General features: G+C 38.2%; 2 non-coding genes across 2 annotated transcripts; one reads left to right on the top strand and one right to left on the bottom strand.

The window, feature by feature from the left end:
• The first annotated feature begins 14,553 nt into the window (after nucleotides 1–14,553).
• Nucleotides 14,554–14,661, top strand: LOC141619868 (small nucleolar RNA R71). The gene has a single exon (XR_012531827.1). It is a non-coding gene; the product is annotated as a small nucleolar RNA R71 (small nucleolar RNA).
• Nucleotides 14,662–49,921: 35,260 nt separating this feature from the next.
• LOC141617923 (small nucleolar RNA R71) lies at nucleotides 49,922–50,028 on the bottom strand. Its single transcript, XR_012531244.1, has one exon. It is a non-coding gene; the product is annotated as a small nucleolar RNA R71 (small nucleolar RNA).
• Nucleotides 50,029–72,089: the final 22,061 nt, after the last annotated feature.

Here is a 72,089-nt window from a genome sequence, read left to right as displayed (position 1 = left end):
AGACTAGTCTTTATATCCCGTTGAGTCCAACCAAATTTCGCGTGTAATAACGTTTTATTACCCCACTTACCCAATAAAAAATGAAAGTACCACGGGAAACCGAATCTACCTCAAATGTCAAAGGGATTTATGAGTCCTACTATTTGGTAAGGCTAATCTCAATTTTGAATGTATGTGTGAGGTCTTGCCGATTTGTTATCTATCATCTTTAAGTGAACTAAGTCGATGAATACTCGATAATTATAATTGACAATAGTCGATAAAACAATTAAATATGCATGTTAAGTTATGGCGATTTGGCAATGCATGCAAACATATAAAGCAAGCATAAAAAGAAAAGCAAAATTCCTAGTATGGCCTTTCCTAAAATAGAAAATCTTATATTCTGTTACATATTCGGAAATCAACTCCTTTGGTCCCTTGAATCTTCAATGACACGCCTCCCAAGGATAAACACCGTCTTCATCGGAACTCCTTTCCGAATGGCATCGTCTTTAGGAAACTCCGGGATTACAAATAATTTAAATAATAAAATGTACATTGTACTTCCTATTATACATTTGTAATATAAAATCTAATAAAAGAAAATAAAAGTGATACGAGATCACATTAAATTACAACCGAATCAATATTCCCTTTCATTACGGGTAATATCGATTAAAAACTAAGGCCATACTAAGATAAAATTACATAATTCCAAAACTATATAAATAAACTATGACATTCATCAAATGAAAAATGCAGCATTATAATATGTATCTAACATGCCAAAATTCGTGCCAAATTGGCCTATTTAAAATATATCGTAAATATAGTCCGATTTTATGCAACTTCGTGATTTTTAACTTATTAAAATCACCAAAAACAATACTAAAATCTAATTTACTCCAATTTAATTACCCTAAGATTTTAGGACTCAAAAATTAGTCATCACTCAATCTTTGACAATAATTCAACTTGATTTACAATTTATGCTCATATTGACCTTAAAATCATAACCTTTTATGAAATAAATCCAAATTAAATTACAATAATTTCTAAATTTGAATTTTAAATTTTTGAAAATCCTGGAATAATTGCATGACACTCATAATGTCAAAAATCAAGGTTAAAATTTTTTCAATTTAAATCGAGAAAATATAGTTGCTATATATCGGTTTTATCAAATAAAACATCTAAAGTATATGAAAATCAATCTAATCAATGTTCTAAATTTAGATCTGATATGTGGGATATTTATGAAACTTTAAATAATTTTCTCATGCCATGTAATTTATTTTAGCTATTTTTTGCTAAATTAGTCACTATTTATGTCATTTTTACACTAAAAATTCATAAATCGTGCAAAATGAATCGAGTTTATCTCAAATTGTGCACACAGTGAATAAAATGTGTATGTGACAACATATTAAAATTTTATGGCCTGTTACGAAGTTTAACTAATTTTAACCGTTTTACCTCCATTTATTCCATTTTTATCTCATAAAGATCATAAATCATGCAATATTAATCAAATTAATACCAAATTTTAGATACAATAAGTAAAATATGCATGTGAGGTCATATAAAAAATTCAAGGTCAGAAACAAAGTTTAACTCTTTTTAGCATTTTAAACACCATTTTAATTAATAAAATGTAATATAATTGCTAAAAATCATTAAAATGAGCCAAAAATTACCATAAATCATCAAAATGACCTAAACACATTTTAGGACCAGAATATATGGCATGCAAAAATTTTCGTGACCTAATCGTATAAATCACAAATTTCTAGTTTTAATTTAGTCGGAAAAACTAAGCCGATTATGCATGCAACAACCATAGCTCTGATACAAATTGAAAGGATTCTATAACCCTCTAATTATAGATCTAATTTACTCATTAAACTAGATATTGATCTTATGCATGCATACCAAAATTAAATCAAAGATTAATAAGAAAGCTTCTTACAATGCGGAAATCGGATTTGGGGCACAAACAAGAACACCTTTCTTACTTATTCTTGAGCTTAAACATTGGATGATTCCTATAGTCCCAATAGTATGAGAACCTCCTATTAGTTGCACCAAGACAACTCCCTTAAAACTACTAAATAATTGACTAGATTACTTTAGTAGCCATCCTTAAAATATGATCCAATAATATTTTTATTACTACTATAGTAATTTGTATATTTAGATATTAGAACAATTTTATTTTCTCTAAAACTTATTTTAGAGATGAGAGAAGAGTAAGAAGTATATATTTGTATAAGAATGAATGTAAAAAATAAGAACAATTCTTATCTTAAGGGGGGTGGGAAAATCGGTTGGGAGGAGAGAGGGAGGAGAGCCAATGCATGCAAAAATGCTTTTGCAATTGTTCTTATCAAAGGTTATTAGGGTGTAGAATAGGCTATCATAGTAATCATTATGTTTTCCACTTAACAAAACAATTTAACCATTTCTTTCATTTCCCTCATAAAACCGGTTTTCACATGTAACATTGAGTCCATTTTATTTTTGTCATTTGTCATTTTGTCATATAATGTGTGACATGTGACAAATAACATGTTATTAATCATAGAGTAGGTCTCCTGAGAGACGGTCTCTTAATAAGCTTTATTGAGAGACCATTGTACATTTTTAAGAAAATGTGGTACTAAAGGCAATAAAATAGGTACAAATCATGATTAATGATAAAATGGGTACATTTATTATGTAAATAGGTACGGAATTACTATGTCACAATCAACAATAAAAAGGGTACGAAATACAAATAAAAGGGTACGAAAGATTGGTCTCTCAATAACTTAGTGAGAGACCGTCTCTCCTAAGTTTTAGTGTTAATCATATTAATGCATATTTAATAATTAAATATCATTACATATATTAATTTAATTATATACAACAATTGACTAGTAATTCACAATTACAAGTAAATAAAATGGTCCATGTTAATATAATCTACAACATATTGCAATTATAATTAACCGTTCATTCTTATTTTAATTGTTTCATACACAATATTTTTGTAATAGAACATCTTAATTACTAAAACGAATCTCATTTAATCGAATTACAATAAGATTCATATTCTTACTCACATTCGTGAATTGTTCTATTTTAAGGAATTAATTAATCTGTATCATTATACAATTAATTAATTTTATCTATTAAGGGGATCATCACTCAAGTGTGACCTTTAGGGATCAACTGATCACCACCGTATAAACGACAGTAATGTCAAACTCTAGTCAGCCAATCATTACCGATTAATGTAGACCAGTTGACTTATAGAAAGAATCATCTCTTTACGTATTCTTATTATGAGTTTCAATATTGGGATAACACTATTGTTGAGGACACATACTCCAACATAAAAAACCCAAAACTGTCCTCGGTGTTGCATTTTGGATATTAGACGAGTTAAAGCTCGGAAACTACCGCCTCGGGGTGCGTGAGGATGAAAGGAAGTGCGTCGAAGAAAAGTCAATGAAGTTGTGCCGTGCAAAAGTCGATCGACCATGTTGTTCAGTCGATCGACTGGTATTTTGGTCGATCGACTGTTTTGTGATTTTTGTGAGATCTCTCAAGTTATTATTTCGGCCCATTAGTTTTTTTTGTTTAATAATTTCCCCTTCTTATTTTTTAAGGGGAGCTCAGAGAACAGTATAAGGTCATCTTTTATCTTGCAAAAACAGATATCACGTTGCTTTTACTCTAGAATTTCGGATCTGAGACTTGTAATCTTTCTTCCCTATTTCGGTAATTAATTAATCCTCATTCTTAAGTTAATTCTTATTGTTTACTTTCATTCTTCTTCTTTATTAAATACAAGTTTTATGTTCAATTGTTATTTACATCTTGTCATCATGTTTAATTCAATTTTCATTATTATTGCTGAGTTTATTAATTCAATTATGCGTAGCTAATTTTTCCTTGCTAGGATTTAGGGAAGCCATGGTTATAAGACGATCATAATTAGATTATAGGGTGTGGCATTTATATAAATCTGTGTTTTTAATTATAGCGTTTAATTAATTGAGTGCATGCAATTGATTATTTAACCTGGGAAACTTCGACCTAGATCGAGAGATTGGAAGAAGTTAGACCTGCTACAAACAACAGAATTTCCCGATTAGAGCGAAAGCTAAATTACTACTCTAGGGCGAATAGCGGACCGAAAGGACCTTTTCATCACCCCTCAGACCGTATTTATGCCAACCATTGACCTTACCTCTGATCATTGTTGACCATGGTAACCCGATATCCTAGCCGCTTTTTTCTTATTATTTAAAATACTTTTTTTACATTTAATTTCTCTTTGCTTGCTATAATAGTTAGTAGACAAACCAATCAAACCCCCAAATTTTGTGACTCAGACAGACTTAGAATTGCAAATAGAACATATTTGTCTCCCCGCGGATACGATCCTGACTTTCTTTACTGCATTAGTTTAGGCCAGTTGATTTATCTTTGATAGGTGTGCGATTTACCCAGTCAAATTTTGGCGCCGTTGTCGGGGAGGCAACATTTCTATTTGCTTATTTTAGTTTGTCTTGTCTTAGGGAACTTTAGTTCCTTGAGACCATTCTCATTCCTTTCTTTAGTGTTATGTTTATGCCCAGGTCTCACAGGTCCGAGCTCGTACCATTCGACTCCGAACAAGAAAAGACTTTCCGCGCTAGACGAAAATTTCGGAAGGAAATCCGTCAAGCAGAAGACTTGAGTACGCTTGACTCCCCATATGCCGCTTTCATTGCAAAAAATCAGTCTTTTGAAAAAGACCCATCTACTTCTGACCCTACTACGATCATGACCACATTAGCAAGCCATTCAGAGCCCACCCTTGCATCCATTCCTAAAAGATTCAAGCTACCCACCACTGATGATGGTACCTTTGAGATCTGTCCATCCTACATTAACTTGGTGGAGTGAAACATGTTTGCAGGTCGAGCTAGTGAAGATCCTGCTAAACATATGGAGAAGTTCGTTACATACTCCCGTGTAGGAAATATCTGTATATTTCATCAAGAAAAATTCGGATTATAACGGATTATGATATATGAAATTACTAGTCATAAAAGAATTGCATAAACAAAAGAATAAAGATTTAGAATTAACCTTTGGTCCTAGCAATTTGGCCTAAGAACAATATCGAGATCGATATTCTCCTAATCGTTGCACCCAAAATGCTTTAAGAAATGCCTTTCTTTTTGCTGGAATAAGAACCCTAATTTCACCTAATTTTAGAGAAGTTTTAGGGTTTTGTGATGAGAAGTTTTTTAGGTAAAAAATGAGTAAGTAAAATGATCTCCCTCTACCTCTCATATAACCGTGTAAATGAGTCTTCTTAGGAGGAGATATTTTCTTCCCCTTTTTATTTCCTTAAACCGTGCAAAGGGAGTCAAATGGGAAGATTTTATTCGTTCCCTTTTTCTCTCTATCTCAGTTTCACCAACCATAAGAATAAGGAGAAAAATCTTCTTATTTTGGTTGTTCTCAAATGTATAAAATGTGTATTATTTTCTCAATTCTCAATTTCTATCGACATGTGCTAATAAGTCTATATACAACAGTTTGTAGTCGATTTATTAATACCGGTCTGTCAACATTTTATTATGACAATTTCGCATAATATATACATTAACTATAAACATAACATATTTATAATTCGCTGATTAAATATAACTGGTTACGTTTAATTACGAATTAACATCTTAATTCGTTTAAGCTAACATTATATACTGGTAGGCTTATCGCGTACCTAACAAAGATAAAATACCCTAGGCATAGCTAACAACAAATTAATGTAGTTAGGGAAGTAGGGGTCGATCTCAGGGAGACGGTGGATGCAATATGACAAGCTATGAGTAGAATTCTATCAAGGTCGGTCACGATTTGGTTTGGTTTGATTTGATTAAAGTAAAAGCAATGATGAAAAATAAGTTGTAAACAATTATGAATAAGGATCTGGGAGGAATGGGGTCACACATGTAGATTAGCATAAATTGATGTCAAATAAGACGAACATAAAATCAAATGTTGTTTAGGTTATTAGCAATTTCCTCTTGGTCTATTGCCCAACCATAGAACGATTACTAACGAGCTCTCGCACAAATTAGATCGAACTATTAAAACATACATTGCCTAATTCAATTCCCGACTTTCGCTCTTAGGAAATGAATAACAAATTAATCAACGATTATGGCCAACAATCAAATATTAACAATATGAAACAAGCATGTATTATAAGCAACAATTTGATAATATAATTCTCTAATTCAACATGTGTAAATGGCTAATCAAACATGGCTTCCCCTCCCCTAGATTAAGAAACTACTCACACATAATTATGAGTAGACTATGACAATAAGATGAATAAATATGAACATGGTAACAATATATAAATTGGTCGAATAATAGCATAAACAATATTAAAATATAATAAAGGTAATTGATGTAAATAATGAGAGAATGGATAGAATTTTATTTGGAATTAATTATTTTATTATTTGATGTCTATGTCTCTATGTTTTTCGTACTTCTAAAAAGCAAATCACCTCCATTATATAGGCGATCATTTGAGCTTTCAAATTTAATTATACATGTACGTTTTGAACAAATAATTAATATAAATACATTACATATAAAATTATTCCAACGGTTTTGCGCTTTTAGTGCATGAAGTTTCTTCACATAAAGAATGTTTCATGAATTAAAGAATTAATTTGAGATGTTTCATGTTGTAATTGTCAGAATAACTCTTCACCCATGTAAATGTTGCATGCGTTTTGCTCGTAAAAATCCTTCAATGTAACATCATCAAATTGAATGCTTCAAGAATTGATGTTCAATGCACTAACTTCTACGAATATGCTTCTTTATTTTATCATTTGTAAAATGATGGTCTTGTCAACATTATTCAATAGTTGGCTTTCATTTAATTTTGGACGACTTCGTTTTTATTTTGTGGACTTGGAGATTTTGAGTCTGAGCTTGAAGTCCTTAATTGTTTTGCCAGTTTTTATTCATCGCCTCGCTTAGTTGTTTAGCTAATATCAGCATCAAAATAGCTCCTTCCTACAAATAATTATATAATTGCAGTAAAATGTTATAGGAAGGAATTTATTATTAAAATACACTATAATGCTTAAAATCAATATAAAATTATGGAAAATAAGTATATAAAATATAGTAAATTATATGCTTGGGGTTGCAAGAATCTTCCCAAAATGACCTTCCATGGCCAAGACTCGTCTCAAGTAGCCTCGTGATTCTCGGTGAGTGCCAAAATGATAGGAAAAGTCCGACAATTGGTTCATTTTCTACAAAAACACAATAATGCATGCAAAACACCTAGAACACAGAATTAGCTCATAAAATCATTTTATAAAGTGCAATTGTCATGTAAAATCGAGCTAAAAGAGTGGTGAAAATAATATAAAAATACGACACATCAAATTCCCCCAAGCTAAGCCCTTGCTTGTCCTCAAGCAAGCATACAAATCAAGACAAGGGCAACGAGTAACTAAATCCCATCAATTGCAAATCCCAACATCCGCTAACAAGCACAATGAATCATAATCCCGAAACAACATGGACATAGGGAGAATGAAAAAACATGGATGAGATTTACATGGCGGCGTAGCATGAAAGACTTCATCTAAACTTTTCGGCTCCTGCATGATCTTTTGACAATGGACTCTCGCGGTTCACTCAAGCACACATCTGTATGTAAAAGGCAATTTATTTGAGTGGCACTCACCTACTCCGACTCATGAGAGTGCGCCCGCAACCTAATATGGTAATCATTCCACGTCCACAAGTCAAAGCAATCAAAATGCAAGCATAGAAAGAAGCCAATGGTAAAAATTAGGTAAAGGGATATGGGTAAGAAGGGGGAACAAATGAATTATGGAAAGTGGTGCTAAGTTAAGCTAGCAACTAACCAAGATGTGCATGGATGCTCAATCCAAACTCCAACCCAATCCCAAGTAGAGGACATGAAGCCAAAATCAGCAATTCGACTTCCTTTTAATTCAAAACAAAAGTAAACTTCCCAAAAATCATGATTAACAACATAGAAGTTATTTCACAAACCTCTTCTCTTCTTCTTTTCTAAAAATTTTCAACAAATTCATTTTTTTTTCATTTTGATCATGCTTCTTTCTTTGATTTTCTTTGTTTTCGTCACTTTTTTCAACTTTCTTTTTTTCTTCAAATCACCTTTTTTTTTCATTCTTCACAAATTTCACTTTCTTTTTCTCAACTTCTCAATTTCCTTTCATCCTCCTTTTTCAATCTCAAGATAACATTTCAAGTAGACATAGAGGTACGAAAATCAGTAATTCCGCCCAACCAAGCTCACAATGACATAAGCTGAGCAATATCCCAAATAAGCACCCAAACACAAATGATAAAGTTAGTAGCTCAACAAGGTAGACAAGTTTTTAATGTAGCTAGATATGAGGAAATGTGTGAGAGGGTTTGAAAATGGGCAACAATAGTCATGTGAACGGCTTCAAATGCTCACAAAATATGAATGCAATGCTCGTTAGAAATGGGATAAAGACCATACTTATGCGTTTTGACATGACGTACACCATAAGGAGACCTACACACACCTAGATGAGATCGGATATAGATGCACCGGTCGTTAGAGGTTCTACCTTACCAATTTTTTAGGTTGCCAATGTCAAGATCAAGCCTACTAGATCTAAATTCCATCCACTCACTATGTCAAGACATCCTCATGTATGCAAAATCCCGTCGATAAGTACGAATCATTAGCTATAAAGCTACAATTGGGATAAGCAAGGAGAGAAAATAGTAAGCTCAAGTGGGGATAAGCATCATAATGTCACAAGAGAAGAACAATTTTTCAAATTTTTGATTTTTTTTTCAACTAAACTACATGCAAAGCTAACTAATATGCTCTAACTAGATGCAAATTCCTCCCCCAAGCTAAACATCACATTGTCCCCAATGTGCACACAGAAACAACCATCAAACAGTAGAAAACGGTTTTCACCACATTATCCAGCAAGGTACAATACGTTTAATGGGGAAAGGGAACGAAAAACTAAATGCAAAGGAAGAAAAGCTTACTAAACGATCTAGCCTCCCCCAAGCTAGTATGTACAAGGGGGTCATACATTTCGTCATCAAGAAAAGGGCCACCAGCAGTTGCTCGGCTCATATTGGGTGCGTGATCACCTCCGGATCCCAACGCACCATCAAAGGAACTACCTCCAGCTTGGTAGTCACTAGCATAGTCATAAATACCCCTTGCACCACTTGAGCTGCCACCATAATAATCATAGCCTCCATAGCCGCCTCCTATGCCTTCAACTCCATAATCCGAACCACAATAGTATGGACTGGGTTATAAGTACCTGCAACATGATCAGAAGAAGACGGAAACCCACCCTCTGGCCAAGGATACAAGGATGGGTGAGGGCCCTCGGGTGGAATAACATCTCAACATCTTCTTCTTCATCATTTGGCTCCTCTTGAGCTTTTCTTCTTTCACCTACAAATGACAATTCAAATAACAACTAAACTAAAAAAGAAGTCTCTAATTCTACGAAAGCAATAAATTTTTCAAAATTACAACAAAACACGGGTTGCCTCCCGAGAAGCGCTGATTTTATGTCCCGCACGACGTAATGAAGCTTGAGAATTAATTTGTCAAAGACGGAAGGTCCAAGAAAACTTCCTCCACAACTCCAATGATAGCATTCTCATGATAAATCTTCAAACGATGGCCATTGACTTTGAACTTCTCTCCATTGGTGGTCATTACTTCAATAGAGCCAAGCTTGTTGACATTAATGACGGTGTATGGTCCGGACCAATTTGATCGCAACTTTCCCGGAAAAATCTTCATTCAGGAGTTAAACAAGAGCACTTTGTCACCAATTTGAAAATCTTTCTTGAGTATTTTCTTGTCATGCCAACGTTTTGTTTTCTCCTTATAAAGACGGGAGCTCTCATAGGCCTGCAAACGAAATTCATCAAGCTCGTTAAGTTGCATTAACCTTTTCTCACCACATAAACTAGCATCAAAATTAAGCTCCTTGATTGCCCAGTATGCTTTTTGCTCCATCTCCACGGTTAAATGACAAGCTTTTCCATAGACCAACCTATATGGCGAGGTGCCAATAGGTGTCTTAAAACGGTCCTATATGCCCACAAGGTGTCATCTAGCTTCATACTCCAATCCATTCTTGACTTGGTAACAACTTTCTCAAGTATGGACTTGAGCTCAGGATTTGAAACTTCAACTTGGCCACTTGTTTGTGGATGATAGGCCAAGCCTCTTCTATGGGAAACTTCATACTTAGCAAGCAATGCATCAAGTTGTTTTTCACCAAAATGCGTGCCACGATCACTAATTACCGCCCTAGGGACACCAAAGCGTGGAAATATGATTTTCTTGAACAAGTTTATCACATGACGAGCATCATTGGTTGGAGTAGCAATTGCCTCTACCCATTTAGAGACATAGTCAACGGCGACTAAGATGTAACGATTACCCTTTGATGAAGGAAAAGGGCCTTGGTAATCAATACCCCATACATCGAAAATTCCAACTTCAAGTATCCCGGTTTGAGGCATCTCATGCCTTCTTGAAATAGAGCCGGTTCTTTGGCAAGCATCACATGCCATCACGAAATTCTTAGCATCTTGGAACATAGTGGGCCAATAGAACCCGGATTGGAGAATCTTAGCAACGGTCTTAGATGGTCCATGGTGACCACCATAAGGGGAAGAATGACAACCTTCTAGAACACCTTTCACATCCCATTGTGGGATACATCTCCGATACAATCCATCGGAGCAATGCTTGAACAAATAAGGATCATCCCATAGATAAAACTTGGCATCATACATGAACTTCTTCTTTTGTTGATATGAAAGGTTTGGTGGCAACTCATGACCAACAAGATAGTTGGCAATATCAGCATACCACGGAGTATTTGAATCCACCATCATCAAGGAGTCATCGGCAAAAGAATCATTAATTGGAATATGAATACTTCCATCATCAACTCTCAAGCGGGAAAGGTGATCAGCAACAACATTTTCAGCCCCTTTCTTGTCACGAATCTCAAGATTAAATTCTTGCAAGAGCAAGATCCATCGAATAAGCCTTGGCTTTGCTTCTTTCTTTGAGAGTAGATGTTTTAAAGCGGCATGATCGGAGTGGACAATGACTTTGGATCCAATCAGATAGGAGCGGAATTTGTCTAAGGCATATACAATAGCAAGAACCTCCTTCTCGGTGGTGGCATAGTTGATTTGAGCTTCATCCAAAGTTTTGCTTGCAAAGTATATAGCATGGAGCACTTTATCCTTTCTTTGTCCAAGAACGGCACCTACCGCATAGTCACTAGCATCGCACATCAATTCAAATGGCAAATTCCAATCCGGTGATTGGATGATAGGTGCAGAGATCAAAGCCTTCTTAATCCTGTTGAATGACTCAAGACAAGCATCAGTAAACACAAAAGGAGCTCGGTAAGGGGCTTGGCAATTTTGGAAAAATCCTTAATGAAACGACGGTAAAACCCCGCATAGCCTAAAAAGCTCCTTACACCTTTAACATTCACGGGAGAGGGAAGTTGTTCAATAACTTGGACCTTAGCACGATCCACTTCAATACCTCATTCCGAAACAAGATGACCAAGCACCACTCCCTCATTCACCATAAAGTGGCACTTCTCCCAATTTAAAACCAAATCTACTTCTTCATATCTTTTCAAAACCTTGGTTAAGTTAGCCAAACATGCATCAAATGTAGTGCCATAGACACTAAAATCATCCATAAAAACTTCCATGATTGACTCAATAAAATCCGAGAAAATACTAGTCATGCAACGTTGGAAGGTCGCGGGTGCATTACATAGACCAAAGGGCATCCTACGGTAGGCAAAGGTACCATAAGGGCAAGTAAAAGTGGTCTTTTCTTGGTCATCGGGGTGAATTGGTATTTGAAAGAATCCCGAATAACCATCTAAGTAGCAAAAGTATTTATGACATGCCAACCTCTCTAACATCTGGCCAATAAAGGGAAATGGGTAATGGTCTTTTTTTGTGGCCAAATTCAACCTCCTATAGTCAATGCACATGCGCCATCCTGTCACAATTCTAGTGGGGATGAGTTCATCTTTATCATTTTTTACTACAGTGGTCCCTCCTTTCTTAGGAACCACTTGGACCGGACTAACCAATTTCGAATCAGAAATTGCATAAATAATTCCCGCATCCAAAAGTTTCATAACTTCCTTTTTTACCATGTCTTGCATGTTAGGATTTAAACGACGTTGACCTTGAAAACATGGTTTATGATCCTCTTCAAGATGAATTCTATGCATGCAAAAATCGGGGCTTATACCCCTCAAATCATCAAGTGTATAACCAATGGCTTTCCCATGTGTTCTCAACACATCCAACAATGAAGACAATTGACTCTCACTCAAGTGGGCACTAACTATGACCGGACACATTTCCGACTCGTCAAGAAAAGCATATTTCAAATTCAAGGGGAGGGGTTTAAGCTCGGGTTTTTGTACCTCAACCTTGGTAGAAGTAGCAACCAAACCTATGAATTGAGAGCTTTCCTCCAATGGTAGCTCCTCTCCATCTAATTCCACCTCCAAAGCATCAATTTCTTCACTTCTAATATCTCCATCACCTGAAAAAGATTCCAACAACAAGAGTGCCTCCAAAGGATCTTTGCTTAAAGATCGAGGCAATGAGTCATCTACAATAACATCCACAACATCCAAAACTTCAAGGAAATAACATGACTCCTCTAGCATTGGACTCTTCATAGCATTATTCAAATTATAAGTGACCTTGTCATCACCTACTTCCAATGTTAACTTACCATTCTTGACATCAATGACCGCGCCCGCGGTATGTAAAAATGGCCTTCCCAAAATGATTGGGATTTGTGAATCTTCGGCAATGTCAAGAACAATAAAATCAACTGGAATGAAAAACTTTCCAACTTTAACGGGCACATCCTCCAAAACACTCAAAGGGCGTTTTATAGAACGGTCCGCCATTTGCAAGGTGACACTAGTACATTTTAAGACGCCCATGTTTAACCTTTCACAAATTGAGTATGGCATCACACTCACACTAGCACCTAGATCGCATAAGGCTTTATCAATAGTGTAGGTGCCAATAGTGCATGGAATAGAAAAGCTACCAGGATCTTTTAACTTGGGAGGGGACTTATTTTGTAAAAGAGCGCTACACTCGGCGGTGAACGCTATAGTTTCAACATTATCAAAAGTCCTCTTCCTAGTTAAAATGTCTTTCATGAACATAGTATAAGAAGGGATTTGGGTGATTAATTCGGTAAAAGGAACGGTTACCTGCAAATTCTTCACCAATTCCATGAACTTACCAAATTGAGTCTCCTTTTGGGCCTTCTTTAATCTATGAGGAAAAGGTACTTGAATCTTTTCCGGCTCTTTGACTTGATCATCCTTCTTTGGAGGAACATCCTCCATATCTTCCACCACTATTGGCTCATCATCTTTCTTTGAAACATCCTCAACCTTTCTTGACCCATCAACCTTGTTGCCATCTTCAACATCACCACTTTTCTCACCAACTACCCCACCATCATCGTTAGGCATAAGGGGTTCATCATAAGTGGTACCACTTCTCAAAGTGATAGCATTTGCGGTTTCATGAGGTTGTGCACCTTGAGGTGGTAATTGACCTTGTTGTCTTTGGGCACTTGAGGTGGCAAGTTGGGCTATTTGGGTTTCAAGCATTTTGATTGTCGCATCCCTAGCTTGATCGCTCTTTAAAATGTGGGCGGCCATATTCCGTTGTGTCTCAACCACTTGTGTCAACAAAGACTCAATCTTATTTGATCCTTGGTTGGATTGTTGGTAATTTGATGATTGACCTTGAGTTTGTTGATTGTGGAAGGGTTGTTGAAAGATTTGTTGGAAATTTTGTTGATAATGAGGCCTTTGAATTTGATTTTGAAAACCCGGTGGGGGTGCTTGAACATGCCTTGGTTGTTGTGGCACATTTTGGATTTGATGTTGTGGATTTAACACATTGGTGCTCTTGTAGGACAAGTTTGGATGATACTTTGTAGCTTCATTGTAGGTGTTGGAGAAAGGACTGAGATTTTGTCTAAAACTTTTAAAAGCATTCACCTCTTAAATAGATGCCCTACACAAAGCGGTGCAATGTCCCGCACCTACACAAGCTTAACACACCATCACTTGGCTAGTAACATTCACTTGTTCATGAGACTGGGATGAGCTTGCTCCTCGGTTATCCATTTGTTGTTGGAGAAGAGCCACTTGAGCTTTCAAAAGAGATATAGTTGTATCCTCTTCCTTGTCTTTTGATGGGGTGTTACGAGAGTTGACGTATTGGGAATCATGCACCGCCATGGATTCAATGGTAGAATGAGCAAGTTCCGTATCAATTTGGTCAAACCTCCCGTTGTTAGCGGAATCTAGAACTCGACGAGACTCGGCACAACAACCATTATAAAATGTAATGGCAAGGAACCATGGATCTAACCCGTGATGAGGGCACTCTCTTTGCAACTCCTTATACCTTTCCCATGCTTCAAACAAACTTTCATGACCATTTTGACGGAATCCCGTGATTTGGCTTCTCAATTGTTGGGTCTTCTCCGGGGGAAAATACTTTTGATAAAATGCAAGACCCAATGAATCCCAATCTGTAATTTCCATTGTGGCTCTATCAAGGCTATTAATCCACAACTTGGCTTTGTCTCTCAAAGAAAAAGGGAAACGTATCTCCCTAATTTGAGCTTGTGTAACCCCCGGTTGCCTAATCATCGAGCAATAGTCGCAAAAATTTTGAACATGTAAATTAGGATCTTCCGTTGGACTCCCACCAAATTGCTTCCTCTCAACAAGGCTAATGAAAGCCGGCTTGATTTCAAAATCTGCCGCACCAATTTGGGTAGTAACAATGCCCCTAGGAAGCATTGCCGCGGTGGGCTTGGAGTGATCGGATAAACGAACCATCTTCTTGATTGGTGGTGTTGAAGTAGAATCCCCCTCTTCCTCAATAATTTAAATATCTTCTTTGTAAGATCTCCTCACACTTTCAAGTACTTCAATAGATGTAGCTTCAGAAATCTCCTTAAAGAAGCGTAGTCGTCTATGCAAAGTTCTTTCGGGCTCGGGATCGATTGGAAGTAATTCACCAATCCGAGAGGACCTGGGCATAAGACAACAACCTAATGGAGATCGTGAGTAACGGTCTTAAGGAATAAGTGCTCCTTAAGACAAAGAAAAACAAGATAGAAATCAACTAATCAAAAAGCAAACAAAACCATGCTCCCCGGCAACGGCGCCAAAATTTGGTAGGCTAATCGCGTACCTAACAAAGATAAAATACCCTAGGCATAGCTAACAACAAATTAATGTAGTTAGGGAAGTAGGGGTCGATCTCAGGGAGACGGTGGATGCAATATGACAAGCTATGAGTAGAATTCTATCAAGGTCGGTCACGATTTGGTTTGGTTTGATTAAAGTAAAAGCAATGATGAAAAATAAGTTGTAAACAATTATGAATACGGATCTAGGAGGAATGGGGTCACACATGTAGATTAACATAAATTGATGTCAAATAAGACGAACATAAAATCAAATGTTGTTTAGGTTATTAGCAATTTCCTCTTGGTCTATTACCCAACCATAGAACGATTACTAACGAGCTCTCGCACAAATTAGATCGAACTATTAAAACATACTTTGCCTAATTCAATTCCCGACTTTCGCTCTTAGGAAATGAATAACAAATTAATCAACGATTATGGCCAACAATCAAAGATTAACAATATGAAACAAGCATGTATTATAAGCAACAATTTGATAATATAATTCTCTAATTCAACATGTGTAAATGGCTAATCAAACATGGCTTCCCCTCCCCTAGATTAAGAAACTACTCACACATAATTATGAGTAGACTAACAGCAATAAGATGAATAAATATGAACATGGTAACAATATATAAATTGGTCGAATAATAGCATAAACAATATTAAAATATAATAAAGGTAATTGATGTAAATAATGAGAGAATGGATAGAATTTTATTTGGAATTAATTATTTTATTATTTGATGTCTATGTCTCTATGTTTTTCGTACTTCTAAAAAGCAAATCACCTCCATTATATAGGCGATCATTTGAGCTTTCAAATTTAATTATACATGTACGTTTTGAACAAATAATTAATATAAATACATTACATATAAAATTATTCCAACGGTTTTGCGCTTTTAGTGCATGAAGTTTCTTCACATAAAGAATGTTTCATGAATTAAAGAATTAATTTGAGATGTTTCATGTTGTAATTGTCAGAATAACTCTTCACCCATGTAAATGTTGCATGCGTTTTGCTCGTAAAAATCCTTCAGTGTAACATCATCAAATTGAATGCTTCAAGAATTGATGTTCAATGCACCAACTTCTACGAATATGCTTCTTTATTTTATCATTTGTAAAATGATGGTCTTGTCAACATTATTCAATAGTTGGCTTTCATTTTATTTTGGACGACTTCGTTTTTATTTTGTGGACTTGGAGATTTTGAGTCTGAGCTTGAAGTCCTTAATTGTTTTGCCAGTTTTTATTCATCGCCTCGCTTAGTTGTTTAGCTAATATCAGCATCAAAATAGCTCCTTCCTACAAATAATTATATAATTGCAGTAAAATGTTATAGGAAGGAATTTATTATTAAAATACACTATAATGCTTAAAATCAATATAAAATTATGGAAAATAAGTATATAAAATATAGTAAATTATATGCTTGGGGTTGCAAGAATCTTCCCAAAATGACCTTCCATGGCCAAGACTCGTCTCAAGTAGCCTCGTGATTTTCGGTGAGTGCCAAAATGATAGGAAAAGTCCGACAATTGCTTCATTTTCTACAAAAACACAATAATGCATGCAAAACACCTAGAACACGGAATTAACTCATAAAATCATTTTATAAAGTGCAATTGTCATGTAAAATCGAGCTAAAAGAGTGGTGAAAATAATATAAAAATACGACACATCATATAAATTAATTAAATATAACAGTTTATATTCAATTTACGAACTTAACAATTAATTCGTCTCATCTGGTATTATTTAATTGTATTAAATAATCGTCTCATCATCACATTCACTAACTGTTTAGTCAATACATGGACTAACCTTTTAGTCACATAAGGCATCAATGTGTTTATATCTTCATACAATCACATCTCTCAAACACATCCTTTAGGTGTGACTTTTAGGGACCAGTTGATCACCGCCATCAGTATGATAATAACGTCAAACTTCTAGCAAGCCAACCGTTATTAAGTAAACGTTAATCAACTGATAAAATACTAAGTATACCCTTGTGAACCTATAAGAGATTTATATACGTTATCACACTAACTGTGGAGGACACTAGGTCCAACAATCTCCCACTTGTCCTCACAAGTGTATGTGCGATAACCGATTCTCATATCCTAAAATTTCTCCCACTCAATGTAAAACAATTTGCAAAATCCGTATTCACAAAGGTCGTATTTTACAAGTGATCAATATCAAGAGTGGTTTTCCCGACTAGAGAGTAACTTAACTGATAAGCGAATCATCATTCGAGCATGGCCATGCATTTCAGTTACAACTCCTCGAATGGCCATGAGAAATAACTAAACCTGATAAAGGTTGGATATTTTCTTCAACTCGAATCCTGCAGATATAAGCACAGTATGAAATGACCCGGTGAAAATCGCTTAGCCTCTGTTACGGTCGACCATGAGAAAGAAACCAAAGTCACCCAAAAACTGCCTTAATCTCAAGAGACAGTCGATAGTCAAAAGAATCGACTCTAGGAACACAATGGACGTCCAATCCACGACCTGGCACCGAATGTTTTTAAACATTTAGGACTCCATTACGTTGTCACAATTTATCCTACGAGGTATCGTTATAACTTGCATCTGTGATCGATCAGCCAACCGTTTGACTTATGGCTCGTTGAACCCACCATCAATCAACTTCACAATATAATAGCCAAAGTTATCAGCTCATGTAGGCGATTACGGACCAAAACAAATATAATGTAATTCAGTTCACTTTGTGGCGTTCAATGTTGTCGTACAATCCACATGAAAAACAAAATATGAAATAATACGATGAAGTTATAAATAGCATATGAAAAAGATAATGTATCGAATTCATTAGTAACTAGTACAACTCAGGAACACGTTTAATTCCCATGGAAATAACGTTCCCTTCATGCTTATCATATTTAAATGGTTTAGTGAGAGGGTCCGCGATGTTGTCATCCAAAGCAATCTTGTCAATCATTATCTCCTCTTGCTCCACGTAATCACGGATCAGGTGAGCCTTCCGATGTACATGTCTAGACTAGTTGCTAGACTTAGGCTCCTTAGCCTGGAAGATGGCACCTCTATTGTCACAATAGATAGTGATTGGGTCATTCGAACTACGAACTATGGATAGTCCTTGTAAGAATTGACGCATCCATATAGCTTCCTTTGCTGCTTCTGAAGCGGCATAGTACTCGGATTCAGTAGTAGAATCTGCTACAACATCCTATTTGGAACTCTTCCAGCTGACTGTAGCACCATTAAGAGTGAAGATGAATCCAGACTGAGATTTCGAATCATCTCGATCTGTTTGGAAGCTAGCATCTGCGTAACCGATTGCACATAGCTTAGTATCTCCTCCATAAGTCAATACCCAATCCTTAGTCCTCTGTAGGTACTTAAGGATGTTTTTAACAGCTATCCAGTGTGTTTTACCTGGATTGCCTTGGTACCGACTCGTCATACTCAATGCATATGCCACGTCTGGACGTGTGCATATCATGGCATACATGATTGATCCTATGGTTGATGCATAAGGAACACGACTCATGCGTTCGACCCCTTCAAGTGTCGTTGGTGACTGAGACTTGCTCAAATGCATCCCAGACGTCATTGGAAGGTTCCCCTTCTTGGAGTTGGTCATACTGAACCTTTCAAGAATCTTATCTAAATAAGACTCCTGACTCAGTGATAACATCCGTCGTGATCTATCTCGATAGATACGGATTCCCAATATGCGTTATGCCTCACCCAGATCTTTCATCTGGAAATGGTTCTTCAACCATCCTTTTACCGAAGATAAGAGAGGAATGTCATTCCCAATCAAAAGTATGTCATCGACATACAATCTCATGAAAACAATCTTGCTCCCACTCGACTTGATATATAAGCATGGTTCCTCGACCGATCGAGTGAAACCATACTCATTAATTACCTGGTCAAAACGATGATTCCAACTCCGAGAAGCTTGCTTAAGTCCATAAATGGAACCCTTAAGCTTGCACACTTTCTTAGGATTTTCAGGATCTATGAAACCTTCGGGTTGTACCATGTACAACTGCTCCTCCAAGTAATCGTTTAAGAAGGCGGTTTTCACATCCATTTGCCAAATTTCATAGTCATGAAAAGCGGCAATCGCTAAGATTATCCGAATGGAACGCAGCATAACTACGGGTGCAAAAATTTCATCATAATGCAATCCGTGCACTTGAGTGAAACCTTTTGCCACTAGTCGTGCTTTATAGGTATCCGGTTGCCCGTCAACAGAATGCTTTATTTTGTAAAGCCATTTGCACTGCAGAGGTCGTACCTTATTAGGTAAATCAACAAGATCCCATACGTCATTCTCATACACGGAGTCCATCTCGCATTGCATGGCTTCAAGCCATAACTTAGAGTCGGAACAGGTCATGGCACCTTTATAGGTAGCGGGTTCATTACTCTCTAGGAGCAAAACGTCATTTTCCTCGACCATACCAATGTATCTGTCTGGAGGATTAGAGACTCTACCCGATCTCCAAGGTTCCTGGGGAATATTAACCGTATCATCAGTTGAAGGAACAACTTCCTCAATCTGTTCCTCGGTTGTTGGTTCTTGAATCTCCGACAGCTCGAAGGTTCTATTATTTGACTTGTTCTCGAGAAATTCTTTCTCTAAGAACTTTGCACTAGCCGCAACAAAAACTCGATGTTCGGTAGGCGAATAGAAGTAATGACCAAACATTCCTTTTGGATAACCAATAAAGTATGTCTAGATCGATCGCGGGCCAAGCTTATCCTCGTGTCTCCACTTGACATAAGCCTCGCAACCCCAAACCCGAATAAAGGACAAGTTAGGGACCGTTCCCTTCCACATTTCATATGGAGTCTTGGCGACAGCTTTAGACGGACTTCGGTTAAGTATAAGAGCAGCTGACAAAAGAGCAAAGCCCCATAATGAATCAGGTACTACCGTGTGACTCATCATGGATCGAACCATATCAAGTAGTGTTCGATTTCTCCGTTCGGACACACCATTTAATTGAGGTATTCCAGGTGGAGTTAACAGTAAAACTATTCCACAGTCTTTAAGGTGTTGATCAAACTCATTTGAAAGATATTCGCCACCCCGATCTAAACGGAGTGCTTTAACCTTTCTTTCCAGTTGGTTCTCAACCTTATTCTGGTATTCCTTGAATTTTTCAAAAGACTCACTTTTATGCTTCATTAAGTAGACATATCTGTATCTACTCAAATCATCCGTGAAAGTGATAAAATATCTATAGCCGTCTCTTCCAGTAATTGACATAGGTCCACATACATCAGTATGTATGAGTCCTAATAGGTCACTAGCGCGCATTCCAACACCTTTGAAGGAAATTCGAGTCATTTTGCCGATAAGAAATGATTCACACGTGCCAAATGAAGAAAAATCGAATGTGGGAATCGTCCCATTCTCGATGAGTTTCTTTACACATTTTTCATTTATGTGTCCCATTCGACAATGCCATAGATAAGTTTGATCTTTGTCACCAACCTTTAATTTCTTATTATTCACATGTAATATATCTGTGGTTTGATCTAAGATATAAATTTCATTCATGGAAACTGCTTTGCCATAAACCATTTCATTAAAAGAGAAAATACTGCTATTGTCCTTTATTGAAAATGAAAAACCGTCTTTATCAAGTACGGAAACGGAAATAATGTTCTTAGATAAACTGGGTACATAGTAACAGTTATATAAATATAACTCAAAACCACTCGGGAGCTGGATTACATATGTTCCCTTTGAGACAGCAACAACTCTTGCTCCATTCCCGACTCGCAGTCCACATCACCCTTTGCGAGAGGTGTGATGTTTTTTAGGCCCCGCAAATGATTACACTGAGATGAGAACCATAACCAAGTATCAAGTACCCAAGTTCGAAACTTGCATGGTTAATCTCAATCATATGAATATAAGATGACATACCAACAGGAGTGACGCGGCCTGCTTTTATGTCCTCACGGTACACGGGACAGTTCCTCCTCCAATGTCCAGTCTTGTGAAAATGGTGGCATTCAACGTTACCGTCCTTGCTCTTTGCCTTGCCTTGTGAGCCACTAGTCTCACCAGGCCCACTCTTACCGTTTCCCGACTTTTTAAACTTTGGCTTTCCTACAGTTAGGTCGCCGTGAGCTTTGCCCTTACCCTTATTCTTGTTGGAAATCATGAGAACATCTTGCTTCATGCTCCCACTCAATTTCATATCCTTCTCGGTCTATAACGAGAAGTGAGTGTAGCTCATGAGGACTTTTCTTCAGGTCATTCATGTAGTAATTTGCCCTGAAGAGGGCAAAACCATCATGAAGTGAATGAAGCATACGGTCAATGACTATGCTCTCACTGATTTTGCAATCAAGTGCCTCCAGTTTCTCGACATTCTCAATCATGTTAAGAATGTGTGGGCTAACCGGTTGGCCCTTCTGGACTTTCGCATCAAAGAAGCGACAGGTATGCTCATAAGTAACGATTCTCGGTGCTTTTGAGAACTCATTAGTGAGCGTGGTGAAAATCTTGTTTGCACCTTGGGCAATGAAGCGTCTTTGAAAATTGGTTTCCATTGTAAAAATGAGCACGTTCTTTATCGCACCCGCTTCCATAACGAAGTCCTATAAGCAATTGACTCGTTAGCTCTTGCATTGGGGCCTGGGTTTGGCAGTATTGGCTCAGTTAAGTACTTGAGCTTACCATCAGAAATGGCATCTTTCCGTAATGATGCCTCCCAGTTCGCAAAGTTGGACCCGTCATTCTTCAGTCGTGAGAACTGATTCATGTGGTCCATGAAAGCTTTTAGCCAGGACTCGCGTCCAAGTGTGGCACTTGGCATAGGGATATCATTATTTCCAGCCATTTGTTGTAAGCAGTATTATCAATATAAAACGAATTCTACACTGCGAAAAGAAAAAAAAATATAATAAGCATACTCATCGTTATGATTTAAGTCTAATGCAATACTGTTATAACGCGAAGACTCAAGCATTTATACAATTGACCTTCCTCAAGAATTATATAAATGGTCCCAAGACTCAATTATCTGTAAATTGATAAGCCAACCTTTTGGCTAATTCTACTTTTAGAATTCTTGGTTGATAAATTTCTGTAAATTCTATTTGTAGTCCATCATAATCTCGAGAAACTCTTCGGATTATAATGTTGAGGTAAACTAAGTCAACACAAACTACTTACCCAACGTAGAAGGGGTCATATGGAGAGTAAGGTCCTATATGCCTACCGACGAAGAAGAGATTCATAGCTGTTTGGCCTATAAAGACTAGTCTCAATTTCAGTTTTAGAGGAAGATCCCATCAACTTTATTTTAATTCATTTTAAGTGAACTAATATCTAGCATGCGAGAATGAATAAACTAAGATGATGGCTTAAAATTGTGTGACATCTTTAGGTCCATGATAACTAACATTCAATCTATATGAGTCAATTTTCATGCATATAAGTAGGTGGTTTGGTTTAGGCGGAATATGATGCAATAAGTATCATGCGAATGAAAAGCAACGAGAATGAAAAACGTAAAACAAAATAAAGTCCTAGTGTGGCCTATCTACCAAAATGAACATAAATACAACTTTGGAATCCTTCCTAGGACCCGAGAAGCTTGTCTTGATGTTCTATCTTGGTCCATGTAGCGGGAGTGAGCAATCCAATCTCCATCTTTACTCTTCTCAAAATTACTATTAATAATTACATAATAAACCTATTTACATTCTAGTTTCAAAACCATAATATAAAAGAAAACCAAAAGGAGATTCGAGATCTCAAAATTACATTAAAATTATGTTTCCATCATTACGAAAACATAATTAACTAAGGCCACACTAGGTATTACAAATTACAACCGATTGCAAAAATACGTAAATTAAACCATTCAACGATTCATACATCTAAATAAAAATGCATCAACTATAAATTAATCATTCAAGATATAATTCCTTAATTATGTAGAGTAATTTATCCAAACTACCTATTTAAAATTATCAAAATTATGTGACAATTTCTCAATTACTCACAATAATTCCAATCTTAATTCACATTAACCTATAATATGAATTAATCTAACATTATTTTAAACCTCTTTAAAATAATATGGGTATCTCAAATTTGTGAACCTTTTCACAACAAATAATCATTCATTATAAATTTAATGTATAATCAATATTGGCCAAAACAAAACAAAACAAAAAAACAAAAACGAAATCCTTTGTTTTTTCTTTTTGTTCTCGGCATAATCACACAAAAAAAAATGTTTTCTTGCTCTCGGCATTTTGAAAAAGAAAAAACAGTTTTTTTTTTTTTTAAATGCCCTCGGCAATTATCCCTAAAAACAAAAAAAAACAGTTTATTTTTTCTTTTAGAAAACATATCCTTTTAGATGAACAAATTTGTTTATTGTTGCTAATATAACAATGTTGGACCATATAGCTTGTATATTTATGTTTTGATGATGTCAAGGTGTTTTACATTTTATATACTTGTTGCGTGTAATCATTTGTTAAGTATCTTAGGACTAACTTATTACGAGCAACAAAGAGGATTGTGACAATTGCATAAGAAGTTCAAGCCTTCGTTCAAAGATCAAACAATTCAAGATTCATTCAAGTATCACGTGAAGACGAAGTTCATTTAAAGATTAATCAAGCTTGGATGATGACGTAGCCTATACTCGAAGATCTCTTTAAATATTAGAATAGTATAGGTGATTATCTCATAATGATAATCAAGAATGAGTTTCTTGATTAGTAAAGTTATAGCTTTGCAGCTATAACCTTATTAGTTAAAGAGCTCCATGTTATAGCTTTTCTACTATAACATTGAAATGCTGAGTTTTTATACACGACTAATAAACATTTCGAAAATTGTTTTATTATTGTTTAAAGTTTATCTTAAATGTTTTAATGAAAGTATTTATTTTATAAAGCCGGTTTAGTAAGGAGTCCGGTTTTATGGTAAGCGTTAATTGGTGGTTATGTTAGATCAACTTGTGAGTTGGACTTTACTACTAATTAGGGTTTCCATATAGCCTCTCCTAAAACCTAAATTCTAATTATATATTAAGATTAGGGTTTGCATGATTCACGAGCTTATGAGCCGTGATATGCCGTGTTGCCTAAAAGATATTAGGTAAAGATTTTATTCTATAATAAGATCTTTACATATCTTATATATCTTCTTAATATATTTGTTTATGGTAAAAGATAGTCTTGGTTTTGGAAATATTATCATAATCTTAGAATTTATAGTAAAGATAATATTTAGAAAGATTATATTCTATCTTTTAGAATGTCCTTTATTATCTTTTAAGGCATTTAGGAAAGAGAGAATAAGAAGATATAATTTGTAATTATATCTTATTATTTCGGCTATTAGGGTTTGTATAGAAACCGTGTAGCCTACCTCTTCCTTGCCTATAAATACTTTGCTATTTACAACATCTAAGACAGAGACCTTAAGCATAAAAATTGTTTTCATATTTAAAAAGCAAACCGTGTGTTTTAAACAGAAAAACCGATTTGCAATTTTGAAAGGTCGTGTGTCATAAAACTCGCATACTTGTTCTTCGTTTATCGTTATAAGATAATAGTGCTTAGATTGATTTCTTAACTTGTTCATTAACGTGAACCTTTGTTAGAATCATTAGTGCTTTCTTATTAGCGTAAGTTAGTCACTCGAGTATTTAACGGTACTCATTGAGTTACAGCTAGAGTTAGTTGTACGTTGGGTTAGCAAAATTTGTAATCCGTAGAAAGGTACTAAATTTATTAATCGAGAATAGTGGACGTAGGTTTCGACTTGTGAAACTGAACCACTTCAAAAATCCGTGTGTCTCTTCTTCTTTCGTTTGTTTCGTTCTTTCGTTTATTTCGCTCATCATCAGTAGTTGATTAGTTAAAGTTTAACCAATAAACTTTAAATAATCGATTACATACGTACAATCAAAAAGGTTTTAAAAAGTTTTAAATCCTCAATTCACCCCCCCTCCCTCTTGAGTATTTTGGATCAATAGACTCTTCAATTGGTATCAGAGCCTCGTGCTCTTGATTGCCTAACCGCAAAGAGGCTGATCTATCTGTTTTTCATTTATCTTATCATTTTATATTCCGCTGCCTATCACGTGATAAATGGATTCCAAATATCTCAAGTGTCCCGTCTTTAATGGGAAGAATTACGGATTGTGGAAAAACATGATGACTCACTATGTGAAAGGACACGATTGGGAATGCTGGAGGATCATTCAAAACGGACCGCACAAAATTCTTGTCGCATCCGAGGAAGGCACTACCTATGAAAAGAAAGAAGAGGACTATGTCGAGGATGACTACAAGAAGGCCGAAAAGAACTTCAAAGCAATAAGTCTTCTGCAAAACCGAATGACTTCTACCGAGTTCGATCGGTTCTCTTCATGTTCCATGGCCAAGGAGATATGGGATGGGCTCGAATTAGCTTATGAAGGTACTTCCATTGTTAGGAAGCACCGAATTGATTTGCTTATGCAAAAATATGAGCTATTCATCATGGAGCCAAATGAGTCCTTAGATAGTATGTCCGCAAGGTTTTCAAGTATAATAAATGAATTAAAAAACCTAGGTAGGAAATTCTGTACCGAGGACATTGCTAGAAAGGTTCTTAGGAGCCTTACTAAGAAGTGGCGTGCTAAGTTCACCGCAATGGAGGAATCACGAGATCTTGAAACCCTATCTTATCAAGAACTCATTGGTGCTCTCTTGGCCCATGAAATTACTCTTAACAAAGACGACGCTGAACCAAGTCGCAATAAGAGTATGGCCTTAAAGAGCGAAGAAGTGGACTCTGACCTAGAGGATGAAACTGTCTTGTTTGCACGACGTTTTAAAAATAAGATTTTTCGAAATAAACAAACAAAATCATCCTATAACAACAATAACAACAAGTCTTTCAACAAAAAGGTTAATGACCCAAAGTCGTCTTTCGCAAATAGAGGTTGCTTCAAGTGTGGAGAATCTGGTCATATGATCAAAGATTGTCCAACATGGGAGAAGATAAAGGACAAGACAAAACGTGAGAAGACAAAGAGAGAATTCAAGCAAGTTATGATGGCTTCGTGTTGGGGAGACCTTGACTCAGAAAATGACGAGGAATCTGAAGACGACGAAGTTGCAAACCTTTGCCTCAGCAGTGTGAGTCTTGACCTAATCTCCGACAGTGACGATGAAAGCACAAATTCTCATTCAAACTATTGCTTTCTTGGAGAATCAGACGAAGACGACGATGAAGAGGTAAGTTATCTTGAGCTTAAGAAACGTGTTAGGAAATTGTCTAAAAGTGCTTTAATTGAATTCTTTGAACAATCTCTTGATAAGTGTCAAGAACAGGATTTGGAATTGAAAGATCTAAAGGAACAGATTCTCGAAATCGCGGAAGAGAATCATACTCTCAAGACTAAAGGTAAGAAGTTGAAATCTAAAGTTATAGCTGAGAAAGCCACAACATTAGATTCTACTATGGCTGAAAAGAAGGAATTAGAGTCCAAAGTTATAGCTAATGAAGCTATAACTTCCGACCTAAAGCTTAACATCAAGCACCTTCAAGCCAAGGTTATAGTTAATGAAGCTATAACTTTAGAACTTAGAAAAGTCAAAGAACTCTTGGAAACTAAGGTCACATCTAATGAAGATGTGATCTTAGATCAAAAGAAAGAGATAGATTCTCTTTCAAAGCAATTGAAAGAATCTAAGAACGATATGATCAATGTTAAAAAACACTACACCGATGTTGTGTTCATTCTTAACAAACGATTCCAAGACTTTCGTGACAACTTTAAAAAGGACAACGATGTAGATCACTCGAAATGTCAAGAGGAAATTAAAACCCTAAAAGACCTAGTTCTACACGCTAGAAAGGTCCATGACAAGTGGGAAGGTAGCACAAAAGTCCTAAACTTCCTAACCAAACAATCCGATAATAATATGAAGATGGGGTTAGGACATGAGTGCTACAGCCGTAGAGATCACTCTAAATGCAAATCAACACCTTCGGATTTTGATTTAGAAAAATGAAGTATGTTGATCTTCCTGAATACTTGATTTGCAATTACTGTGGTCATACGGGTCACATCCAAATCAATTGTGTCAAAAAGGCTCATGATATAAGAAAGAATGCCGAACATGCCAAAGCCGCCGACACGGTTTGTCGTGGATAAGGAAACCCCCACTAACGAACCTAACGAAGAAAGAAATAATAAATTTCGTTGGTTCTATGACATGGCCTTTGACTACTCTAAGAAACCTAGCACTTCACAAAACCCTTGTCGACCTCAACCCAGTAAACCTATTCACAAGGGAAGTAGTCAAGAGAGACCTAGAGAAATTCCTAGACCTAGAGAAAACCCTAAACCTAGAACTCCTCCCAAGTCAAATAAACCGAGGGTTAGAAAAACGATCATTAGACAAGTGTGGATTCGAAAGGATGTAGTTTATAGAGTAACTAATCATAAGGGACCCAACTTAGCTTGGGTACCTAAAAACTGTATCTAATCCCTTCTGCAGGAAGAAGTGAAAGAAAACAATCAATGGTATCTTGACAGTGGATGTTCAAGACACATGACCGGAGATAAGAATCTGTTTCTTTCACTCAAGCCCTTCAACGGAGGAAAAGTGACGTTCGGGGATAACAAAAAGGGAAAGGTTATTGGCGTTGGCAAAATCGGAATTTCTAAATCTCACGCATTAAGTGACGTTTATCTCGTGGATGGTCTAAAACACAATTTTCTAAGCATATCTCAACTATGCGACAAAGGTAACAAAGTAGTTTTTCATACTGATAGTTGTCGCATTATTATTGAAGGAACTAGCAACGTCATTCTTGAAGGCCACCGAAAAAGGAATGTGTATATGGTAGATTTAAATGTTGTGCCTACTAACTCCTTTTTGTGTATGAAAGTTACACTTGATGATCCTTGTTTATGGCACAAACGGTTTGGTCACATTAGCTCACTAACCTTGAACAAGCTCAAGAAGTGGGACTTGGTGGAAGGGTTACCTAAAATCAAGTTCGACCAAGAAAAGATGTGTGACACGTGTGCAAGGTGCAAACAAGTAAGATCATCGTTTAAGCCGAAAAGAGTAGTAAGCACAAATCAAGCCTTGGAATTAGTGCACGTGGATTTATGTGGACCAATGAAGGTAAGGAGTAGAGGAGGATCCAGGTACGTCTTCGTTCTTGTAGATGACTACTCAAGGTATGTATGGCCTATCTTTCTTCATTCAAAAGACGAGACTTTTGATGAATTTGATTGTCTTATGAAATGTGTTCAAAACAAATATAAGACTAATCTTGTATCTATTCGTACGGATCATGGCACCGAATTTGACAATCAAACTTTTATAGAATATTGTAGAGTTAATGGTGTAGGTCATAACTTTTCTGCACCAAGAACTCCTCAACAAAACGGTGTCGTTGAACGTATGAATAGAACTTTAGAAGATATGGCACGTACAATGCTTCTGTGTAGTGGTTTACCTCGTAATTTTTGGGCTAAAGCCATAAGCACTTCTTGCTACATCCATAATCGTGCTATGATCCGACCTATCCTCAAGAAAACCCCCTACGAACTTCTCAGAGGTCGAAAACCAAATATCTCCCATCTTCGTTGCTTTGGGAGCAACTGCTTTGTGCATAACAACGGTAAAAACCGTTTAAGCAAATTCGACCCTAGAAGTGATGTGGCAATTTTCATAGGATACTCAGATCATAGCAAGGCTTACAAAGTCTTCAATAAAAGAACTCTTTGTATTGAATAAAGTGTCCACGTTATTTTTGATGAAGATAACGTGTTTGATAAGCCATTACAGGATGAGGAAGAAGACTTGGATGAACCCGACTTTCGTCTTTCAAGAGACGACCCCCCGGAATTGGAATTAGAGGATAACGAAATTGAGGGAATAAGTGATGAACTTATTCGTTCCTCAAAAGATAAAAAGGAGAAAGACAAAGTTATAGTTGATGATACTATAACATTGACTCAAGACAAGAACTCCCAAACCAATGTTATAGATGATGTTACTGTAACATTGAATCCAAATCAAGGTATAGAGTCCGAGGTTATAATCGGCTCAAATACAACACCTGGATTGGATTCAGGGGGAACTTCCTCTAATTCCGAACCAAATGAAGTCGGGACAAGCTCGAATAACGAGGAAGAACCAAGCACTTCAATGAAGTGGAAATACAAGAACTCACACCCTATGGACAATATTCTTGGAAATATTAAGAAGGGTGTTCAAACAAGACGTTCCTTAAACAACTTCTGCTCTTTCTACTCTTTCCTATCCATGATCGAACCAAAGAATATCAATGAAGCTCTCGCTGAATCAGATTGGATTATAGCCATGCAAGAAGAGCTTCAACAGTTCGAAAGAAACAAGGTTTGGCATTTAGTTCCTAGACCAAAAGATCGTACAGTCATTGGAACTCGGTGGGTCTTCAGGAACAAATTAGATGATGCCGGAGTCATTGTCAGAAACAAAGCAAGATTGGTGGTCCAAGGATATAATCAACAAGAAGGAATAGATTATGACGAGACTTTCGCACCTGTTGCTCGTCTTGAAGCTATTAGACTTCTGATAGCATTCGCCGCACACAAGGGAATGAAGCTTTTCCAGATGGACGTCAAGACGGCATTCTTGAACGGTTATTTACAAGAGGAAGTCTTCGTTGAACAGCCCCCTGGTTTTAAGAATATCAAATTTGAGGATCACGTTTTCAAATTAGATAAAGCCCTATACGGATTGAAGCAAGCACCTAGGGCTTGGTACGACAGATTATCCAAATTTCTACTTGACAGTGGATTTAGTAGAGGATCCGTCGACAAAACCCTATTTCTGAAAACGGAGGGTTCGGACCTTTTGGTTGTTCAAATATACGTCGATGATATCATCTTTGGATCGACCAACCGAAGCCTATGCAAATATTTTTCTGAGTTGATGACTTCCGAGTTCGAGATGAGTATGATGGGAGAATTGAAATTTTTCCTAGGTCTGCAAATACAACAAACAGATGAAGGCATTAAGATCCATCAACAGAAATATATCAAAGAGTTGATTCGGAAATTCGGAATGGAAAATTCAGACGCTATGCCTACTCCAATGGTCGAAAACAAGAAATTGACATTGGATGAAAACGGTAAATCAGTTGACGAAACTACTTACCGTGGGATGATTGGGTCACTGTTATATTTGACCGCAAGTAGACCCGATATTATGTTTAGCGTATGCGTTTGCGCGAGATATCAATCATCTCCCAAAGAATCGCATATGACGGCCGTAAAAAGGATTTTACGTTATTTGATTGGAACGGCCAACTTATACCTATGGTATCCTATGGAATGCAACTTTGACCTAATCGGTTATTCTGATGCCGACTACGCAGGATGTTCTCTAGACATAAAAAGCACATCGGGTGTCGCCACATTTGTTGGACCGTGTATCATCACGTGGGGTTCGAAGAAACAAAATTCGGTTGCTCTCTCAACTGCTGAAGCCTAATATATTGCTGCATGACTGGTATGTACTCAAGTTTTATGGCTTAAGCAACAATTACGTGATTATGGTGTTGACGTAGGATGTATTACTATTTTATGTGATAATACTAGTGCGATAATTATTTCTAAAAATCCCGCACAACATTCACGTACCAAACATATTGAAATAAGACACCATTTTATTAGAGACCATGTTGAGAAGGGGAATATAAAACTCGAATTTTGTAGTACTGAAAAATAATGGGCAGACATTTTGACAAAAGCATTAGCTAGAGAACGATTTGAGACTTTACGGTTGGAAATTGGTTTAATCAGTGGTACCTAAGTTTCTATATTTGTTCAATCTTTTTATGACTGACTAGTTAAATTAAGATTGTATGACTGTGTCCGTATATTGCATTGCATGAATAATTTCGTTATAGAAATATTTTTATCATAAGATTCTATTTGCTATTTAGAATTTAATTGATATACAAACTTATTCTTATCACAATAAACAAAACACACCATATATTTATCTTTCCAAATCATAAAAATCTCTCAAATAAGCTCACAAGTACACGGCTCATCTTTCCTATATCTAACCAACTTCCTAATTCATGTCTTATCACCATAAATTTCCATACTTATCACTTTCCTATTCCTAATTAAAGACACTTACCATATTTTACCTCCACTTGTTAACCCTAAAACCTACACCTATATCTACCCTTGCGTGTTACCCGTCCACCCATCCCCCACTTGCCTACTTTTATATTCTTCCAAATTTTTACCATCATTACACCTCTTCTTCTTTACTCAAACCATCACCATCATCCCCTTTTTGAACAAATCACCATCATCATGCATCCATCTCATGCAAAAAATACCCGATCCTCAACCCGTCACCACCAAAACCGTCCCTTTCCTAACCAAGCATCACCTTTACCACCACATGATCCTCATTCCATGAATCATTCTTCACCACAACCAAACTCAAACTCGCCCCTGTTTCGTAGTCGGGACGAATCGGTATCCGAAGGCAAAAGATGCCGTCTTTTCAAGGGTAAAAATAAAGTTGTTGTTGATGATAGTGAAGCTATTGTGGAGGAACCCGAGGTGATAGTTCGGAATGGTGTTGCTCGTACTCTGCTTAGGGATGCTTCGAAAGCCGCGACAAAGGAAGGGTTGAATCGTGTTCGGCTTACTCATGATGAAAGCATCTTAGTTAATCGAGTTTTGAGGTATTCCATTCATGGTGGTCGGTATTATCCAAAATCTTGGTTGGTTAGTGTACCCGCTCTTGCTTTCTTTGTTAATTTTCTTGATTTTCAAGGGTGGAGTCACATTAGTCAGTTTTCGGGTCCTATTTACCCAGTTGAGGTGGTACAATTCTTTGCTAGTGTCTCAATCAAGAAAGGTGTCTTGCATGCGGTTGTTAATGGAGTCGATGTTACTGTCTCTGTTTCGGATTTTTGCTCTGCTTTTTCGGTTCCCGATGAAGGAATCGAATTAAATCCGAGTCTTGAGTGGTCTAATGTTGTGAGTGAGAAGGAGTTGTTAGTGAAAAAGTATTTTGAGGAGATGACGGAGGGTGTAAATATTGTGGTTCGTCCTCTCTCGGCTAAGATCAAGTTCCTCTTGAACTTTTTGTGGAACACAGTGGTGCCGAGGAGAGGCGGCCGTGATAAGGTGTCGAGTTATGAAGCGATAATGGTTTATTCTTGGTTGGAGGGTCAGAAGGTGAATTTGGGTAGTGTCATTTTGCATCGTATAATTCAGACTAGTCTTATGGTCACTAAGGATAAGTTGAGCACTACTATTGATTTACCGTATGGGATGTGGATATCTCGTTTGTTGGAAATTAAGAGAGTGGTAGGGCCTGACAGTTACGGTGTTAGTGCTCGGGATTGTATGTGTGACAAGTTGATCAAGCTAATGGGTCTCGTTGTGGATGGACCCGAGTTGCACCTTGCAAAGGATGTTGAGAAAGCCCCGGTTGATTCGGGTTTAGGAGTTATGGAGTCGAAGTTGGAGGGATTTATGAGTGGTTTAATGGAAAAATTCGAGGAGCATTCGACTAATTTGGCCACGGCATTGTCACGGGTTGGACCATCTCGGTCTTTAGACACGGGCTTGGATGCTAGTCGGGTGTACTCGTGGATGGAGGAAGTAGACAAGCGGTTAGCGGGTTTTGAGAGGGAGTTGAAGGCTATTCATGGGGAAGTGTTCCCACACGGTGATCGTCTCACTTTCCTTACGAGTCAGGGTGGTGCTTTGGTGATGCACGGGAAAGCGATGGCGGGTGATCAAGCTCTCACGTTGGAAGCTACAAAGGCTCTTTCCTTGAAGGTGCTTAATTTTGAAAGGAGCATTGGTACTCTTTCACAGTTGGTTCAGAGCTCGTTTGACCGTCTGGATGCTTTGGAGCACCGTACTAGACCCGACTACGTGAACCCGTATAAGACCCGCAACATCTGATTTCTTCTCGTCCTACCCTCATTAGCCCTTACCTTAATTAGCTTTTCTTTTTATTTTTCTTAATGGTGTGTTAAACAAACTCTTATTCGGCCCATTTTGGCAATGCACTTGAGGTTATGGCCCAAGTGTTCTATTAGACATGTGTTCATTCGGCCCACTTTGGCTTTAAACATGTTTAATTCTTAGTTTGTATGCTAATTATCTTTTGGATGCTTCTAGTTTTGCGTGTTATTCTTATTTCTTATGACGTTTTTATCTCTTGTCTCGTCTTATATTATTCTAGTCATTTTTGGTTTGTTCTTAACTTTTCGATGATGTCAAGAGGGGGAAAGAACGTCTATAGTAAGCATCTACCTAAGCTTGCTCCTTGTCAAGACCGATTGTCTCTTAAAGTCCTTAAAGCTTTGGTATTGAATATAATTGTTTGATCTTGCGTTAATCTTTATTATCAAGATGACGGTATTATATTGACGGGGAACTTTTTAATTAGTCACAATTTTAGGAGACTTGCCATCATCAAAAAGGAGGAATTTGTTGGACCATATAGCTTGTATATTTATGTTTTGATGATGTCAAGGTGTTTTACATTTTATATACTTGTTGCGTGTAATCGTTTGTTAAGTATCTTAGGACTAACTTATTACGAGCAACAAAGAGGATTGTGACAATTGCATAAGAAGTTCAAGCCTTCGTTCAAAGATCAAACAATTCAAGATTCATTCAAGTATCACGTGAAGACGAAGTTCATTTAAAGATTAATCAAGCTTGGATGATGACGTAGCCTATACTCGAAGATCTCTTTAAAGATTAGAATAGTATAGGTGATTATCTCATAATGATAATCAAGAATGAGTTTCTTGATTAGTAAAGTTATAGCTTTGCAGCTATAACCTTATTAGTTAAAGAGCTCAATGTTATAGCTTCTCTACTATAACATTGAAATGCTGAGTTTTTATACACGACTAATAAACATTTCGAAAATTGTTTTATTATTGTTTAAAGTTTATCTTAAATGTTTTAATGAAAGTATTTATTTTATAAAGCCGGTTTAGTAAGGAGTCCGGTTTTATGGTAAGCGTTAATTGGTGGTTATGTTGGATCAACTTGTGAGTTGGACTTTACTACTAATTAGGGTTTCCATATAGCCTCTCCTAAAACCTAAATTCTAATTATATATTAAGATTAGGGTTTGCATGATTCACGAGCTTATGAGCCGTGATATGCCATGTTGCCTAAAAGATATTAGGTAAAGATTTTATTCTATAATAAGATCTTTACATATCTTATATATCTTCTTAATATATTTGTTTATGGTAAAAGATATTCTTGGTTTAGGAAATCTTATCATAATCTTAGAATTTATAGTAAAGATAATATTTAGAAAGATTATATTCTATCTTTTAGAATGTTCTTTATTATCTTTTAAGGCTTTTAGGAAAGAGATAATAAGAAGATATAATTTGTAATTATATCTTATTATTTCGGCTATTAGGGTTTGTATAGAAACCGTGTAGCCTACCTCTTCCTTGCCTATAAATACTTTGCTATATACAACATCTAAGACAGAGACCTTAAGCATAAAAATTGTTTTCATATTTAAAAAGCAAACCGTGTGTTTTAAGCAGAAAAACCGATTTGCAATTTTGAAAGGTCGTGTGTCATAAAACTCGCATACTTGTTCTTCGTTTATCGTTATAAGATAATAGTGCTTAGATTGATTTCTTAACTTGTTCATTAACGTGAACCTTTGTTAGAATCATTAGTGCTTTCTTATTAGCGTAAGTTAGTCACTCGAGTATTTAACGGTACTCATTGAGTTACAGCTAGAGTTAGTTGTACGAGTTGGGTTAGTAAATTTGTAATCCGTAGAAAGGTACTAAATTTATTAATCGAGAATAGTGGACGTAGGTTTCGACTTGTGAAACTGAACCACTTCAAAAATCCGTGTGTCTCTTCTTCTTTCGTTTGTTTGTTTCGTTCTTTCGTTTATTTCGCTCATCATCGTTAGTTAATTAGTTAAAGTTTAACCAATAAACTTTAAATAATCGATTACATACGTACAATCAAAAAGGTTTTAAAAAGTTTTAAATCCTCAATTCACCCCCCCTCCCTCTTGAGTATTTTGGATCAATAGACTCTTCAAACAAGATTGGCATAAACATCATCTTTTAATTTAAAAATGGATTCAAACTAGATGATTCAATTTCACCTCTTAAAATGAATATCCAAATTATGATTAAATCGATTATCCGTATATTTGATTCATCACAATTGATTTGAACATGATTAAATTAACTTGTATGCCAAAACTATATAGCAAAACAAATCATCAACAAAGAAACCGATTTCCATTTACATTTTAATTTAATTCTTATTAAATCAAAACATCTACAAATTTATCATATTATCATCTTAACAAATTGAAACAACAATATGAATAAATCAAAATGGAAACAAACCAACAGAAAAACAAAAAGTCTCGGCAAAAAAAAAATTTAATCGGCATAAATTTTTTTTCAAAACGGCCGAACCTTTTTTTTTTTTTCCTTTTTCTCAAATTTGTTTAAATTCATTTATGAAAATCATATAAAATAATTTCGTGGCCTATGCTCTGATACCACTTGTACGAAATATCGGTATATTTCATCAAGAAAAATTCGGATTATAAGGAATTATGATATATGAAATTACTAGTCATAAACGAATTGCATAAACAAATGAATAGAGATTTAGAATTAACCTTTGGTCCTAGCAATTTGGCCTAAGAACAATATCGAGATCGATATTCTCCTAATCGTTGCACCCAAAATGCTTTAAGAAATGCCTTTCTTTTTGCTAGAATAAGAACCCTAATTTCACCTAATTTTAGAGAAGTTTATGGGTTTTGTGATGAGAAGTTTTTTAGGTCAAAAATGAGTAAGTAAAATGATCTCCCTCTACCTCTCATATAACCGTGTAAATGAGTCTCTTTAGGGGGAGATATTTTCTTCTCCTTTTTGTTTCCTTAAACCGTGCAAAGGGAGTCAAATGGGAAGATTTTATTCTTTCCCTTTTTCTCTCTATCTCGGTTTCACCAACCACAAGAATAAGAGACAAATCTTCTTATTTTGGTTGTTCTCAAATGTATAAAATGTGTATTATTTTCTCAATTTTCAATTTATGTCGACATGTATTAATAAGTCTATACACAACAGTTTTTAGTCGATTTATTAATACCGGTCTGTCAACATTTTATTATGACAATTTCGCATAATATATACATTAACTATAAATATAACATATTTGTAATTTGCTAATTAAATATAACTGGTTACGTTTAATTACGAATTAACATCTTAATTCGTTTATGCTAACATTATATACATTAATTAAATATAACAGTTTATATTCAATTTACGAATTTAACAATTAATTCGTCTCATCTGGTATTATTTAATTGTATTAAATAATCGTCTCATCATCACATTGACTAACTGTTTAGTCAAATACATGGACTAACCTTTTAGTCACATAAGGCATCAATGTGATTATATCTTCATACAATCACATCTCTCAAACACATCCTTTAGGTGTGACTTTTAGGGACCAGTTGATCACCGCCATCAGTATGATAATAACGTCAAACTTCTAGCAAGCCAACCGTTATTAAGTAAACGTTAATCAACTGATAAAATACTAAGTATACCCTTGTGAACCTATAAGAGATTTATATACGTTATCACACTAACTGTGGAGGACACTAGCTCCAACATCCCGCTCCATCCGTTTGATCGCTAGGGTAACCAAGGACCAAGTAAAACAGGTTCTATTCCCTTTTTCTCTGCGAGATGGTGTTACGGAGTGGTTGCGTGATTTGGACAAAAAGCTAATGCTATTACCGATTGGAATACACTAGCTCTTGCATTCTACAAGAGGTATTTTCCACCGCAGAAGACAAATGCTCTTAGAAGCCAAATTACGAGTTTCAAACAAGGCCCCATAGAAGACCTGAACGAGGCATGGGTTTGCTTCAAGAGACTAGTCCGCTCTGTTCCTCATCATGGTTTCTAGATCTGGTTTTTATGCAATCAATTTAATAATGGGCTGTATAACGATCATAGAGCCTTGCTTGATTCTTCTGCAAATGGGAGGTTTCAAAACAACATTACTGATGCCAATGCATGGAAATTGATCGATGCGATAGCTACTCACACTACTGAGTATGGTAACCCCAAAGGTAGCACAAGAGGTGGTATTTCAGATGGAGCTGTTGCAGCTCAGTTAGAGGCATTGACTGCCCAAATTGCAGAATTGAAGACATCCCAATATTTGGGAAACCAGCAGATGATTCATGCCAAGGTCCAACAGGACACACCTGTGAACGATGTGGTATTGCGGTGTACAATGCAGTTGAATGTATGAGTGTGATAGAACAGGTCCATGCTTTCCGGTCTATTAAGCAAAGTACACCGTACTCTAACTTTTATAATGAGAGGACTAAGGAGCATCCAAATTTATCTTACCGAAGCCAGAATGTCCTTAATCCTACCCCAACACCACAACAACCGCAGGATTCTCCATATGTGATTCCCCAGAATCACACTTCTCAGCAAAGTAATTATCAAAGGTAAAACCAAGTAGGTCAACAGTTTACTACTCAGCATAAACAATATCAACAACAGATGCAACCTCCTCAGCAAGCTCCAAATAACGATACGTCGGAAATTAAAGCCTTGTTATAACAAAAAATGATGGCTTCACAGAAGCAGGAGGCTCTAATTACTCAATTTATGGCACATTATAAGATGTTGGAGAATCAAATTGCCCAATTATCAACTTCTAGTAGACAATCGGGTACGTTGCCACCTCAGCTTGAAAAGCCGCATGACACTACTAATGCGATACATCTTAGAAGTCGTCTTACATACGATGGACCAGAGATGCCCCAGGTCACTGAAAATATAATAATTATGGAGTTAGATGTGGATGGAGAAGAAAGGTTCGCTGACGAAACTGCTGAAACGCCTGAAAAAAGTCGATCGACGGAAAATGTTAGTCGATCGACTAAATCTGCAGTTGTGAATACTGAGTGATGTGACCATAATTAGAGCATATTTAGTCCCCAAATTAGCCTTGTTCCCATGCTTTTTAGTGCATATTTGGGTCATTTATTATCTTTAGTCCTTTGTTTTGCATATTCTTTGAGGTTTTGTTTCCTTGGTAGGAAAGGAGTGCAAACCTTGCATTTTCATGGCCAAATAGAGCTAAATTGATTGAATTCAATGACCAAGCATCAAAGAGAAGACGAGACTAGAAGGCCTTTGTACGTACTAAAGTAGATGGGCAATGATGAGAAAAGATCCTTGCATCCCCGAGGAAATCCTCAAGGATTCTATGAAGAAAAAGGAAGAAAAGAAGAAAGAAATAGCTGTAAGACAATCCGAGCGGATTGCCCAGAATCCGCCCGTCCAGCAAGGGCAATTCTGAGCGTCTTCCCCAGCTGGACGACCGTCCCCCCCAACAATCCGCTCGTCCGAAACACCCTCAATCCGCCCGTCCCGTGCCCTGGACGCTCGGATTGCCTGTCAGCCGTTTCGTCTTCTACAAGCTTCATGGAAGGATGCGCATATTTTTCTAAGACCGGCGAAAAGGAGACCGGAGTCTCCCTAGAGACCGGCGATTCCTCAAAGAATTAATCGTCATTTAAGCCCTTAGTAAACCCTAATTTATGTAACTAATCCCCACTATAAATACCCCATTAGTCTAATTAGATTAGCATGTTCTTCTTAGCAATCTTTAGTGTAGTTAATATCAATCAAATCTCTCTTTAATCTTGTAATCAACATTTAATCAAGTTTTAATACAAGTTTCATTTCCTTAATCTCTCTCTTATTCATCCTTTGTTTTGGGTAATTGAAGATTATTTTGGTTATTATTGGGAGATTGACAACCTTCCAATCAATCATCAAGTACTTCTATTATTCTTTGCTTTATTATTGGAATAATTAGTAGGTATAATTCTCTTAATCCCTTTTTAATTATTGTTAATTATCTTCATTTATTCATCATGTTTCACTTTGTTGGTATGATTGACAACCTTGCTAGCATGTTCAACATGATAATGAGTGAGTAGTTTCCTTAGCTAGAGTCAATCGGTAATTAGGGGAAACCAACATGGAGGATGATTCATGCTTAAATGAGCCTATGAATCCTTGCATTTTTTACCCATCACCTATCTTTTCAATGAGACTTGTAAGACATAAACCAACTCGACTCTCATTAGACCATGCATATAGTTGTGTAGGGAAGATTAAGTCGACTTGTAGGTGTTGTACAATCTAATCAATTCGGCTCCGGGACCCAAACTTTCTTAGGATTGTAAGATATAAACCAACTCGATCCATCACAACAATAATTGTTTGCTTATAATTTGAGAATATGTTTGTATGATCAATTCCCATGAATCCCCTATGACCCCATGACACCCTAGTGCCTTTTTATCAATTGTTTACATCCCTTTTAATCATCTTGCTTGTTTACTTTTATTGCTATTTAGTTTAGTGATCTTCTACTTCAAACCCCAAATTGTGACACCCTTAGACACCGCTAGTTGCAATTGAAAATCTCATCTCAATTCCCGTCCCTTGGGATCCGACCTTTACTTGCCTCTTTACTAATTGTAGAGTTGTTTGTTGAGTTATAAATTGTGTTTTGGTTTAGGTGCTCCTAACGACAAGTACCGAAAACTAAACCTCCATCGTGAGTCCGACCACTGAGGAAATTGGAAAAAGACGATCGACTGGGCAAGATAGTCGATCGACTTGTTTAGTTTGTCGATCAACTGGTTCGGATAGTTGATAGACTTATTTGACTGACGGAGTTGCTGATCCGTTGTCTGTTGTGATGGGACGTCTCCTAATACTGATAAGGAGTCTAATTCTGATAAAGGGAAGAGAAACGCTGCCGACCCACCAATTGTTATCAAGGTTCCTTTTCCGGGACGCCTAAAGAATACAAAGGTCGAGCAGCAGTTCGGTAAATTCTTGGAGGTCGTCAAAAATCTTCATGTAACTGTACCTTTCACTGAAGTAATTACCCAGGTACCCTCCTACGCTAAATATATGAAAGATATTCTGAATTATAGGAGGAGCATTAACGAAGTGGAGACCATTTCTTTTACAGAAGAGTGTAGTGCACTCCTACAAAGCAAGTCTCCGCCCAAATTGAAGGATCCGGGTAGTTTTTCCATTCCCTGGACCATAGGCACTCATATAATAGATAAAGCCTTATGTGATTCGGATGCCAGTGTCAGTGTCATGCCGTATTCGGTTTGCGAGAAACTGAATATGGGGCATCTTAAAGTTACCAACGTGGCCCTACAAATGGCTGACTGAACAGTTAAGCATCCATTAGGTGTATTTGTAGATGTCCTTGTTGTTGGACCATATAGTTATATGTCCTATTGAGTTTTGATAATGACAAAGTATGTTGTGTCTATATATTTTGTACTTGTAATGGTTTGTTGTATGTTACAAGAATATTGAACAAAGCTTGTTGGTTATATCAAGACAAAGACAAAACAAGTTTTGAAGCTCAAGATGAAGAGCTTATATTCAAGATACAAAGATGACCAAGTACTGAAGATCTCCAGGAAAATTAGATAGTATAGGTCGTCATTTAGTAATAGTATCTTTAAGATGTGATTGTGGTGAAGTAAAGTTATAGCCATGTGGACATAGCCACCCGCGCTGCGCGCGTCCGCGCATTGGTTTCGAGGCAGTGACACTTCTCCCATGGAACTCCGGCGCGAGCTAAAGCACATCATGGGCCATTACCGATTTGAAAGGTATTGAAACCGGTGAAAGGTTTGACAAGCCTGCATTTGTGGAGTCGCCACCAATTTTTATGGAAAATTGGAACCGTTCGAATACTTCACGTCATGTCAAGACACAAAAGTGACATGAACACTAAGAAATTCATTATCCTTAGCATTCTATATCTAGAATGACTCTCGTGATGGCAATGAACATGGATGTTCACAGAGATCTTGAGTAAGGGGTGAGGGTACATATTAGAAAGCTCGTTTATTTCAACACCTAAACCCGCCCGCCTCGATATCGGCCTCTACTAATGATCAGGGAAGTTATTTATATTCGATATTTTATCAATTGTATGCATGAGATGCAACAAACACGGATTAATCCTAGCATGCACTACTACAAATCCAGGCAACTACAACGCCCCTTTAACAACGATTATTCACGAAAATCACAATAGACGTTGTAGAATGTATCGCGCGAATTTTACTAAAATCAATTACAACGGGTATGGTTATAAAAACCGTTGTTATTCGTTTTAACAACGGGTCACACATGAACAACCGTTGTTAATAATTTGGCGCAAAATTGGCGCAAAGTTAGTGAAAAGTAATCACAACGGTTATTTTTGAAACCCGTTGTTAAAACTTATTTAACAACGGGTTTTTTTTACAACCGTTGTTAAAACATATTTGACAACGGTTGTTGTTTAATAACCGTTATCAATACCTTCCAAACTCTAAACCACACAAACACAAGTCTGCTGCAGCCACAAAACACAAACCTTAATACATACACAAACACAAACCCAAAGCAGCGAGACCAAACACAAACACAAAACACACACTTTCTCATCGTCTCTTTCTCTCTTTCTCATCGTCGCTTTATCTTCTCGCCGTCACTGTTGATTTCATCGTCTCTTTACGTACGTTCTGTAATTATCAGGTTTGTTTCATCGTCATTATTTTATTTTTCTATTTATTTCAGTTCCATGTAAGTGTTTTTATCGACCATTAGGTTTCGTTCAGCATCTGCTAATTATTTCATTTCCATCTTCTTTGGCGTCCTTCAGTACGGATCGAGCATAGTAAGAGTCTTAAGGATGATATCATTCATTTTGTTGGAGTTTGGAGTTTGTTTTGAAAGATTAAGGAGAGGGTTAATTTATTTGGAGTTTGTTTTAGCAGTTAGGGTTTGGAGAATATATTGAGATAATGGAAATGCATGTTAGTTGAGATAATGCAATGTATTTATACTAAGCAATGTGTGGGTTGAGTTGTTTTTTAATTAATATATATGTTAGGAAGTTGTGCCATAATCAGCATCATCATATCTCTCAATACTGCTTCAAATCTTATTGGACAGTAATGGCAGTAATAATCTGGATCTTGATGATGACTGATCTATGGAGTTGAAAAAATGGAAGCAAATCAAACAAGCATAACTCAACACTTTCAAAATGATCATTTCATTTAATTTTAAACCAAATACATTACAGCAATTATCGGAAATCAAAAGATGTATAATAAGCCGGAACAACCCCGGTTAAGCGTAAAAAGCGCTTCTCAACCTCGCCACCAATCACGCCACTCGGTATACCGCTAACTTCCGGGTCATTGGCTTCATATTTTGCAATAACAGATTGAATATATGCAAGGACACGACTTGCATGTGGAGATAAGGTTGGAAGAGTACAACTCAACATATCTCTGGCTGCAGCCAAGTTGCGAGTAACAGGCCGACGAGGGTATGAAGATGATGATGATGATGAGGCTTTGTTGACAAGCCGGACTGCTTCACGCCTCTTAATCTAATAATTCCGTTGATGTTCAAGGGATGCTTTGATTAATGGGTGTTGATCGGCGGGAAGCCCGGCGAGAACCTTCCCATCATCTTCAATCGTTTATGTAAGCCATTCTTCGTTGTTGATAAAATTAGGGTTCATTGCCATGTTGTTTCAATTAATGAATGTTAGATACTAAAGGATGCTTTAATATTTATAGCTAGTCACATTTATAAGTTTTTTCAAAACCATTGGTAATTAATTTAAGGGATATTCTGCATGCATCGGAATTCTAACGGGCCGTAATTATACATGCATCTAGTAATATTTAATTTAATTTTTTTTATTTTTTAAGAACAAACAACAACGGTTATTTACAAACAACCCGTTGTCTTTAGTTATAACAACGGTTTTGTATATTACAACCCGTTGTAATAACTTTCCCCCCAAAATTGAGTCACACTTTCCAGAACGGGTTTTTATACTTAAAACCGTTGTTAATAATTTTAACAACGGGTTGCTTAAGAAAACCAACCGTTGTTACAACCTTTTACAACGGACGCTTTAACAACGTCCGCTTTTTTATATAACAACGGTTTTTGACCGTTGTTATAGCCTGTATCTGTAGTAGTGATGTGAGATTAGACTAAGTCGGTTTGACAAACAATTTAGCAATCAATTGAGTCGAAGTTGGAATTAGACTAATTACATGTGAATGGTGAAGTAAATAAATCATACAAGAGCAATATTAAATAAATAAATTGAAATAAATAAATTACAATGGAATTACAATGGATAATTGAATTTACATCACAAGTACGCTTGAAAAAGTGGGATTTGAAAAGAAAATAAAAGAATTAGAAGAGGATTGTAAAATACGTCGAATTAGTAGTGATAATAAGGATAATAATCGATTAAAACTAATTAGGAGACCTACGTCAAAACAAGACGAGTTCAGAGGTAGAAACCACCCTAGAACAGGCGCAGCATCTGGTGCATCCCTTAGAAGAGACGCATCAGTTCATGCGACTGTTCTTAAGTTGGGTTCTGACTATGAAAGTCAGACTCGTTAATTGTTATCGTTGGTTAATTGATTAGTATGGATCATTGATATACAACTCGAGTGAAGGTGATTTAGTGAGATTATATGCATTGGGAACCGTCGTAAAGCAAAAAAAAATGAATTAAAACAAATTATTACAAGTTAGTTATTATACGATGTCGGAAACGGGTTTATATACAAACTTCAAATCAGAGACGGAAATTATAAAAAGGAACAAAATTAAAATCATATATCAAAGACGAATTCAAGGGACTTGATATGAATAAATCGAGCCTCTTAAATTCGGGTTCGAATGTAATGACAAAAACCCAAAAATATCAATTATAAGGGATTTAAGTCGGAATTGTTCAAAGTATTATTGAAAACGCATTTTCAAACTGCAAAAGATGAAAACTCGAAAGGAATAAGAAATAAAACGGAAGAAGACCTTCGAATGAAACAATGAAGAAACACGAGGAAGAAGAAGAAGAGAAACAGCGGCTAAGAAACCTCTGGAATAGGCGCAACAAGTGCTGCGACCATTCCAGAAGGCGCAACAGCTGTTGCATTTCTCTTCGACGGTGCCTCACTTCTGTTCCATTAAAAGGTTTTTAAAACGTTATTTTGAAAACGGTTTTGAGCATGCTTATGACATAAACTCGTACATTAATTGATTCAAAATAAAATAAAATAAATTGGGATTTACAGCCTCAGAATTACATGTTTGACGAAGCAAGATTAACTAAGTTGTCGTATTAGTGATTGCTTGACTCGATGTAATATGAAAGTGCTCTCTATAGAGGATTTAGAACAAGTTGATTGAGTTGATTAAAGTGTAGTGGTCAAATTGGTCGGTCATGCAAACGTGACAGGTACTCAGAATGATATGAGCTTATGTGGTCGCAAGGAGCAAGCACGTTGGCATCAAAAAGCAAGAGCGCGGTCTTATAATGCAAAGGGAGAAGAGAAGGGCGGACACTCGCGTGAAGAATATGTGAGGCGAATGCCTCTATTTATACTAATCACACAAAAGGAATTACGGTAAAAGAAGGAATGGGAAAGAAATCAGGAGGAAATCTGGAAACTAGACAAAAAGCAGCCCAGGAAGAGGCGCAACAGGAACTGCGAACTTTCCAAGAGGCGCAGTACCTGCTGCGTTTTCTCTTGGGCAGTTTCCTCCTCAGCAAGAAAGATTTCCGCGTTTGATTTTAGGGATTAGGGAAGATGTAGGCTTCTTTATTCCGCAAAGTAGATATTTTCGTGATAATAGATAAAATTTAGGAATATTATTCCGGAAAATTTCAGAATATCCCGACTCGGGTTTTAGATAGTTTAGAAAATGGAAGCGGTTTTAAACCCGGACTCCAAATGTACTCTAATTACTGTCAAAATGACCGTATCTGCACGCAGATGACGACCATGAGTTTGACTCGACTATTTGAGCTATCAGGTGTCGACGAACTTACGAAATGTCATAAATCACTCGGCATAATCAGACATGCGGCCCAATCATCATTGGGTGGTTTGTGGGAGGTGCAGAAACGAGGTGTCTACAGTGCTCCCACTTTGACTGAGGCTTGGACAAGGCAAAAGTCAAAGTATTGCCTCGAGGTAAATCGAAGATTATGGCGACGTGAGGGGGCTCAAGGTGTCTGAGCCAAGGACCTGTCGTCGGGAACATTTTAGAGTCTGTCGAGTATCGAGGAGCTAGGGTCGTTTAAAGTCCATTAAACTACGTAAGGAGGATCGCCAGCCATAAGAATAAATCATACCTGAAACACCCCTGGGTGAAACGGGATTGAAGCCGCTTCGACAGAACCCTTTTGTCCAAAGATAACTTGATGTCTGAAGGCAATAGGGGGTTACAGAGCTTCTGATGAAACTTATTAACATTTCTAAAGACTAACTCTTGAGGATAACTTTCTCGGAAGGACTGAACATAAGAACTTCTGAAAATTACTAAAGGGGTTATCTGAGGGTTGCTGAAAGGATTATCTCGATGTAAGAAACCGCTGGGACAAAGACAGGACGCTCTAAGAACCATTAGAGACTAAGGCAGAACTTTCTGAGAACCGCTGAAGGATAATTGACTTTGAAGGAGGCAGATCTTTCTGAGAACTGCTGAAGGATATTTGACTTGAATTAAAGACGGGATTTTCCGAGAACCGAATGCTTGAGATTCATTTTATTTGATAGAGGACGAGACTTTTTGAGAACCACTGATAAAAAAACTTGACTTGGTAGAAGGCGAGACTTTCCGAGAACTGTCGATGAAAAAACATGACTTGGTAGAAGGCGAGACTTTCCGAGAACTACTGATAAAAAAAACTTGACTTGGCACAATAAATTTTGGTCGAAGAATACATGGGTTGTATAGCGGTAATGAACTCTCGCTGGGGAACAAAATATTGCAACCGCTGGGGAGAATGTAGACTAGATGGGTGAAAAAAGTACGCTCGTAGAAAATATACGGAGTAAAGATACCCTTTGTTTTAATGGAAACATCCCAAGGCGGGAAAATATAGGGCTTGGGTCCACCCTTAACGAGTTTATAACCACTTTACAGGAAAGCTACTGCAGGACTTGCTGGAGAATAGGCGTAGCAGACGAGAGACCTTGGGAAAGGGCGCAGCATAGACTGTGTTTTCTCCCAGGTTCATCCGTGCCCAAGTAAAACAGATCGCAACGCGAGTTCTTTTTATTTAAACCAAAACCTTTCTTCTTCTTCTTCCTCTCGACAAACACTAAAAACCCAACCAAATTTTACAAAAAATTGATCAAAATTCGCCATTAATCATGGCAAATCCAGGTATGTATCTTGTCCTTTCTTTAATTTGCATTTGTAGCTTGAATAAGATAGAAAAATTAGGGTTTGAACACCCAAACTAGTCAAAAAAATTGGAGATTCCGTCCCATATGAGTTTGTCCCTTGAAATTGACATTAGAAATGCATAATTGAACATGCTAGGAGCATAACCATGTATTCATTTCGACTTTTCGTTCAGTTTTGATGAAATGAGATGAAAATAAGACGATCTTGTTAAACCGTTTCAAAGGGCTCAAAAATAGCTTAAAACCTGTTGATTTTTAGTGAAACTCAATGTTTTGGAATCCTTGGATGATGGGTAAACTTCCTACCATGCCGAATTTTTGATTTGTGACAGGTCTTCCGGGACACTTTTGTATGGGTTTAAGCATATAGTAGCGAAATGCTGCCGAAATTTCGGCTCGTGACCCTAACTAAGCTTAGTTTAGCTACGTAGGAACGTAGTTTTATCACTTTTTGACTTGTTTGATGGTAGGGCTTGAGAAATGTCTTGAAAAACGGCTTAAAACGGCCTTTAAATGCTTCGATTTTGCTTTCTTTTGCAGAGGACGTGCCTTCTAACTCGGAGCGAGACCCCATGGAGGTGGACATTGATCCCTGATGTGACCATAATTGGCGCATATTTAGCCCCCGTATTACCATTGTTTCCATGCTGTTTAGTGCCTATTTGGGTCATTTCTTATCTTTAGTTCTTTGTTTTGCATATTCTTTGAGATTTTGATCCCTTGGTAGGAAAGGAGTAAGAATCTTGCATTTTCATGGCAAAACGAGGCTAAATTGATTGTATTCAATGACCAAGCATCAAGAAGAGACAAGACTAGAAGGCCTTTGTACATATCATAGTAGAAGAACAATGTTGAGAAAGGATCCTTGCGTCCCCAAGGAAATCCCCAAGGAATTTATGAAGAAAAGGGAAGAAAAAGAAGAAGAATTGACGCTGACCAACAATCTGAACGGATTGCAGACAATCCGTCCGTCCAGCTAGCACAATCCGAGCGTCCCTCCTTGGAATCCGCTCAGATTCCCCCTCAACAATCCGAGCGTCCCTCTCCCGAATCCGCTCGGATTGCCCAGCCCAAATCCGGCCGTCCCGACTCTAATCCGCACGGATTTCAAAGATGCAAAGACGGATTTCATTCTTCAAGCTACGAAAAGAGAAGCCCTTCTCTCGGAAAATACCGGGTCCTCCTTGCTCAACTTAAAAAGTGTAATTACTAGTTTAGCCCTTAGTTAACCCTAATGCATCCTCCCTAATTTTCACTATAAATACCCCATTAGGCTAATTAGAGGAGCATGTTCTTCTTATCAATAATTAGTGTAGTTAATATCAATCAAATCTCTCTTCAATATTGTAATCAAGTATTAATCAAGTTTTAATCCAAGTTTTAGTTCTTTAATCTCTCTCTTGTTCTTCCTTTATTTTGGGTAATTGAAGATTATTTGGGTTATTATTGGGAGATTGACAACCTCTCAATCTAGGATTCAAGTACTTCTATTATTCTTGCTTTATTATTGGAATCATTAGTAGGTATAATCTCTTAATCCCTTTTTAATTATTGTTAATTACTTTCGTTTTTTTCATCATGTTTCATTATGTTAGTATGATTGACAACCTTTCTAGCATGATCAACATGATAATGAGTGAGTAGTCTCTTAGCTAGGGTTTAATGGGTGATTAGGGGAAACCATCATGGGGATGATTCATGCTTAAATCAATATGCTTTCATATCTTATTTGCTTGCTTGTTTTGATCTTAATACATGCACATGTTATATTTGATGAAATGCTAAGCCTATGAATCCTTGCATTTACTATCATCTTCTATCCTTTCAACTTGACTTGTAAGACATAACCCAACTCGAGTCTTGTTAGACCATGCATGTGTTGAGTAGGAAAGATTAAGTCGACTTGTAGGTGTTGTACAATCTAATCGATTCGGCTCCGGGACCCAAACTTTCCTAGGATTGTAAGATATAACCCAACTCAATCCATCACAACAATAATTGCTTGCTTATAATTTGAGAACATGTTTGTATGATCATATCCCATGATTCCCCTATGAACCCATGACACCCTAGTGCTTTTAATCAATTGTTTACACCCCTTATTTTATTCATCTTGCTTGTTTATTTTCATTGTTATTCTAGTTTAGTAACCTTCTACATCAACCCAATTTGTGACACCCCTAGACACTACTAGTTACAATAGAATTCTCATTTCAATACCCGTCCCTTGGGATCCGACCTTTACTTGCCTCTTTACTAATTGTAGAGTTGTTTGTGAAGTATAAATTGTGTTTTGTATCGACCATTGACCAACGACCACATATACTTAATTGTGAACACGAAATGGCCTCGATCAAAAATGGCGCCGTTGCCGGGGACGGTGTTTAATTGATTTAAGATTTCTTTTATTGTTATTAGTTGTGTCTTTTTCACCTTGGGGAAGTAAAACTCCTCAAGGTTTGTTCTAATTGTTTTCGAGTTGTTTGATATTTTGCATGTCTAGAAGGTCACAAGGTGATTTGTTACCTTTTGACCGTGAAATCGAAAGAACCTTGACGAATAATAGGAGACTTGTTAGGAGGAATTTGAGAGGTGTTGGTGAAGTTGTTCAACCCACTAGTGAGTTTGTCAATCCTTTCGCAATAGAAGGAGAAGAAAACCCATTAAACAATACCACACAAAATCCACCTACAATGCCTAAATTCTCGTCACACTCTATACCCACCGAGGAGAATCTACCAAATGGTACTCCTACACCGCAACATCTCACCGGTAATTTTATTGCCAAGTCCGCCTTCATCCAACTAGTTGAGAGGAGCCAATTCGGGGGATGCCTAGTGAGGACCCTCATTCTCATATGGAAACCTTTTGCGATTATTGTGATGCTATCTCTCAAACGGGCGTGACTCAAGACCAAATAAGATGGGTCTTATTTCCTTTTTCGTTAATCGGCACCGCAAAGCAATGGTTGAAGGGCCTTGATAAGGCCACCCTTGGAATAGATTCTTGGAAGAAGTTAGCTCTAGCTTTCTACAAAAAATTCTACCCACCGGAAAAGACTAACATGCTAAGAGCTCAAATTACGGGTTTTAAGCAAAGGGATGAAGAATCTTTGTATGAAGCTTGGGAGCGGTTCAAAGGTATATGTCGCTCATGTCCTCACCATGGACTTAGCGAATGGTTTTTAGTGCAACAATTTTGGAATGGTTTATATGAAGATTCAAGGAACATTCTCAATATGGGATCAAATGGAATGTTCACCGAAGTTGATGACAATCAAATATGGAACAAGATTGAGGAAATGGCGGTCCATAATTCACAATATAGTAGACCTCGCAAGGCTACTAGAGGAGGAAAGCATGAAGTGGACTCCGTTACTCAATTGGGTGCTCAACTTAGTGCTCACATTGACACAATCAACTTGAAGTTTGAACAAGCTATGGCTAGACTTGAGGAAAACTCAAAAACATCAAAGCATCATGTCAATGCCATGACGGCATCCTCATCAATCCCAAGTGGGATATGTGAGAATTGTGGAACTTTGGGTCATGACCCAAGTGAGTGTAGGGGAACAACCGAACAAGTTAATGCTTTCCAAGCTTACAAAAGTGGTACCCCTTACTCAAATTTTTACAATGAAAACACCAAGTTCCATCCAAATCTCTCATACAAAACCCAAAATGTTCAAAACCCTCAAACAACATACACTCCACCACCCATGAGAAATCAAAATCAAAGACCCTTTTACAATCAAAACCAAGGTTACCAAAATCAAAATCCATACAATCACCAAAATGACCAAGGTTTTGATGTCCAAAAAGCGGTCCTCCAAATGCAAAATAATCAACAAGAATTTTTCACCCAAATGCAAAAAGATAGCCAAGCAAAGGACACCACCATCAACAACATTCTAGCTCACACCAAGATGTTGGAAACACAATTGACTCAACTAGCATCTTCAAGCTCACAAAGACAAAAGGGGCAATTACCACCTCAAAGTAATCCCCCTAGACATGAAACGGTTAGTGCCATTCACTTGAGAAGTGGTACAAGATATGAGGCACCGAAGAAGCAAGTTAAGGATGAAGTTGTGAAAGCTAGTGAAAAGGAAGAAATTGTGCAAAGCCCCAAAGAAGGGGAATCATCAAAAGAAGAAAGTTCAAAGAAAAATGAAGACAAAGCCAAAAAGAAGGAGCCCATTGTGATTAGACTTCCTTTTCCAAGTCGTCAAGCCAAGCCCAAATTTGATGATCAACTTGGAAAGTTCATGGAGATTGTGAAGAACTTAGAAGTCTCAATTCCTTTTACGGAATTAATCAACCACGTACCGGCCTATGCAAAATACATGAAAGATATCCTCACAAAGAAGAAGTCGATCCGGAAACTTGAGACTATCGCCTTCACTAAGGTGAGTAGTGCACTACTTCAAGGGAGTTCACCTCCAAAGTTAAAGGATCCGGGAAGCTTCTCAATACCGTGTACCATTGGCGACACGACGATCAACAAAGCCTTATGTGATCTAGGGGCTAGTGTGAGTGTCATGCCGTACTCGGTGAGTAAAAGGTTGGGAATGGGAGAGCTTAAATGCACCAATATCACACTCCAAATGGCCGATAGATCGACGAAGACACCATTAGGGATATGGGAAGATGTCCCCGTGCGAATTGGGAAGTTTTTCATCCCGGTGGACTTTGTCATTGTTGATATGGAGGAAGATTCCAACATTCCAATCATCTTAGGAAGACCTTTCCTACACACCGCGGGTGCGGTGATTGATGTGAAACATGGAGAGCTCACTCTAGAAGTGGGAGATGAAAGCATAACTTTTAATCTTGACAAGACCATGAGAGCTCCTCGTTTGCATGAGCCATGTTTCATGATTGATCATTATAGCCGGAAAGATGAAAGGAAGACATCGGAACTCCAATGGAAGAAGAAAGTTGAAGATGCTCCATTCAAAGAGCAAGTGAATTGTGACAAGGAGAGCTTGCAAAGCTCATCAAAATCAACCAAGGAAGAAGAGGATGGCCTCATTGGCCAAGAGAAGAAATTGGGAGAGTTGTCTCCATCTAAGCAAGAGATTTTCAATGATCAACTCAATGAAGTTTGTGGTCTTTGGGACGACGAATTTGAAGGGATCTTTAATCCCTACATTGGGCATGCCATCGATCATGATCAACAACAAGGGGCACGGTCTATTGAGGACCTCTACCATAACAATGAACAAGCTTTTGACTACTTCTTCAAGGTGTTGAGCAACATCAACAACACCTTGAACATGCCCCCTTGACATCTCATCAAGAATGAGAGTTTGGTGGAGTCCTCCCTAAACCACCACTTGTAAATATTTCTAACTCCCTAACTTACATTTCAATTCTTGTATTGCATTTTTGTCATTTTTGGATTTTTATTTACTTTGATCAAAATAATTGTCATGTAAGAGAGAAGTGAGGGAGGGACTAACGATTTCAATTGATGTGTAGTGCTTTACCTTAGTGTGGGGATGGCAATTGCCTAGCCTATTCATGCCTTAGTAGTGCCCCCACAATGAAGAACACAAGAAATGAAGAAGAATGGAAGAATGGTAAAAGGAAATGCATTGTGCACGAATGGAATGAATCCGGGTACAAAGGACCAGAATCCGAGCGTATTCCTGAGAATCCGCCCGTCTTCAAGAATCCGAGCGTCCTGCTGAGAAGACGCCCGTCCTGAGCTGAGCTGAAACTGAAAATTTCTTGACTGTTGAAGAATCCGAGCGTATTTCTGGAAAGACGCCCGTCTCATAGAATCCGTCCGTCTTGTGAACAAGACGCCCGTCTTTACAGCTGAAGAAAACAAAGAAATTTTCTCTGGACTAGAATCCGTCCGTCCTGAAGCAAATCCGCCCGTCTCTACACAGAAGAATCCGAGCGGATTCCCAAGAATCCGCCCGTCTTTAGGCGAGCTTCTGAAAATTTTGAAGCTGCAGAATCCGCACGGATTGCGCCTAATCCGCACGGATTGCGCCTAATCCGCACGGATTGCCCCTGCGTTTTCGAAAATTTCGACTTCTTCAAATACCCTCCCACCTTCATTCATTCATTCATTCATTTATAAACACTACCCTAAACATCAAAACCCTCATCCTCTCCATCACAAAAACAAAAACCCTCAACAAAATCCACCAAAATCAAATCAAACCATCCTTCAAACAACAAATCAATCACTCCATCTTCAATAACAATCAAAACCAAGAACAAATTCTTCAACTTTTGAGTCGATTTTTGATTTCATAAAGGCAAAGCCTTTCACCTTCAAATCGATTTGGGCATTCTACAAATTGAAGATTTTTGATTCTTTTCTTGGTTAGTTCATCAAATGGCAAGGACAAAAGGTGCATCAAAGGCAACAAAGGCACCAAGGGCAAAGGCTCTCTCTCAAAGGCAAAAAGCTCTCCAAACAAAGAAAGCTTTGGCAATGGTGGTAGCAACACCAAACTTGGAATTGCAACAACAACAACAAACTTCTATGGGAGCATCACCTTCTACTCCGGTAATCGATCAACTCTTGCATTATCCGGAGGTAACTTTTATTTCTGATACCCATAGAAAGACATTTGCCAAGTTTGCTATGAAATCAATTCAATCCACCAAATTCATATGTAAAGATGCTTTGGAGAAATTGGGTGTTCTTGAACAAACAAAAGCCTTTTTCAATGCCATGGGTTTGAAGAAATTGTTTGAAACAAAGGAATTGACATACCCTTCCCTTGTCTTGGAATTCTTAAGTTCTTTAAAAGTTACCAAAGTTGAGAATAGGGAAAATCTTGAGTTTCGTCTAGCTAACATTAGTAGACGCATTACCTTTAAGGAATTGGGTGAAATTTTGGGTCTTAGCGATGAATCGAGATACTTTAAGCATTATGGAAAGTATGACCCCGAGCCTCTTTGGGAGGCAATCTTCGGGAAGAAATTTGATGATTTTCATGCTTGTCGTGCTCTTTTGGTCCATCATCCGGGCATAAGAGTATGGCACAAAGTTGTGGGAAATACCATAATTGCTAGGAAAGACACCAATCATTTCACAAGACTTGATTTTATTCTCCTTGAATCGGCTTTGAATATCGGAAGAATCCATACCAAGCCTTTCAATTCTTTGAGGCTATTGGTTGATAGATGGCTCCATGTTGATAGTGGGAAGAAGGGTACAACCGTTATTGTTAATGGCGGCCTAGTCACGGTCCTAGCCAAGCACTTTGATCCTAATTTCAATAAGGATAGCAAGTACAAGGCAAAGGAAGGTGGCCATCTTATTGATATGCCTATCATGATTAACAAGTTCAAGTGGGTTGCTCAAAACCCCCTTGACACCAAGTGTGGATGGCTTACTAGTGAGGCTCGATCATTCACTTTACCCGCGAAGATTTGTCGTCTAATTGTCCACCGGACCAACTATCTACCTCCCCTATCCGAAGAAGCCGAGTACATCATTCAACAACAAAAGGGTGATCATGAAACCCCCTCCTCTTCCATTGTTATACCGCCTTACCCCTTTGTGTATGAAGAGTTCAAACCGCAAGGAGTTGAAATTGGGAAAGACTATGTCACTCTTCTTATGCAAGCCATGCACAAGCAAGCCTATGAAGATCGGAAGAATGCATATTTGGCTCAATATCCTCCCCTCTTACATTTAGCTAGGCAAGGACTCCTTGATCCATCTTGTCCTTTGCCTAGTTGGGCGGATAAAGAAGCCTTGTTTCCCGGTGCATCTAGGGACGTGGTGGAAGACAATGAGGTTGTTGGAAATGGTGAAGAAATTGATGATAATATTGAGGAAGAAGCAAGTGGAGATGGAGAAAGAGATGGTGAAGATGATGATGAGCAAGATAATGAAGAAAAAGAAGAAGAAAGTGCCAAGGAAAGTGGCAATGTGACCACTTCTCATGAGGGAAGTGATGATGATGATAGCATGATGGAAGACTAGCCTTGGAGACTCCTACACTCCCATGGTTTGTCTATATCTCTTTGTATTTTATTTCATTTTGATCATTGTTGGTTTAGTCCTAGCAACATCAAAGGACTCACACCTCGGTACCATTGAGGTGTTCTTTATTGTTCCCATTTGTAAAATCCAAAATGACAATCTAGTTTCATGCATAGCATAGTGTGTGCATGAACTATACCCATCCTTGACATTAGCAATAGTGTCTTATTTGGTTTGGGGAAGTTAATGCATACACAACGGGAGGTAATCTAAATTATCCTCTCCGTCATAACAAAAACCATGCATCATGTAGTATAGCTTAGTGTAGAATTGCATTTAGTATAGAAATCATGCATCATCTTTGCATAATTTCCATCATTTTGGCCATTGAGGACAATGCCCATATTAGTGTGGGGATGGGAATTCTAACACTTAACTTTTATTCAAAAACCATAAAAATTGAAAAATTTCAAAAATCATAAAAATTGAAAAAATTGAAAAACCAAAAACAAGTTCATTTCCTTTGTATATATTGTCTTGTATATATTGTGTTTCTTTATCCTTGTTCACTTTGATTAACTACGCCACATCCGAGACATGAGGATATTGAAGACCGCATGGTATGATCTTTCCAATCTCCTTTTTCCTCTTTATGTTAATGACTATGTGGCTTTATTTTGATTGATGCGGTATAACAATGTGAACTTAGGATTGCATTTAGTTTATATGCCATATTAGTTGGTAGAATCACTTGCATTAGGATGTGTATATGTTAGTTGCATCATGGCATGTAGTTTGCATGGTTAGAAAAATTTTGTGAAACCGTCTATTTGGGAAGCTTGACAAGTGTATATAGGCCCTAGTAGATGCTTTTTCTTCTTAAGACTTTGCTTGTTAGAATACTTGTAAAACACCCTAGGATGTGTCATGCTAGTATCCTTTGACCCATGGTTTAAGGCCTAGTCAAGAGTACCTTGTGGTGTGATAACTCCTTGGCTACCGTTTATTCCAAGGTGACCCTTGAAACCATGCATACATCTATCATTCATCCATGTTCTACCATACTTTTGTCATCAAAGGGAATGGGCACAAAAAGAAATCAATTTGAGTTCAATGAAATGAAAAGTGAAAGAAAGTTTGCAAAAATGCATCAAATGAAAAGAGGAGCAAAAATAGAACTCCTAAGCTTCAAATACAAGGCACCCTCGTTACTAATTGGGGTGACTTTGAAAATGTTCAAAAAAAAGAAATGCAAAAAAAAGTTGTCAAGTATTGAAATGCCAAAAATCAGAAAGAAATGGCAAGTGTTCTCAAATGTCAAATGCCACAAGAAATTGGGGGGAAAAACAAAAACAAAAGCAAACTCCCAAAATGAAACTCAAATATGTATTGATCCCTTTATCCATCGTATCCATTTTTGTGCATGGTAGAGAGGGGACGACCCTTCTTCTTGTCTAGGCAAGAGGGGGAATTCCGCGATCCTCCAGTGTTTTTAACACCATAGGGAGTCTATTCTTGATGAAAGCATTTAACGATTGAGGACAAAGGTACCCTAGCTTGACACAACTTGGAGGTGATTTATTGGTATCCTTCTAGGCTTAGTAGTTTGAACAAATTGCATCTATGAAGGATTGTGTACCCTTGAATTGCTTCCCTTGTAGATAATTTCCGCCACTTAGATGAGGAAAGTGGCTATTCTTTTTGTAGATGCATCCATTACTTGATTTTATGTGCTTTAATGTTTGGATGTGTCGCCATTTTGGCAAGACCCACCTTGCCTTGCAAGAAGGCATCCTACCTCATGGTTGTCTTGTTGTGAGTTGAAGGGGCGGAGTGAGACCCGCTAATTGTCTCATATCGGCTATTATTATTAGGATAGGTTAGTATTGGTCCTAGTCTTTGTCACCTCTTTACTCGGGACGAGCAAAGGTTCGGTTTGGGGATATTTGATGTGACCATAATTGGCGCATATTTAGCCCCCGAATTACCATTGTTTCCATGCTTTTTAGTGCCTATTTGGGTCATTTCTTATCTTTAGTTCTTTGTTTTGCATATTCTTTGAGATTTTGATCCCTTGGTAGGAAAGGAGTAAGAATCTTGCATTTTCATGGCAAACGAGGCGAGGCTAAATTGATTGTATTCAATGACCAAGCATCAAGAAGAGACAAGACTAGAAGGCCTTTGTACATATCATAGTAGAAGAACAATGTTGAGAAAGGATCCTTGCGTCCCCAAGGAAATCCCCAAGGAATTTATTAAGAAAAGGGAAGAAAAAGAAGAAGAATTGACGCTGACCAACAATCCGAACGGATTGCAGATAATCCGTCCGTCCAGCCAGTACAATCCGAGCGTCCCTCCTTGGAATCCGCTCGGATTCCCCCTCAATAATCCGAGCGTCCCTCTCCTGAATCCGCTCGGATTGCCCAGCCCAAATCCGGCCGTCCCGACTCTAATCCGCACGGATTTCAAAGACAAAGCACGGATTTCATTCTTCAAGCTACGAAAAGAGAAGCCCTTCTCTCAGAAAATACCGGGTCTTCCTTGCTCAACTTAAAAAGTGTAATTACTAGTTTAGCCCTTAGTTAACCCTAATGCATCCTCCCTAATTTTCACTATAAATACCCCATTAGGCTAATTAGAGGAGCATGTTCTTCTTATCAATAATTAGTGTAGTTAATAGCAATCAAATCTCTCTTCAATATTGTAATCAAGTATTAATCAATTTTTAATCCAAGTTTTAGTTCTTTAATCTCTCTCTTGTTCTTCCTTTATTTTGGGTAATTGAAGATTATTTGGGTTATTATTGGGAGATTGACAACCTCTCAATCTAGGATTCAAGTACTTCTATTATTCTTGCTTTATTATTGGAATCATTAGTAGGTATAATCTCTTAATCCCTTTTTAATTATTGTTAATTACTTTCATTTATTCATCATGTTTCATTATGTTAGTATGATTGACAACCTTTCTAGCATGATCAACATGATAATGAGTGAGTAGTCTCTTAGCTAGGGTTTAATGGGTGATTAGGGAAACCAACATGGGGAATGATTCATGCTTAAATCAATATGCTTTCATATCTTATTTGCTTGGTTGTTTTGATCTTAATACATGCACATGTTATATTTGATGAAATGCTAAGCCTATGAATCCTTGCATTTACTATCATCTTCTATCCTTTCAACTTGACTTGTAAGACATAACCCAACTCGAGTCTTGTTAGACCATGCATGTGTTGAGTAGGAAAGATTAAGTCGACTTGTAGGTGTTGTACAATCTAATCGATTCGGCTCCGGGACCCAAACTTTCCTAGGATTGTAAGATATAACCCAACTCAATCCATCACAACAATAATTGCTTGCTTATAATTTGAGAACATGTTTGTATGATCATATCCCATGATTCCCCTATGAACCCATGACACCCTAGTGCTTTTAATCAATTGTTTACACCCCTTATTTTATTCATCTTGCTTGTTTATTTTCATTGTTATTCTAGTTTAGTAACCTTCTACATCAACCCAATTTGTGACACCCCTAGACACTACTAGTTACAATAGAATTCTCATTTCAATACCCGTCCCTTGGGATCCGACCTTTACTTGCATCTTTACTAATTGTAGAGTTGTTTGTGAAGTATAAATTGCGTTTTGTATCGACCATTGACCAACGACCATATATACTTAATTGTGAACACGAAATGGCCTCGATCAATCCCCTTTCGACCCTAGTAGTTCACAAGGAGGAAATGAAGGTGGAGGAAGAGGCGGCTCGGAGAGTCAATGTGAGGAGGTGAGGGTGCCACCTTGTGCATGTGCCTCAGTGGGCAGATAAATGGGATGGTTGACATCTCATATGGGCAGCGGAGAGTCACATGTTGTATCGCGCGAGAAGGAGCATGGTAAACTTTGATCTTGCCTTTATATTAAGCCATTTCATTTATATTATCAACTTTATTTTAGCTAAGAAGCTAATAAAACTTGTTAAAAAAATGTAGGAGGCTGGAAACATGTGGTCCTTTTCTAGGTACACGACCATGATGGAGGCCTACGAGAAGCTATCGAAGGAGGAGAAGGCAATCATCGAGCATGGAGCCTTCGGATCCTTGGTGGGAGGCTGGCGAGAGATCAAAGGGAAGAAGATTCGGGCCAACGTGTGCCTAATTCGAGCTTTTCTAGATCGCTTCTAGGACACGACCTCAACTTTCCATATGCCTTTTGGAGAGATCGGGGTCACTTTAGAGGACTACGGCATGATCTCCGGCTTGCTTCTGGAGATGAGCTGATAGTTTGGCCTGCAACGGCCATGAGAGTGGATATAGCCGAGGCTAGAGGTTTGATCGGCTGGAACCTGGCCAAGGATGCGGCTAGGGTACCCGGCTTAGTCCCGAGTTCTTACGTCGAGGAATACTTTGTCGGGAAGACTCCAGCGAGAGTGCAGATGACTGCAGGTGGTGAGATGGTGCCTCCTCCACCGTGTACAACTGAGCAGCGAGCCCGACTGTGGCTCTGGTGGTTTATATCTTCGATTTACTTCGGAAACAAGGGGGAGAGGTTGTGGACGAAGCTTCTTCCCTTCCTTACTGACCTGAGTAGCCTAGGTCATTCGGACTGGGTTACTCCTAGTTTTGCGGTCCTCATACAGTACATAAGGGCCATGGTTCGTCCCGAGCTGATGGAGAAGGAGACTTCTCCTGCTACTGTGGGCCATGTTTCACCCTTAGAAATGACGGAACCGCTTATAAATGAAAGATCATTTAGAAGCATGAAACAAAAGGCTGCTTTGAATTGAAGTCGGATTGAATTAGGAATGAGAACTTTGATTTGATTTGAAGTGGAGATTTGACTTGAAGTTGATTGAGTTGGAATGAATTTGAGATTTTTGACTTAAATTTGAATTGATTCGGAATTGTTAACTGCATTTGAATTTTTGAAGTTGAATTGAATTTGAATTTGAAAATGATTTGGGAATTTTTTATTTGAATTTTGAAAATTGAATTCGGAATTGTGACTTGAACTTTGAATTTGATTTGAAATTTTTAAATCGAATTTGAATTGAATTTGGAAATTTTAATTGAACTTGAATTGAACTATTAATTGTGATTTAAATTGGAAATTGATTTTGGAATTTTGGATCGAATTTAGAATTTTTGAAGTTAATTTTGGATTGATTTGAAGGAAGAACTTTGACTTGAATTGATTTGAAATTTTTGAATTTGAATTTCGAATTGATTTTAAGTAGAAATTTTGACTTGAATTTGAATTGATTTGAAATTTTTTGAATTGAATTTTGAACTGAATTTAACTCGAAACTTTAAAATGAATTTAATTTAATTTGACTCAAAATTTTGAATTGAACGTTTAATTTTTGATTTGAATTAGAAATTGAGATTTGGAATTTGGAATTGAATTTGAATTGATAGACCGAGTCGAGATAGAAACAATGGATTGCTTTGATATATTTGGTTAGAAATAGTATTAGTTGAAATGAGATTGTCAACATTTTCGCTTTTCAGGCATGGGTATACTCATACTTCCCTGGCTTTGCTTCCAAGAGGGCAGCGGACGTGGCGAGAGAGTATCCTGTTGTTAGAAACTGGATCATGTGCAGGTATAAGAGACATCGGTCTTCTTACGACAGTGTAAGCATTTCTTGTTTTTGATTTTGTCTTATTGCTCTTCTTTGAAACAATAGCAATCATAGGAATGACCCTTGGTATCCCTTTCAGTGGGTGCCGAGACCCTGGGAGGACTACACTGGCGCTCCAGCTTTCATAGCCGACGTTCTTCGACCTAGGAGTTCGAGTAGGTTGCTTCTGGTGACGCCTATGTGACCTGTGTGGTGCGTGGGTGAGCGATTGGCCCGACAGTGCCCCCGTGAAACTTTTGTGGTTCCATCGATCTTCCACGGACGATGTTTAGGGAGCCAACCTTCAGAGGCTGAGAGGACGACTGACCTCGCAGGAGCGAGCGGCGATGCTCTTTTCCTTCCCGAGCTTGAGTACTCGGAGTTTGTATGGAGGAGCCTGGCGTACAGGCCGATCGTGGTAAGTATACCTTCTTTTGACTATTTGAAATGACATATTCGAATATAGCTTGGAAATGATAATTTTATCTTGGCAGGAGATCGAGGTGGCGGGCGTCGAGACCCGGCTTTTACCGAGACACTTGAGCACCCTGGGTCGGCAAGTACGACGGTGCTGATGGAGATTTCGTCTTTTACTGAGGCTGTGACAGAGGCTGGACTCGACGAGTGCCAACATGTTGTGAGGAGGGTAAGCCCCCAGTTTAGGCTTGTTCTCCCTTTTTGGAAATATTTGTGTAAGAACACGGTTTTAATCCTTATCTTATTATTGAAATGCAGGTGACACCGTCGAGGCACGCGAAGCTGAAGCAGATGGCCAACCGGCTGCGAGCGACGGCTGTGGAGGCCCTCTCGGGTGGCCCGAGTCAGGAGGTATGAACCTCCCTTTTCTCTTTCTTGCTATGTATGAACATTTGAAGCACTTTCGGACTGCTTGCATTTATCGGCTTTCTTTTCCTTTCAGAGGGAGCGTGAATTGACGAGTCATGCGAGGAGACGGCCCGCCTGTCGAGGGAGCTAGAGGTTCGAGATGCCGACATTGCCATTCATGAGGCTATGGTGGCAGAGTTAAGGGGTCGTCTAGCTGATCGTCGTGGCTGGTTTTGTATTTTAGTACACTTTACTTTGCTTTCGGGCATGAGCTCGATTTCTTATTGTATATTTGAATGTTTTGTTGTATATATGTCATGGCATGTGAGCCATTCGTTGCTGCTGGGTGTAAAATGTTGGTACCTGCAGGTTAGCTTGGAAACAGGTTTGCCATTTTGACGGTTTACGCCGTCATGCTGCCGAAATTCACATAGAAAAATCAAACATAGCATATATAGCATAAGAATTTGGCTTCAAATAACACAAAATATAACTTGATCAAGTCGAAAAAAGAAAAAGAAGAAAAGAAAAAAAAGTGCCCCATTTTAATGAGCAAAATAACTCGACACGCAACGAATAATGAGAGTGCTTCCCCCTAAAAGAAAAAAAAAAGAAATAAAAAAAAATGAGTTTAGAAAAACATCGAGACGAGTGAGGGATTGAAATGATTCCCCAAAATTAAAAAAAGAATAAAAATGGGTAAGTGTGCATTTGATGAAATGTGAAATGACGATATCGTCTCGAAAAGCTAACCCGGGTTGGAATAGGATTCCGTAACGAATTCGGAATAAAAAGTAAGGGAATAAAAATTTTCATATATACAAAAACATATCCCTATAGGAATAGGAAAGTTTAAGCCAAATCCGGATTTAGGAAAGATCCTTGTGGAAATTGCAGGAAATCGGGCTGGAGAAGAGGCACAAAATGAGCTGCGATGCTTCCAAAGGGCACATCATTTGCTGCATTTTCTCCCCAGGTGTTCTCTCCCTAAGCGATTTTTAGAAAGGCCGAATAGTATAAATAGAGGCATCAGGTTAGCTTTTATTCTCACAATTCCGCCTTCTATTACTCCATAATTCATCAAATATAATATTTCTCTCAAAAAAGATTTTCAAGAAAAAGTGGATGCTTTCGAATCCCGACTCAAAGAATGGACCAATAAGTTTTCAAGCACGGATAATTATGACATGGGTGTTTTTGGATCCATTATCAGTTTTAAACAGCTGGAAGTGGTAAGACCGTTTCTTGATGCTTGTCTTGAATATTGGAATCCGGAGTATCATGTTTTCGCCTTTCCTAGAGGTGAAATTTGTCCTTTTCTTAAAGAATTTGGAGCAATTGGAGGATGGGATACAGAAAGTCTTCCGGCTTTACCATCTAGGTCCCAAGGGTATAAGAATTAATTTAGGGATCTTCTTGGATTGACCAAAGCAGAAGTTGATCGTCTTGTAACTTCCAAGAGTGTACGGATTTTCGATTTTATGGACCGCTTCATAGATAGGGAAGACCCTTGTATTTCTTATGCTGCGAGGCGCAGAGCTTTCGGGTTTTGCCTTCTTCATTGTTTTGTCTTAAAGGGCCATGTTGACGCGGAAATGAGAGGTGACATGCGGTTTTTGGGTATTATCGAGCAAATGGAGCTGCGCAAGAGCCCAAATTGCCTGGTATTAGGAGAGACCATATTAGGGTTGGATAATCGGAAGGCTAATCGTGAGCTCCCGTATCTTGGAAGTCCTATCATTTTACAGGTAAAATGCTCCCGTCTATTTCCTTTTTTCGTTTTTTTTAGATGGGGACATTGATACTTGTCTCCTTTTTGCAGATTTGGCTGATGAAAAGGCTGCGATTGATCGAGCCCCTAGTTGACGTGCCTGGATATCGATCACGATCGATCGTGATGAGGACGAGGTTGTATATGGTTGATTTCACTCGGGTTTGCAACTACTAGGAGAACAAACTAAAGAATGAAGGAGGTCCGTTGATTATATGGGTTGTCCCTTAGTGGCATCTCAGGGCGTTGGCAGGAATGTCATCCCTGGATCCTACTCGATCCCTTCGTATCCCAGGCTTGGAGTTCATGGTTCATATTTTCCCGGAGAGGCTAATGAGGCAGGTTAGCATGAGGTAGAAAATCCCAAAGCTTGACACTATTGCACAGGTGGCTTTGGCGCATACGTCTAAGACTTGCCGTGAGTGGGCTTTGTGCTGGACTTAAAGGAACATGTGGTTTATGCCTGTCATGGTTGATTCGTTGTGGGTGTCAGACTCTTATTTGTAGTGGGTCAAGGCCAGCACCTTGGAAGAGCGCGAGAAGTTGAGAAAATATGAGCCAATTGACTACAAGATCCCCGAGGTAGCGAAAGAGAACCAGAAGTACTTCACCAAAGAAGAAGAATAAGCTGGATTCCGAGTCGTCCGCCCGAAGAAGAAACCAAAGAATGCTCTTGTGGAAAACATGATTGTGGATCAAAAATGGAAGACTAGGCCTCGAGAATGACCAATGGTGATTAGATCAGAGATAACGCAAAAGCGTCCCCTTTGAGGTCGAGACAAGAAGTATGACCAAAATGACAATGGCAAAGGGAAGATGGAAGAATAGAAATAGCTTAAGTCTTTATATTATTTATTATTATTAATTATTGTTTGTAATAAACGGCGGGATTTTTAGAATCCTACCCTAGCATTTTATTTCAGCATTTATATATTATTTGGCGTATTACTAATAAATGAATAAATCGATTGTCTTCAGTTAGGAACTTAAAAATCAGCTCCCTTTATTTATTCTTTCGAATTCCAAGTGCCAAAGCAAATGTCCTTCTATTTACATTTTGATAAGAAATTTATTGGGTTGCGTCCTGTGAAGGATTGCCTACGTATTCATTGAAAATGAAATCAAATCCAGAACATAGTTCGAAAAATAAAAAATGCAAAAGAATAAATATTTGAAGCAAGAGCTTGTAATGAACATAGGGAATACGCATAGTGCTTTACTTACTCAAAAATGCAATTAAGTTATGTTGATGATACTGAGGATAAATAAAAATGCCAAAATGCAAGAGCGAGGTGGCACGAATCTCAAGGTTTGGCTAGTGCCGTGTATTTGGTGTCGCAAGAGCGGCAGGTGGGTCTCGCGTGGCGCGTTTTTTTTGTCCTATTCTAAGGGTAATACTGTTTGAGTTGGTCTAGATTAGTCGGGTTTGAAAACTCGTTTCCGTCTAAATCTGTAATTCTAACCGCACCCCCTGAGAGTATGGATTTAACTAAATAAGGACCGCCCCAATTAGGTTTGAATTTTTCCCTTGGGTCGACTGGTAGAAGAGCTCGAACAGATTTAAGCATTAGATCTCCCTCTTTGATGTTTCGAGTTTGAACTTTCTTGTTGAAAGCTCTTCGAATTCGTGCTTGATATGTTTGAAAATTATGCATGGCACTTAGTCTCTGTTCGTCTAAGAGGACGAGTTCTTCGTATCTGTCTCTGTTCCATTCTACTTCCGGGATTGGCTTTCGAGTAGAATATATAGAGATGGGGGTCTCTAGTTCTACTGGCTGTACAACTTCTATGCCATAAGTTAGATAGAAAGGAGTAGCCCCAGTGGGCGTCCTGACTGAAGTTCGATATCTTCATAACGCGAAGGGTATCTTGCTAGGCCAGTCTCGATAATTGTCGATCATTTTCTTGAGGATCATGACAACGTTTTTCTTGGCTGCCTCTACTGTACCATTAGTTTGAGGTCGGTAGGGCGAGAAATGACGATGCTTGATTTTGTATTTGGCCAACAATTGTTCGGTTTTGCCTTGAAAATGGGATCCGTTGTCACTACTTATTTCCTGTGGACTCCCGTATCGACAAATGATACTGGTTTGTATGAACTCGGCCACATGCTTGGATGTCAGAGTAGTATATGACGCTGCTTCGACCCATTTTGTGAAGTAGTCGATGGCTACCAAAATGAAACAATGGACACCCGTCCCGGCTTGAGTGATCTTGCCGATGATGTCGATTCCCTATGTAGAAAAGGGCCAAGGAGATGTCATTATATATTGTAGAGATGGTGGGACATGCTGTACGTTCCCGAAGATCTGGGAATTGTGGTAATGCCTTACGTATTTGATGCAATCTGTCTCCATCGTTGTCCAATAGTATCCTAAACGCATGATTTTATTTGCCATCATTGGTCCACTCATATGAGGACCACATTCTCCATCATGGACTTCTTCCATAACTTTCTTTGCTTTTGAATGATCAAGGCAATTTAAAATGACGCCTTGTGGCGTTCGTTTGTATAATTCCCCTTGATTTAGGACATATTGAGATGCTAATAGACGAATTGCTCGTTGTCCCCTCTTATCTATATCAGATGGGTATATGTCGTTGAGCTTGTAGTTTAGAATAGCTTGATACCAAAGCTCCTCTTCATTTACGTTCTCATCAGTGAGAAGATGCACATAGGCTGGCTCAGATTGTCGTTCAATACGTAACAACATTTGTATCATGTTGTCGGGTATGTTGATCAAGGATGCAAGTTTCCCCAGAGCATCTTCAAACTGGTTTTCTTCTCGAGGTAGATGTAAGTAATTGACTTGGTCGAAGAATTGAGCCACTTGATCTATCCTGGCTTGATATGGCGCAAGACTTTCACTTCGGATTTTCCAAGACCCAGCGATTTGGTTGATGATTAAAGATGCGTAACCGTGGACTCGAAGTCTCTTGATGCCTAAACCCACCACTGCTTGTAGACCGATGAGGCAGGCCTCATATTCTGCTGCATTATTGGTCACCTCGAAGTCGAGTTTGAGAGAAATTGGTATATGCTCGCCTTCGGGAGAAATGAGCAACACTTATATACCATTTGCGCTGAGATTGAAAGCCCCATCGAAGTATAGATCCCATGATTCTACATCGGTGTGCAAAATGTCTTCATCTGGAAATGACCATGTATCTATTACTTAGGCATTATGAATGGGATTATATGCGAAACATTCGGCTACTGCCCGTCCTTTGATGACCTTCAGGGGTACGTATTTGAGATCGAACTCTGAGAGCATCAAAGTCCACCTTCCTAGGCGTCCATTTAAGACAGGTTTCTTGAAAATGTATTTAACAGAATCCATCTTCGAGTAAACCTTGACGGAACAGCTAAGCATATAATGGCGTAGCTTCTTGGTTGCCCACACAAGAGCGAGGCATGTCTTCTCAAGTGGTGTATACTTAGTCTCATATTCTAAGAACTTTTTACTAAGGTAGTAGATAGCTCTTTCTTCCTTCCTAACGACTTGTGCCAGCATAGCCCCCATGGATGTCTCTGTGAGATATAGAGATAAGGGTTAATCTTTTTGTGGTGGTATTAGAACTGGTGGTGTAGCAAATATCTCCTTGATTATGTCAAATGCCTTTTGAAAATCGTCATCCCACATGGTGTGGTCTGTTTTTTTTAGCGTCTTAAATATAGGTTCGCAAATCATGGTGAGCATTGAGATAAAACGACTGATGTATTGTATTTTGCGCAAGAAACCCCGAATTTCCTTTTCTGTCTGTGGTTGTGGCATTACGATTAGAGCCTTGATATTGGATGGATCAATCTCTATACCTCTTTGACTGACTACATATCCCAATAACTTGCCGGAAGTGACTCCAAATGCGCATTTCTGAGGGTTAAGTCGCATATTATACTTGCACAATCGGAGAAAGAAGTTGCGAAGATTGGCGATGTGAGCTTGCTTATCTTTGGACTTGACAATCATGTGATCGACATATACTTCTACTTCTTTGTGCGTCAAGTCATGTAATAGGGTAGTCGCGGTGCGTTGATACGTTGCTTCAGTGTTCATTAATCCGAATGGCATAACGGTGTAGCAGTAAGTATCCCATTGAGTGACGAAAGTTGTTTTGTGCATATCTTTTTCAGCCATTTTGATTTGTTTATGCCCCGCATATCCGTCCATAAAAGAGAGGGGTGTGTGATCCGCTGTATTATCTACCAAAATATCGATGTGGGGAAGTGGAAAATCGTCTGGACTAGCCTTGTTTAGGGCCCTGAAATCAACACAAACCCGGATTCGCCCATCCGTTTTGGGTACGGGGACTATATTAGCCACCCAGTCTGAATACTCAGAAACTTCGATGAACCCGGCTTTAAATTGTTTGTCCACTTCCTCCTTGATCTTTAGAGCCCAGTCTATTTTCATTTGACGAAGCTTCTGTTTTACGGTTTTGAAACCTAGTTTGATTGGGATTCGATGTTCTGCAATATCCCTGTCTATCCCATGCATATCCTTGGAGGACCAAGCGAATACGTCTTTGAATTCGTGAAGAATGTCCATGAAGCGAGCTCTTTCATTTGGGTCCAGGGTCGTCCCTATCCTAAGTTCTTGGGGTTCTAAATCTGTTCCTATGTTCCTATGTTGATAGGTTAAGTGTTCGTTATAACTGGTGCCCCTTTACCCTCTTCCTGTATTTCTTTAATTATATAGGGAGGTAGTTTGATTGAGTCTGGGTCAGGATCATCCTCAGTATCATCATAAACAGAATTGCAATTAAAATAACACGAAGAGTAAGCGGAATCGGATTTATTCATAATAATATTTGAAAATAGCTGAAACAAATAAGTTATCTGTGCTGTAGTCAGTGGCGGTAAATGGACAGTTGTTGGGGCATTCCCCGAGCTACTATTATTAGAGGATACAAAGCTAGGAGAAACAAAGGGATGGGGGGTGACAACAGGAGGAGACTCTCTAATGACTTCTCTAGACTTAGAATTAGTTTCAGACTCCGACTCTGACTCATATTTGAACTCGTTGTCTTCTAGTTCTCCTTTGAATATCTCTTCTTCTCCAGTTGTGAGCTTTAAGAGCCTTCTTTGATTGTTGGTCTATTCAATTAACTTTCTCCATCCTTTCTATTGATTGGGTGGGTTCGCATCTGTGATAAGTGTTGTGGGATTGAAACTGGCATCCCGAATTATCATGGTAATAATCTCGTCCTGGGCTGCCTTATTGAATCGATCTTCTCCGAATAAAAGGTTGACGGCTTGTCCGTCAAGACAATGTGTCTGACGATCTTTGGTGGTAGGAACCGTTTCCTGGAGAATGAAATAGTAATCGTGGAACACTTTGATTCTAGCTAGCTTATTGCCTTTGAACATCCAAGGTTCGGGAAATCCGTTCATGGTCTCCTTCCTTGACGAAGTATCCATTCAGCGTAGGGTGATATCATCGCATTTGTATTCCTTGATTTTTGCAATCGTGGACTTGAGTCAGCATTTCGACGGCTTCGGATATGGTAGGCTTGTATCCTAACCTGAGTGGTATCTTCTGGGAATGGCCTTCTTTAAATGGTGGGAAGGCTTGCTCCGGATAGGGTTTAGTGGCATTCCTAGGAAGTATCCCTGGGATTTGAGTATGTGGTTGACCACTAAGTTAGAGTAGGGGTTGAAGTATAGAGGTGCCAATTCACTTTCCACAAGGTTGATGATTTGAAATCCTCCCAACGCGTGTACTGGATCCGACATGACCTGATTGTTAGACATCTTTTCGATGACTGCTTTGATAGGTGACGAAGTGATCGTCACTATTCGTCCATCTAGAGGGATTTTGAGTTTTTGATGAAGCGTGGATGTCACAACTTTGGAAGCGTGAATCCATGGCCTTCCTAGGAGTATGCTAAAGGATGCCTCAATGTCTACTATTTGGAAGTTGACACTTCTTTCGATTGGCCCAGTGGCTATAGTAAGATTTATGAGACCTCTCACTTTGCGTCCCGTCCCATCGTATACGCGATCACCTTGATTAGCTGGGGTCCAGTCTGATTTTTTCATGCCTAGCTTGTAAGCTGTCTTTAGTGGTTTGACGTTTACTGCGGAACCATCATCCACTAGATTCATGGGTATATTTTTCTTGAGACATGTGACCGTAATGTACAAAGCTAGATTAAGAGTAACACCAAAAGGTGGCAAATCTTCATCTGAGAAAGTAACTGGGTTACTTAGCTTGATTGAGTCCTGGAGGACTAGGTTGACCACATCATCTGGAGTAAAATCGCGTGCTACGTTGAGTTTTGCCAATGCTTGTAGCAAAGCTTGGCGATGTGAAAATGAGCTAGCAACTAGTTGCCAGACTGAAAGATTGGCCTTCGTCTTCTTTAGTTGCTTCATCAAGTGGTCAGTAACTGAGTTTTCATTGTTCTCTGTTGGAGATACGACATTCCCATTTGTGGCTGAATTATTTGTTTGCACTGCAGTGACATTTTCATATGGGCGACCAGATCGAGTTAAGTGATCTATGACGAGATCTTCCAAAGTTTTCACCAAGGGATGTTCTTTGGGTAAACATCTTCGTCATCGTCCGCCCAAACGCCATTGATAGTGTTCAGTTCTTTGAGGTATAGGATTTCGGATTCTAGATGGATAATCTGTTGAACGAAATCTTCAACTATGTACCGCGATGACTTCTTGCATTGTAGATTCACAGGATAGGGTAATGGGCATTTGTGTTGCTCTTGGTGTTGAGAGTTTTGACTTTTGAAAAGATGATACGACAACTCACACAACTTGCCCATGCGACGAAATCTGCAATAGTTGGTGCAATGGTAGAGTAGGCTTCTCCATGGTTGATCATATTGATCTCGTCTTCGACTGGAAAGATAAGGTGTGAGCAATCCAAGGTGGATTCCTCATTCGAGATCATTATAATTCCAAGAGGATTCTTTGTATTGTTAGGTTTGCTTGCAGGAGGGATATGCAAACGTCCATCTTCAATCATGTCTTGGAGAGCATGCTTCAGCCTATAACAATTTTCTGTGTCATGTCTTTTGCCCCTGTGATACTCGCAATAAGCATTATCGCCCCAGAATTTAGACTTCTTTCCCGAGTCAGGTGTAGGTCCTATTGGTTAGATTCTTCCTTGCTTCATCAACCTCTTTAGTGCATTTGTGTATGTGTCACCGATGTCGGTGAACTTCCTTGGCGTATTTTGTTTCTTGGATGGCTCGACGAGGTTGACGTCGTCGGTCTTGCTAGTGGAACCGTAGGAACGAATTCCAATTTTTGTTGACCCTTAATATCCGCGTCCTACTGTTTTGGATAAGAGCCCTTTGCGAATATCGTCCTCGATTCTCATACCTAATACTGTTAAGTCTTTGAAATACTTGATGTTTTGGTATCTCAAATGATTTGCATAAATAGGCCTTAGATTGTCCACGAACATTTCCACAACAGTGGCCTCATCTGAATGCTCAACTAGTTGGCTGTTAGTCTTCCTCCACCTACTTAGGAAGTCGGTGAACCCTTCCCTTTCATTTTGGGTAAGAACCTCTATGGTGCGCATGTTGACTTGAAATTCGGTGTTATCCGCGTATTGCTTGGTGAATTCGATGGCTGCATCGTCCTAGGTAGAGTTCTTCTTGTGGTCTAGAGAGTAAAACCACTTTTTGGGAATCGTGTCGAGAGATGAAGGAAAGATCCTTAAGAACATCTCCGGCTTGATGTCCTTTATAGACATGTAATCTTTAAAAGCACAAATGTGGTTTAAAGGATTTTCGTGCCCCTTAAATTTCGGGATGTCAGTCATGTTGAAATTAGTTGATAGTTGGGCATTTACTGCTTCATACTTTCGGCTATTTTCCCAGTAAATATCATCCCCTTTGAGGTACATCAATTGCTCTTCTAAGTATTGAAGACGCTTTTCAGCTTCAGTGAGGATTGGGGAAGAATCGTTTATGAATGGTGGAGAGTCGTCATTGTTTGGAATAGGCTCTTCCGTAGGAGGGAGCCTTGCTTCTACAGCAAGTATGCGATTTTCGATCGTTTGGAGGCGAGCGTAGGCGAGATCTTGACTAGTCTGAAGATGGAGTAGCGCGGCCAGGATTTGACTATTACCATTTCCTAGAGGACCATGGACGCTTGCTGCGCTTTCATTTGTTCTGACCATATTGGGCTGAGGATAAGAACCGACAACGAATTAGGACACATTCGACTATTTCGCACATTTATTCTGACAAGACTCGTGGATTGACTAAAAAAAGAAAAGACACGTGTGTGTCACGTGAGTTGGAAGAAAGTTGATTTTAAAATGTTGTCCTAGAGAATCATTGCGTGTGATCATTTGAGTGTGGACTTTGAAGTTTAATTTTTTTTTTTTGAAATGGTTGACACATTTTTGAAATTTTGACAGAGTTGCGACTTGACTTTATTGATTCTTAGCTTTTTAGGCCATTTTGAAAGATTTTTTGAAAATTTTGTCAGAGTTTTGTTTATAAAAGGTGATAACATACAACCTATAAACACAAACATGGGCATTATAACGGTATGCTGAGTGCTTTTAGAAGGTTTTGGTTTAAAGGGTGGGTTTCCATACTAAGCCATCATATCATGGGCTGTGGAGAGGTCCGTGCCAAACATAAGTTGGGTCGGTTCCTAGTCCATTCGCACGAGTAGTGAAAGCTCTTGATAAAGACCATGAGTAAGCATCGTGGTATAGTTGACGTCAATCGCTATCCATCTTTGGATACAAATAGGAACTTGCATCGTCTAGACGGGATGATTGGTTGAATGGGTTGGATTAAGCCTAGGAAGGCTGGCTAAAACGACCTAAGAAGGTCGAGTAATGAAAACCGATAACTGTCTCATATAAACTATTCCCTAAACTTGTTCAAGTTTCCCCCTAGGTAACACTAGACTTAGTCTAAATGTATCATCCCCAGCGGATTCGCCAAACTGTGGACACAGCCACCCGCGCCACGCGCACCCGCGCGTTGGTTTCGAGGTGACGACACTTCTCCCACGGAACTCCGGCGCGAGCCAAAGCACGTCATGGGCCGTTACT

This window comes from Silene latifolia, chromosome 1, assembly GCF_048544455.1.
Source record: "Silene latifolia isolate original U9 population chromosome 1, ASM4854445v1, whole genome shotgun sequence".
Classification (NCBI taxonomy): Eukaryota; Viridiplantae; Streptophyta; class Magnoliopsida; order Caryophyllales; family Caryophyllaceae; genus Silene; species Silene latifolia.
Note: the sequence above shows the minus strand (reverse complement) of the source record. Positions and strands in the feature narration are given on the sequence as shown.